This window comes from Monopterus albus, unplaced genomic scaffold (genome assembly GCF_001952655.1).
Source record: "Monopterus albus unplaced genomic scaffold, M_albus_1.0 scaffold5.1, whole genome shotgun sequence".
NCBI classification, from domain to species: Eukaryota; Metazoa; Chordata; class Actinopteri; order Synbranchiformes; family Synbranchidae; genus Monopterus; species Monopterus albus.
In genome coordinates, this window is record NW_018127885.1 from 849802 (window position 1) to 920164 (window position 70363).

General features: G+C 40.4%; 7 protein-coding genes across 11 annotated transcripts in view; 2 read left to right on the forward strand and 5 right to left on the reverse strand.

Annotated features, from left to right (window-relative positions):
• The window catches only part of cpt1b (carnitine palmitoyltransferase 1B (muscle)), a 9017-nt gene extending 8507 nt beyond the window's left edge, over positions 1-510 (reverse strand). The window contains exon 1 of the mRNA XM_020612422.1: positions 342-510. The gene's annotated coding sequence lies outside the window, so the exon portion shown is untranslated. The remainder of the gene's footprint in view (positions 1-341) is intronic.
• A 561-nt stretch (positions 511-1071) lies between these two features.
• Positions 1072-4105, reverse strand: LOC109967511 (kelch domain-containing protein 7A). The gene is made up of 7 exons (XM_020613145.1): positions 3951-4105; positions 3668-3852; positions 3027-3378; positions 2786-2931; positions 2384-2538; positions 2041-2198; positions 1072-1880 (listed from the first exon to the last, which is right to left on the reverse strand). Exons 1-7 carry the CDS (start codon positions 4077-4079, stop codon positions 1698-1700), a joined length of 1308 nt encoding a protein of 435 aa, XP_020468801.1. The 5' UTR covers positions 4080-4105; the 3' UTR covers positions 1072-1697.
• Positions 4106-7588: 3483 nt separating this feature from the next.
• On the reverse strand, positions 7589-17913 carry chkb (choline kinase beta). 2 transcript variants are annotated; one of them, XM_020614228.1, is made up of 11 exons: positions 17123-17913; positions 16220-16328; positions 15890-16003; positions 14760-14893; positions 14569-14673; positions 10741-10799; positions 9623-9710; positions 9440-9548; positions 8440-8540; positions 8252-8333; positions 7589-8113 (listed from the first exon to the last, which is right to left on the reverse strand). In XM_020614228.1, the coding sequence occupies exons 1-11, from the start codon at positions 17653-17655 to the stop codon at positions 8057-8059; spliced, it is 1491 nt and encodes a 496-aa protein (XP_020469884.1). In that variant the 5' UTR covers positions 17656-17913; the 3' UTR covers positions 7589-8056. The 2 variants fall into 2 exon arrangements, with proteins under 2 accessions (XP_020469884.1, XP_020469891.1); XM_020614235.1 differs by lacking the exons at positions 7589-8113; positions 8252-8333; positions 8440-8540 and adding an exon at positions 8849-9182.
• A 3570-nt stretch (positions 17914-21483) lies between these two features.
• On the forward strand, positions 21484-24174 carry LOC109967259 (zona pellucida sperm-binding protein 3-like). Its single transcript, XM_020612703.1, has 8 exons — positions 21484-22001; positions 22124-22242; positions 22462-22565; positions 22646-22820; positions 22945-23062; positions 23161-23243; positions 23337-23563; positions 23780-24174. Exons 1-8 carry the CDS (start codon positions 21555-21557, stop codon positions 23845-23847), a joined length of 1341 nt encoding a protein of 446 aa, XP_020468359.1. The 5' UTR covers positions 21484-21554; the 3' UTR covers positions 23848-24174.
• A 1319-nt stretch (positions 24175-25493) lies between these two features.
• Positions 25494-52071, forward strand: mapk8ip2 (mitogen-activated protein kinase 8 interacting protein 2). Of its 3 annotated transcripts, none has more exons than XM_020613052.1 (14): positions 25494-26159; positions 37682-37787; positions 42224-42463; positions 42546-42624; positions 43103-43306; positions 43740-45987; positions 46273-46481; positions 47282-47357; positions 47964-48136; positions 48231-48340; positions 48465-48587; positions 49018-49088; positions 49181-49279; positions 49873-52071. In XM_020613052.1, exons 1-14 carry the CDS (start codon positions 26095-26097, stop codon positions 49943-49945), a joined length of 3876 nt encoding a protein of 1291 aa, XP_020468708.1. In that variant the 5' UTR covers positions 25494-26094; the 3' UTR covers positions 49946-52071. The 3 variants fall into 3 exon arrangements, with proteins under 3 accessions (XP_020468708.1, XP_020468715.1, XP_020468725.1); XM_020613059.1 differs by having other exon boundaries at positions 43103-43204; XM_020613069.1 differs by lacking the exon at positions 43103-43306 and having other exon boundaries at positions 25495-26159.
• LOC109967483 (gastricsin-like) lies at positions 32677-35861 on the reverse strand. Its single transcript, XM_020613083.1, has 9 exons — positions 35806-35861; positions 35526-35667; positions 35288-35405; positions 34834-34952; positions 34110-34309; positions 33839-33955; positions 33332-33479; positions 32984-33082; positions 32677-32841 (listed from the first exon to the last, which is right to left on the reverse strand). The coding sequence occupies exons 1-9, from the start codon at positions 35859-35861 to the stop codon at positions 32677-32679; spliced, it is 1164 nt and encodes a 387-aa protein (XP_020468739.1).
• A 435-nt stretch (positions 52072-52506) lies between the features above and the next one.
• arsa (arylsulfatase A) lies at positions 52507-56639 on the reverse strand. Of its 2 annotated transcripts, none has more exons than XM_020611085.1 (8): positions 56330-56639; positions 56115-56223; positions 55517-55735; positions 55104-55273; positions 54764-54888; positions 54379-54506; positions 54192-54294; positions 52507-54086 (listed from the first exon to the last, which is right to left on the reverse strand). In XM_020611085.1, the coding sequence occupies exons 1-8, from the start codon at positions 56599-56601 to the stop codon at positions 53791-53793; spliced, it is 1422 nt and encodes a 473-aa protein (XP_020466741.1). In that variant the 5' UTR covers positions 56602-56639; the 3' UTR covers positions 52507-53790. The 2 variants fall into 2 exon arrangements, with proteins under 2 accessions (XP_020466741.1, XP_020466733.1); XM_020611077.1 differs by having other exon boundaries at positions 55983-56223.
• Positions 56640-70363: the final 13724 nt, after the last annotated feature.

The following is a 70363-nucleotide window of genomic DNA, read 5'->3' on the forward strand; positions in this document are numbered from 1 at the left end:
CAACCCAACTAAACCCTTTAATATTACAAAACACAGTGAGAATCTATTAAGGTAAAGGCCAGCATTGTTAGTGAACAACTTTGCAGAAAACCTTTCAAGAGCTAGAATAGATTTCATCACCTGACAGTGACATTGAACCTTCTCATCATGATTTTCACTAGAGCTTCTACATGTCTGGCTTAACACAACAAATACGAAACATTAACTTGAGATCAATAGTCTAGCCTTTTCACTCTAATGACATTATTATACAGTATGTTTACTCTACAGATAAACAGAAAAACCTAATGCAACACAGATGCAAAAAAGAGCAACAGACAAGAAGGAGGCCCTTACTTTACCTTTCTCAAGCCAGAGTCTGTGTGATCCAGTCATGCTAAAGAAAACGATGAGGCACTGGAATTCCTCTGTGTTCAGGCTTGTGTGCTCTGTGTGACTCTAGTGCCCTTGAAGTGGCTTTCCTCAGGTAGTGAGATCACAGCTGTCGTCTCCTGTGTTTTCCAACCCTCCCTCTTTCCCCCTTCCCCTAACCACTACTCTCTCGCTCCCTCTCTCACTCGTGATATGCTTCTTTTTGTAACAAGACACCAAACATGGACTGATCTTCATGTGCCAGGAGTTCTCTGCTATGTAACTGAACCTGCTGCAGTGCTTGGGTTACTGAGAGCAATTCCTTTTCTGCTACTGAGAGTGCAAGCACTTCTCCAGTATCATAATAAAAATAGAATTATGGAATAAGAATAAGAGCATAATACTCTCTGGGGGTAAATTTATCAGCAGATTCAAGCGTCATGACTTCCATGTTTGAATGTTTAACAATGAGACCTAATGCTGTTTATCAAGAGAAGACAAAATCTGTTGCCTTATCTGTGTGACTTAATTGTATATTTAGGTTATACCATCATGCCCTTCAAATTCAGCAATAATGCAGGGAATAAAGGAAGAAATATTTTTAATGTAAACAAACAATAAATCAAAATAAATCAAGAGTAAAGGAGAACATCACACTCCATTTCAACCAGAAGCATGGTTAAAAACAATTTAAAATAAAGTCAACTTCTGAGCTTCTTTATACTTTTCAATTGTGTTTTTCCAGAGTTACTCTGTGCGTTAGGTGCAAGTGTAATTGTGGCTGAACCTTGGGAACAAACTTTAAAGTAAACCACTGATATTTTAATAAACACTAGAAACTGATAATTTACCTTATGTTGGAGAAAGATTTAAAAAGTATTTTTACATTCTGCAAAAAAAGTCAATGTGTGTAAAGTAAAACAACGACAGAGTTGTAGTACTTGAGTCCAGGACTTTGACTCAAGTCCTGATTTTCAGGACTTGGATTTGACTTAGACTTGAGAAATGATGTCTTGGACTCAAGTACTGACTGTATTCTCACTCGGAAGTTGTAGACGAGGACTGACTTTTTTTTGCTATAGGCCATAATAATCTGGTATAAAATATTGATATTAAAACCTGCTCTTCACATCTAAGTAATTTGTGTGTGTGTGTGTGTGTTTATGGGTGCATTTATTTGGCTGTTTGTCACAAACAGTAAGTGGACTCCATTTAAAATGGTGGGAATTGTATCAGTTGTGTTTAATGTAGACCATAATGACCTGGACTTGGGTCATGGGGAGTTGACTCAGTCTTGAGGTTTGGTAAATCAACTACAACACTGAACAACAAAGCTGGCTATAACTTTAGAAGTGAAGGTAAAAGATAGCTTCATAGTGGGTTGAGACTGGTAGAGGAGGAAGAACGCTGAGAGAGAGAGTTTGGAGATCCATCCTCACAACACTGTTGTGCTCTATACTTGGCATCAGGACCTGATTGCCTGCAACTGTTCCTTGCCCTGCAAATCCCACTTTCTCAGCCCTGTGCACCTGGCGAAAAAGAGGATAAAGCAGAATTTGATTTTAGTTAAAAATATTAGGCTCCGTTTTTTTTTTGTGCTTCAGACACAAGTAAGCCAGCACATAACACTAAAGGTGAGAATGTGGTGATGTACCTTTCTATGAACACAGTCTCTTGTTAGATTCTCACCTGTCCCCATTTGTGTGACTGCACACAGAATGATGTGACCACATTCTCCGAGTTGTTTCCACCAATCACAAGCAGCCTGTCAGTAGCACCCAGGAAGTAAAGAGTGGCGAGGTCTGCATCTCTTCTGGCAAGAGTAGGAAGCAGCTCAGACCAGCAATCTCAAAGAGAGGGAAAACAGGAGCACAGTTTTTCATACATCCAGATGAGTGTGTAAACTATAACTCTAAAGTGACTGGACTGAGATGAAGGCAACAGAAAGGACAATGACACACACACAAGTGCATGTTCTCTGGCCTGAGAAGAAAACCATATTCTTCAGACAGACTGTGCTCTTCTGCCTTACCTTGCCTCGTGTTGTACTGCAGCAGCAGTTTCTCTCCAGTTCTCTGGATGCTTCCCAACACATAAATACTGTGTCCAAGGCTTGTAGCGAGGGGCACGTCATGGGACAAAGACATGGTAAACTGGAAGTCGCTGAGCGGCAGGGGGGAGACAAACCTAAGGATTAAATTATATTCAAATTACTGTATATTCAGTCTTTAATACACTCACAATTGAACAGGCTGCATTACCAACCAGGAAAAGCTGCAGGGCACCAAATGCCAGGTTCACTTAGTTTTTTGTAATTTGATTAATTTAGGGAGTTTTTTTCTGAAATAGGTGAGTATACACTAATAATGCACAATATCAAGTGACACAGGAGCCTTCAGGTGTGACCTGCTTAAAGTCTTAAGAGCTTACTAACCTCCATGTGTCCTCCCATGGATCATAGCATTCTACTGCTGTATAAAGAGCTGTGCTAGAGTCTGGGGCCACCAGGTACTCCAAGTACCAGCCTCCCACAGCATAAATACAGCTTTCACAGGCAACTGCACTGAAGTGCCTTCTGTGCTGTGGGTGAAACAGGGGAATACAAGGCAAGAGACATTTTATTTTGGGAAAGACAGACAGGTGAACTTGATTAACAAGCTAGAAGACTGTCTCACCTTAAGCAGAGGAGCTGTGGTGACCCATGCTTGAGTGAAGGGATTATACCTAAAGGAAGCCATCTTGAACTCCCAGCCTCTCTTCACACGTTGTCGGTAGCCTCCTATAACGTATAAGTAGTTATACAGGACCACTGTAGTAAAACACCACTTATCAGCCCTGAAAGGAAGCTCAGAAGCTGGATGCCAATCTCCGCTGTCCTCTGACCCTTTCAGGGTGAAGATATATCGGGCATGTTCTGTTTCTGGGTCATTCCACGAAGTTAGGCTCTCCTTCCTAAGGCTACACAGACGTCGCTCTCCTTGTGTTCTTAGGTGGACAAGTCCCTCCTTCTCCTCATCGTTCAGACACCTTAGGTATTAATCAGTTTACAAGAAAGAAATGTAGCAAACTGACCTCCTGAAAAAAGTGAAATGAAGTCATCTGAAGTGTGGTAATATGTTGGTCTGTTAGAATTTGTTTCTTTCAGTTAGCTCTAAAGCAAAAGATGATTCCATCAGTTAAAATCATGACCTTGTGACTGAGCATCAGATTATATAGCATCATGTTTTGTTGGCCACCATGACAGTTATTTTCCCCTAGGAGAGTAAAGAATCTATGGATGGAGCAAAATGTTTTAACTGATGTATACTGTATATACCTGATGAGGCGAGACAGCTCCATCATGTTTCTACTCAGGTAGGTGAACACTGTCATCTTCAGCTCTGCACAACAGATCTCTTGAGCCAGACTCAGGAAGAACAAACAGTTCTCTGGCCTGAGGTAATCTGCCAGGACTGACAAGCACTTTGAGAGGAAGGCCTCAGCCAGCAGATAGCTGCTGACCTCCAGAATCAGAAGGGGAGGAAGCAAAGTTGGTTTTGAGCTGAATCCCAGACATGAGGGGACAAGGATAAATAAATGGGATTTGAATGTTTGCATACCTGGATGTGAGTGCCCAACTCCTCCTGGGGAACGTTAAACTTATTATGGAAGCAGAACTCCAGAATATTGTAGAAGATGGAGGAGGACACATGGTCCAGGTGGATGAGGCTCTCGGAGGTCTCTCTCATTCTGGACTGGGACAAGGCTCGGAAGTACTCGCTGCACTCTGAAAGTCTTTTGAGGTCCACCTTAAAAATGAATAATTAAACAATTTTTTACAGCCTTTTTGAAGTTTTTGATAAACCTGTTGGGAGAACTGTTTTATTTTTTACTTACGTGGAAAGCATGTGTGTTGGTTTGGACCACAACCATGGTTTCACCTCCATCTCCAAGGCGGTAAGTGCGGAGAACCTCATTGGTTTTCCACTGATCCAAGTCTGCTTGACATGATCCTTCTGAGATACCTGGGGATGCTATCCAAGTTTTGATTCTTGGAAAAGCTCCCCAAAATCTCATAAAACCATGTTTCAACCATAAGCTTATCCACTCAAAGAGTATCAAAAAATACTGCCTGAAAGGATTCATTTCGCTGACAGATGGGATCTAGGTTGAACCCATTCAAAACTTTTGAATACTGCCTAGGCAAGATGTTATATTGTTTAAACTCTAAAAATGCTATGCACATCTCACTCAATCACTGCTCCAGTCACACATTCAGAACACCACTGTAAACTCTCCACATAAAGTAAGACAAATCCCCTGAAGAATTCCAAACAGCTGCTCCACAACAGAAAAACAGAGGATAACTAACAGTTTAGCCCATGCACAACCAACTCATCTCCTTTTCCCTGCTGCAGCTCTTACAGTCTCAAGCCCATTAATGTGGCAAACAGCAAAGCATGGATTTAAGATCGCCAGCTTCAGTTTCAGAACTCTTTTTTGTTCTCTGTTTGCTTCAGATCCAGTCGATTTAGACAGATCCCTCAATGTCTGAGCTGTGTACTGGTCTATTCTTGGCACATGGAGGTGGGAGGGGCACTCAACCCTGTGGAGTGAAACACTGCCTTCTTCGCTCTGCTGTTAACGTCACCACTGGACGCTCAAGTTACTTAACAGTTAGATGTACCAGCATGAAAGCAACTTTGCTTTAAAAATGTATAAAATAAAGTTGGTGAAATATCTTTCAAAATATAGATATTGGTGAAAAGAAAAAAGGTGCATTGGCTCAAGTTCTAAGCACATTTGCTTTTAAATGATATTTTTTAATAGTGCAAAAATGACCAACATAATACAGAGTTTAAGAGAATGAAATACCAGGACACAAACAGCTGTAGTTAATGCGGCACAGTTAAGCTTCTGGCTCCTAATGAGTAAAGTGATGCAGCTATGTGTAAAACAAGTATTAATTAATGGTAGTTAAATCAAGGAGAGTCTAAATAATAATAAAAAAATTTTTAAAGTCTCTCAAAAATGTCAGTATCGCACTTTACATTAAAATGGGCAACATAGAGCCGTGACAGTAATCCAGCAAAAATTTCAATTATGTTGGATTTCATTTAAAGCTACAGTATGCAACCTAAGGTAGAACTAGCATTAAACTCCAAATCAATGCTTCAGTCAGGTTGATGAGGTTACATACATGTACCAGATGGACATTTTAGTTAACCTCATACAATATGTATGAAAGAGAGGAGTTTAAATATTCCATGTTACCATTACTGGTGGACAATCAAACAGTAAAAGCTTTCAATAATCAATCAAAATGACATCAACATAGAGCAGGGACAGGGACACACAAGTGCCAAGAGGTAATACAAACCAAAATAAATGACTAGAGTTAAAGAAATGTACAGTTAATAACCGATATCAAAAGTAAAGACAAGATTCAACATTACAACCGTGTAACTGTTCTAATAGTTTAACAGTATTGTTGACTGTAGTGATACTGTATCAAACAACCCTCTATAATAGTTTGCTAAATGTAGCTAAGCTTTTAATGTAGCTAAGGTCTACATCGGACCTTTACAGAATAATTGGTGGGCAGTTATTTTCATTTGCTCTTCAGTAAAACTACCTGTGACACATGAGATCATTAAAGTATGGAGTAGTTAATATTCACGGTTTGATTCTGTCCTCACCAAAGAAATGTTCCAGTCAGTTTTTAAGAAATCTACACACTCTATTGTAGAATGAACATCAGGAGACAGAAGTGAGGTAGAATGACTAAAAACATTACTTCTGACATGCACATAACAAAAAAAAATCAGCTATGTCAAAAAGTGGTCCAAAGAAGTGAAATGCATCTAAAACTGGGTGATACCAAATAAAATAAAAATGAAAGGCCAAGCCACTTAAATGATAAAGCAAGATTCTGTGTTACAGAAACTGATTTATTCTGAAGGATAGAGACAGAATATCAACAAAAAATCCCCCACAAAAGCACAATACAAATGTTATAAATTGAGTTCAGTGAGTAAAATAAGTTTTTAATCCCCAAGCAAACCATGACTTAGTACTTGGTGGAGAAACCCTTGCTGGCAAGCATAGAGGCAAGACTTTTCTTGTAGCTGGTTACCAGGTTTGCACCATCTCAGGAGGGATTTTGGTCCACTCTTCTTTACAGATCTTCTCTAAATCCTTAAGGTTTCTTGGCAACTCAAAGTTTCAGCTTCCTCCATAGATTTTCTGGAGACTTTGGTGACTGTGGTCCTAACTGCCTTGAGATCATTCACAAGCTCCTCCCGTGTAGTTCTGGGCTGATCCCTCACTTTTCTCATGAACATCCTTACCCCATGAGATGAAATCTTGCATGGAGCTCCAGACCAATAGCGACTGATGGTTAATTTGTATTTCTTCCATTTGCGAATAATCACTCCAACAGTTGTCTGCTTCTCACCAAGCTTCTTGCTGATGGTCTTGTAGCCCATTCCCTTGTGTAGGTCTACAATTTTGTCCCTGACTTCCTTTGACAGCTCTTTGGTCTTGCTCATGGTGGTGAGGTTTGAATGGAAGATAGAGATTCTGTGGAAAGGTGTCTTTTATACACATAACGAGTTGTTGTTAGGAGCACCTTCTTAAATTCACAGGACTAATCTGTGCACCACATGAGCACATATCCAGTCTGTGGAGCCAGAATTATTGTTGGTTGGTAGGGGATCAAATACTTGTTTTACTCACTGAAATGCAACTCAATTTATGACATTTGTAACGTGCATTTTTGGAATTTTTTGTTGATATTCTCCATCCATCCATCTTCGTCCACTTTATCCGAGACCGTGTCGCGGGGGCAGTAGTCCGAGCAGAGCCTCCCAGACTTCCCTCTCCCCACACACCTTCTCTAGCTCCTCAGGAGGAACCCCAAGGTGTTCCCAGGCCAGCCGGGAGACGTAGTCTCTCCAACGTGTCCTGGGTCTGCCCCGAGGCCTCCTCCTGGAGGGACGTGCCTGGAATACCTCCCCAGGGAGGAGTCCAGGGGGCATCCTAAACAGGTGCCTGAGCCACCTCAACTGGTTCCGCTCAACGTGGAGGAGTAGCGGTTCTACTCCGAGCTCCTCACGGGTGACTGAGCTCCACACCCTATCTCTAAGGGTGTGCCCAACCACTCTCCGGAGGAAACTCATTTCTGCCGCTTGATCATTCTTTCGGTCATGATCCAAAGTTCATGACCATAGGTGAGGGTAGGAACGTAGATCGACCGGTAAATTGAGAGCTTCGCCTTACAACTCAGCTCCTTCTTCACCACAACGGACCGGTACAGAGACCGCATTACTGCGGATGCCTCACCGAATTTTATTGATATTCTGTCTCTAGCCTTTAGAATAAACCCATGATAAAAATTATAGTCCCTTCATTTCTTTGTAAGTGGGCAAACCTAAAAAATCAGCAGGAGATCAAATAATTCTTTTCCTCGCTGTATACCTGCTTTAACTAAATTGCACACTATGAGGAAAGGCGCTTCATTAAAACTGCGCATATACCTAGACTGTGGTTGGTAGACTGTAATGTCTACCTTCCACTCCACATCAACTGCCATAAGCTGAACTGCATAGGACTGGAGTTTCAACAACAAAAAGCTGGAAAACAGAACCGAACAGAATGTGAACGTGAAGAATGATATGGATAGAAAAAAAAAGGAGACACTACATTCTCATTAACATGGTGGATTTCAGGACCAGAGCTTCTTTTGCTTGAAGTAGGCATCAAAACGACACTGGGCATAGTCCTGCAAAACAACATGGCTTACTGTGAGGCGGGGTAAATTCGTTAAATTCATGACTGACTAACGCTACTGTGTTTACTAGAAAAAAAAAAAGTAGTATGCAGCTGCCATCAGACTGGAAAAGAGCATAATTCTCCATACCATGTATCCAAACTCGATCTTGGATATCTTGGCTTGAATAATGGACCACAGCCCCCAAAGAAAGTGTGACGCTAATGCATATCTACATATGAAAACAAAAATAATAATTATCCAGAGTTGTGGTGATTTTGCTATAATGTTTAAATACACATTCACAACTGCTGTCAGTTATTAGAACACTGCGTTACCTGTTTGCTTCAATGATCATATCCTCTTCAGTCTGTGTCTGGTCTGTGGTAATGTTAGAGTGTCTTCTCTGCTCTGCCAAATAATGTCTGATAAAATGTAGCTGCAATAAAAAGCAACATTATTTGTGACATGTTTCAGGAATGTTATTGCGTTTAGTGATGATTTGTGTCTAATTACACACAATGCACGATTTCCAGTAGGACTAATAACATGCACTTGATTAGAGCAATTGACTAAAGAAAAATGTAGATTTTAATAATGGGCCCAACAAGCAGACAAAGGATCTCATTTACCAGCCGGTCTTAAGAACATGAGACCGAATGAGACCCAAAAAGCCTTTAGTGTGTTGTTTTACAGCATCACATGGCAGGGTCCTCCAAGGGAAAAACTTAAGTTTGATACAATTTTCTGCATGAGCTATTGTGTTCAGTCTTGCAATTTTCAACTCACACTTGCAATACCACCACTAGATGGCACTGTGTGACACTCATCTGTCCCTGAACACTGTCTTTTGGGACTAAGCTGTAGGAAAGTTATCTCTCTGCCTCACAGGGCCAAGGGAGTAGAAAGATTACATGTATTTTATTAGTAATCGATAAAGAAATGCTGAAAACCATTGTTGTTGCCTGAATGAATGAATGTTATAGTGCTTCTGAGTTTAAACCTGAAATCTGCTGGCTACATCTTTGAGGTCAACTGGAAAATATGTCCAAAGTCTATGCAGGTTGGTGTGTATATAATACTGCAAAACACAAGTGAACATCAGAACAATCATATAAAAGGTGTTCATAAAAATGTTACCAAGCTCTCTGACAACACAGTGTCTAATTTTCACATTGTGGGAATTTCAAGTACATGTGAAGTTTTGAGCATACCAGTAATTAAACACCATTCCACTTAATTTGGATTCTAATACGCCTCTGTTACCATCAAAAAGACTGAAAATAATAGGACAAAGAAAAGATAGTCTTTATTGGGCTGTAAAGTCTTTAGCCTGACCTGTTGTTCTCTGGTGGGGTAGTTCTCCAGTGTAGCTTTGTAGAAAGGCCACTGCTTGTAGGTGTAATCATACATCCACTCACAGAAATGGTTACCCAAGTCAAAACCCCTGCACAAAAAAATGTTACATTATGTTTTATATGAATACACAAAGGCACAAGCCAAAACAGGAACCCCTTTTACCTGTAGTTGTAACTGCTGTATTCAAAATCGATCAGCATCAGTCTTTGTCTTGAGGTTTGGTCCCTGTCATCCAGCATAAGGATGTTACCTGCAGTGGAAAAACCACCATCATTTGTACTATAAGTTGCACTCTCTAGTTGCTGTGTAAACAAAGAATGTACTATGTATCAACTTCTTCATCTCCCACTATTCTTCTGGAGCCACATTCCTTTGTACAACAAGCAAACAAACAAAAAAACACTAATACAGAACACATGCTTAGTAAATGAGAAGTTTTATCTCATAAATAGCCAAAAGTGTGTGGACACATCTAATGTACTTTTGTTCTGGGGTCTGGCCTATTAGTTGTAGTTGTGGTCAGTTTTAACACTAATGCACAGTGCTGTATATCATTTCCACCATCACCAGTGCCATAACCATACAGTGTAGCCGCCCCTTAACTACTGCTTTCAGGTAAATCTGCTCAAGATAATTGATTTGCGCCTGATTCATGTATGAGACAATCAATGAGCATTCAGTGCAAGAATGAAAGACAGAAATAATAAATCATCACAGGAAAACAATTAGGGCAATTTATTTCAGAAACAGTGTGGATCTGACTTTGTGGCAACAGTTTGACTAGGGGGCTTCTCCACTGACAGGGTCATAAAAACATGTTTCTTCCCAATTTGGTGTGGAGGAACTTGGCTTATGTAACTAATTTGGGATGAGTTGGAATGCAGACTGTGAGTCAGACCTTACCACCCAGTACCAACCAGTGCTAATACTCTCAATCGCTGCAGCCAGCTTATACAGTATTAAAATGCATGTTTTTGGAATGAGATTGATATAATCACGCACACACAGTTACTTTTTCCATGTAGTCTAAGCTCAACTTAGGTGACTTTTGCTTCCATTTAAACCTAAATCTCTCACTACCACCTCATCTTCTTCAGAGGCTCATTGTCACTCCTAGGATGATCCATATGAATATGAACTGTCCCTATGAATAATTACACTGTGGCCTTCCTTTGACTTATGTAACATACTGCTCTCCCAGGAAATGTGTCAGTAGAGCCAGAGAGCAGATCAATCAGATCAAATCAGGTGTGTGAGGACTGGGCAGAAGAAGACTCTACCTTCCTGGACATCATTATGGCAAAACACCACCGGTGATGGAGTCGCCGCCAGCAGTGCACTGTTGTGGTGATGGTGATGATGTTAAAGGGAGAGGAGAGAAGAGCTTGTCAGTGTGGCATCCAGTAGTAGCATTAGTTAGTGTTACTCAAACCTTCTTACACTTCAGTTATAACAATTAATATGCTAAGAAGACCAAAACTAACTGAGGCATGAGACAAACATCGTGTTATCTACAGCTTCCACTGCTCTACTGACAGCATGGCTGCACAACATTACATTCACACCAATTCCACTCTTATCAGTGGACAACATACAGAATATGTGATAAATGTTTAATTGTATTTAAAAAAAATCTACATTTTAGTGTGATTATTTATGCTGGTTATCAGGCATATAAATACAAAGCATCTACGTGTGTACCCAGTCAGATTACCCAGTTGGCTTTTAGTAGGTGTGAATATGAAAGACTGCTCATTCATTAAGTGGCAAAAGCAGTGTTCAACTGTCTACACACTTTGGGGTATATAACTTAAGTCTTGATTTGAGGAAAAAAATAGAAATCAATCCCCAGATGTCAAGTCTGAATGACTGCACTTCCTAGAGTGAATCACAGATCATAGGACTATGAAGTCTTCTATAATAACACATGCTATCAACTCTGATACGTTCCATGACTTTAGTTGACAGCAGCAGGTACTTCTGTGCAGTGGCAACTACATCTTATGCCTGCTTCAGTGTGATACTGGCACATATCTACAAGATAAACACAGACAATAAACACTGGGCTGATTCTGACTGGTTGCTAAGGTCAGACTGCCAGCAGGACAATCATGGGGGCACTGGGACAAAGGTCAGTCATAAGGCTGGAAACAAAAAAATACAGCTAGTCCAGTCCCTTTGAATACATTGTGTGTGTAACTAATCTCAGACTACAACTCTTACAGATTTATTGATGTAGTATACAAACTTTTCATATTAATCTACACAACTTTGTTTTATAGCTACTGTGACCCGTATATTTTATTTATTGATCTGGTGAGAACACAATGTACTTATTTGTAAATATTTGCACTTGTTGTCACCAGCTAGGATTTTGAGGTTGCAAGCACAAAAATGTCCTTAATCTAAGTTAATAACAAATACTATTCAGTAACAAAATTACACTGTTTATGTCCCAATAGATACATTTTAAGTTGACATTTGGTTTAAATTCAGCAAAAGTAACTTACAGTGGATATAAAAAGTCTACACACCCCTGTTAAAATGCCAGGTTTCTGTCATGTAAAAAAATGAGACCAAGATAAATAATTCCAGAACTTTAGCCACCTTTAATGTGACCTATAACTTGTACAACTCAATTGAAAACAAACTGAAATCTTTTTTTCAGTGGGAAGTAAAAATAAAAAACTAAAATAATGTGGTTGCATTAGTGTGCACACCCTTAAACTAATATTTTGTTGAAGCACCTTTTGATTTTATTACAGCACTCAGTCTTTTTGGGTATGAGTTTATCAGCAATGCACATCTTGACTCTGCAATATTTGCCCACTCTTCTTTGCAAAAACGCTCCAAATCTGTCAGATTGCGAGGGCATCTCCTATGCACAGCCCTCTTCAGATCACCACACAGATGTTCAATCGGATTCAAGTCCGGGCTCTGGCTGGGCCATTCTAAGACTTTTATCTTGTTCTGGTTAAGCCATTCCTTTGTTGATTTGGATGTATGCTTGGGGTCATTGTCGTGCTGAAAGATGAAGTTCCTCTTCATCTTCAGCTTTCTAGCAGAAGCCTGAAGGTTTTGTGCCAATATTGACTGGTATGTGGAACTGTTCATAATTCCCTCCACCTTGACTAAGGCCCCAGTTCCAGCTGAAGAAAAACAACCCCAAAGCATGATGCTGCCACCACCATGCTTCACTGTGGGTATGGTGTTCTTTTGGTGATGTGCAGTGTTGTTTTTGCGCCAAACATACCTTTTGGAATTATGGCCAAAAAGTTCAACCTTGGTTTCATCAGACCATAGCACCTTTTCCCACATGCCTTTGGGAGACTTCAAATGTGTGTTTGCAAAATGTAACCGGGCATGGATATTTTTCTTTGTAAGAAAAGGCTTCCGTCTTGCCACTCTACCCCATAGCCCAGACAAATGAAGAATACGGGAGATTGTTGTCACATGTACTACACAACCAGTACTTGCCAGGAATTCCTGCAGCTCCTTTAATGTTGCTGTAGGCCTCTTGGCAGCCTCCCTGACCAGTTTTCTCCTTGTCTTTTCATCAATTTTGGAGGGACGTCCAGCTCTTGGTAATGTCACTGTTGCACCATATTTTCTCCACTTGATGATGACTGACTTCACTGTGTTCCATGGTATATCTAATGCCTTGGAAATTCTTTTGTACCCTTCTCCTGACTGATACCTTTTAACAATGAGATCCCTCTGATGCTTTGGAAGTTCTCTGCGGACCATGGCTTTTGCTGTAGGATGCGACTAGGAAAATGTCAGGAATAGCCTACTGGAACAGCTGAACTTTATATGGGGTTAATCAGAGGCACTTTAATTGATGGCAGGTGTACTGACTCCTATTTAACATGAGTTTGAATGTGACTGCTTAATTCTGACAACAGTCACAGCCCCACAGTAAGAGGGTGTGCACACTAATGCAACCACATTATTTTAGTTTTTTATTTTTACTTCCCACTGAAAAACAGATTTCAGTTTGTTTTCAATTGAGTTGTACAAGTTATAGGTCACATTAAAGGTGGCTAAAGTTCTGGAATTATTTATCTTGGTCTCGTTTTTTTACATCACAGGGGTGTGTAGACTTTTTATATCCACTGTATTTTCCCTGATATTCCATGAAAGTTACTCTGGAGCCTCAGAGGCAGAAAACAGTGTATGCACACACCCATTTAACCACTGAATTTCCCTTCTTCACATCATCTCTGACATGATTGTTATTATTCAGCCATTTTTGAGGTCCATTACGAGAAGCTGAACAGGTTGCAATTAGAGATGGGCCGATCCACATTTTTTCAGTTCTGAACCAATTTCGATACAGATTCTGATGCAAGAGCTCTTTCATTACAATAAAGTAATTAACACTAAAACAAAATATTAAATATGTGTAATGATGGATAAGTGCAACCACTAGATAGTCAGAGGCCAAGCACACACACACACACGCTTCTCCAAATTATTGCACATTTACAAATTGCCACTTTTGGGGTAGAAATAAACATGTACCTTTGGTTTTGCAAGAGTTCACATTACTACTTAAAATGTAAGCATTTTAATGTCGGCGCTCCCTTTTTCTTGCTAAGCTGTGTTAACCAATAACCTCAACTAATAACTGCAAAGTGATTTATTCCTGCCTTAACTGCTATTCAGCACTAGCTGTACAGGGCAGGCAGCACAACGTTTGAAAAATAGTTGCAGGAGGACAAAGATCATCTTTCACAATGTCAAACATGCTGGATTTGTTTTTGAATCGAATCTTCTCTCCCTCTCTACAGGTCATCACGTGATGTAACGCATTCCTGTTGGTTAACACAGCTTAGCAAGGATGAGGGAGCAGTTGGTTTGATACAAGGCATCTCCTTGTCGCAGACATGGCAAAATCATTGTCACGTGAGACTGAGATCGCACAGGGATCAAAATCACACTCACGGAATGATTAATTGTAGTGCCTTATGGTAGAGGTTTCATTGTAGATTTTTTCCTTAACCCTACCTACCACACATTTTAAGGCTTAATGTATTAAATACCCTACAAATTCACTCAATGTAAAAGACAGAATTTGGCTATCTGAAGCCTGTGACCCAACTCACCGGAGGCTCTCCAGCTCAGCAGGTAGGTCCAACTTCATCAGCCTCTTGTACTTCTTCAAGTGTGCTTCTCGTACAAAACTAAGCTTCATCACTTGATTCATGTATCTAAAGAAAAAAAAAATACAGTACACTTAACTACAAAAACAGGCCATTCTAGTAGCAGAAAGAGAGTGATATCAAGGTGTGCTTACTTGTCAATGGTCCCAAACAGCCACTTAGGCTCTTTGTTAAAGGGCATAAGCATGTTATGGTAATGTGCCAACTTGGTGGCAATCTCAGCTGAGATGGCCGGATCTGAAAGTTGATCTGTGTGCATTCGGCTATTCTAGGGAAACAGAGACACAAAGAAATCACTACTTCTGCAAATGCTTCCTCCAGTCACATTACTTGACTCAAGTCAGACTTAAGTTGCATATTTGAGGACTTGAGCCTTGCTTGACTAACACTGGTAAAAGACTCGACTTGACTTTGACTTGGTATTCATGACTTGAAACTTGACTTAGACAAATGACTCAAAGTTACTTCACCTTTTAAATTAAATATTTGCATTTTTCTAGATATTGAGAAGTTAAGTTTTGTTTTTGAAACACAATTGGATGATTTCTAGGGCAATGCACGCAAACCTGGCAACCTACCAGAAAACGTAAGACCAGCTGAGGGCAACATAGGTCACAGGATGCAGTTATGGAGGGGCCTAGTCCAAAAATAATAACATTTGGATTCAAAGATTATGTCGTCGATGATGGTAGTAAGAAGTATGCAAAGTCTGCAGCATAAAAATCAGTGACACGACCACCACAATGTCCAACTTTATTAGTGTCACTACAAAGCTCACAAAAAAAGGTAAGTACGTGAATGTGCACGTTAGCTAATTTATTGGCTGGTCAAACATTAGCTAGAAAGCTACCTTTAAGTTTAAACAGTTAGACCTGGCATGTGACTTGCACATGGGTGAATTACTCCCTCCTCTGGCTTCCTCAACATTAGGAACTAAGTCAAGTAACAGTAGGACTTTTAAATCTCCACAGGTTCAATGGGGCTATGTAGGCAACTGAGGAGCATTTTTCCATGTGAATGCATTTTTCAAGAACAATGTTTTGTGATCAAAGGACAAAAAAGCTTTCAGAATACTCTAAATATAATATTCTACACAATAACGTACACAATAAACAACAGCTATTTTCATCTAATAAAAGTTATGGACACGTCTCATTGTTCCACACAAAAGACATTTATGCACTTTGGCTGAAGCTAAAGAGCCACACAGTTTGTGGGCATGGTTATGTGTGTGTTTGTGCACGCAACAATGTGTGCCTCATACTGGAAGGTACTGCTCTAAGCGTCCCTCGGGGAAAATGCCATAAAGCTTTGGTCCTAGAGTTCGTTCTGCCAGGATGGCGAACATCACGCTCTCCAACACCAGAGAGTCCACTCCCTGTCACAGAGATACACAGAAAAACAGTCACAGTATGATGGTACTTTCATACTTCCATGTGAAGAACAATCAAACTGCCACATCAGATTGACAATAATGCTATACTGTATGAATGCATCACACTATCATTTTCTCTCTATGATAATTAAATATGTGCAGCCACACACACATTGTCAAACATATAATTTCCCAAGGACCCCTACTAGACACACAGACCTGTAAGATGGCACCATAGACTCTGAGGAGCACCTGGCGAGGTTCTTCTCCGACACACTGCACATGCTCAGGCAAACTACACAGGTACAGTAGATTACTCAGCCCACCACTGCAAAACAAAAACAGTGTTATCACATTACAGAAGCCATAGTCATTAAGATTAGTCATGAGACGCCAATAGATTTTGCTTTATGTTTACTGGGAAAGTCAACATAAAAAGTACAAAACAGGTTTAGTATCATGACACACACTGACAAAACAGCCTATTCTATTTTCTGTAAACTGTGTTCTGCTTAGACAATTAAGTTCATACCTCCTTACATAAATATTTGGTAAAGCAGAATGATATAATACTAAATATGAAAGGAGCAATACTAGCTATACCATAATATATAAAACAAAGGCCCTCAAGGAAAATCTGTGATTTGTGCTATACACCACCAGTTACAAGGTTGAACATACGTTCCCACTGAGTTAAATGGAAAAGTGGGTCCACACTTTTGTCTGGCAGTGCGTAAATAAAATCTGACTTGAATTTGACTTGATATTGGTTCTCAACCTGAGGATCAACACACCTCAAGGATTCCCAAGAAGGCACGGAGGGGGTCACCTGATACTTTGTTATACACAACATGTATGATTTCCATGAAGCACCAGAGAACAACAGTACGTTTTACATTTGTTTGGTCAGCTTGAAACGGTGTCAAAAAGTAGATGCCTCAAGCCAGAAGTGAAAGTTAGCAACGTTATGATGCTGAAGGAACCGCAGCCCAGTTCTACCTCCAGACGTCTTAATGGTACCTTGGTGGCTCCGGCCAAGTTTAACCCCCGCTTACCCCGTTTTCACAATCACATGGATACTATAGCCTTTTACCGCCATTACAGCTGTAGCTGACAGTTTACCTTACAATGCTGATTTGAAAATCATCCTCTTGTATAGTCTTCCACGAGCCTGCAAGAAAGTCTCGGCACCAAACAAAAGCCCTGCACCTGGTGTCCCGGTCCACATCCTCGGTTCTCCCATCCTGAAAAGACTCTGCCTCCGAGTCGTCATCACAGTTGGCCCCAGAGAAAGGACTCGGGGTGTTTGTGTTTCTGCTAAGGACAAGCGTGCTTCCTACTTGTTTCCTCGCCGCCGTGATATCGGTGTGTTTTGTTGAGACAGTCGGAATAATGCTGAGAAGCTCCGGACGTGTTTTTTCTGCAGTGCTCATGCTCCCTTCGCCGTAACTACAGTCACCCACGGCTACATTTCGACTTGACTGCATCGTAAGTTTCCGAGCGAAGAGTAAGGGAATACGGTTGTGAAATATCGGGCTGACGCAACGGGAGCGACTCGCTGACAAACGCAACTCGCCGCTAAACTTGATTATCCGGAAAAGCCAAACACAGCAGAATGGTCTAGATCCCATGTGGGATGACTTAATAGGGACCATTAAAGTGTCATATATTCAGATGTGCGTTTCGTCGCCTTTCCATAGTCAAGGTCCAATCACAATTCGATTCTTGTTCACTTGCTAATTCCATTGGTCGTTACGGGGTCATACGTTTCCGGCTTCCGTGCGGTGAAGGTTTCTGGGAAATGAAGTTTTTGTTTGCGATTTAGGCCCTGGCGTAAACATGAAGACAAGGCTGGATTCTTTGAGACGTATTTTTAAAAAACTATAATTCATTTCACCCCCTCTCTGTGGATCCCAAACCCCCAGGTTGGGAAATAGGCTACACTCCTAATTTCCTTTATACTGCAGTAAAATGTTCCCTTAAACGTTAAATATTAGGCTACTTTGAAAACATACTTAACTGTAACAAAAAAAAACCAAAAAAAAAACGGATTGGGCATTTTAAAACATTTTATTCACTCAGTAAATAACAGTTTAAAAATGTAGATTTTTTTACTCTGTATTCGTATGTATTATTAGCATACTCTATGTTTTATATTTGGCTTGATTGAGAGCAATAGAGTATAGCCTGCATTTTAACATGGAATATTCGTGAACGCTAGTGCGTCCCTGTAAAAACTTTAAAAAGTTGAAAAGAAAATACGCTAAATTCCATGAAACCTTCCTCATAAAAGCTAATGGTATTCAAAACAATCACAAATTACTCAAATATGTTCTTATTTTAATACACTAGGGCTAAGTCAGTTTATCTAGTGGTTTAATTTTATTCAGAAATTAAAATTGACAACTTTATTCTGGCACCCTCATAATATTATGATCTTCTGGATGTATTTAAATGACTTATAGTATTTGTTTTAGCCTTTATGGTGATCACAGTTTATATCTGAATGACATGAGATCAGCAACATATCCAGCAACCTGAAGCTTTATTTGAAACCCAGTCACTTTTCAGTAAGCATCTAAAACAGACATTTCATTGCAAGAAATTTGTGTCTGGATAATGTTACTCAAAACTCTGGCTTTGGTCAATGAGACACTGCTAACAAAGTGGTTGCAGCTAGGAAGCCTCAAAAACCATAATGTCCCTCTCTGTGTACAGTGCATGGCAATGGTCACTTAAGGTTAAGTGAGACAAGATTATGTCAAGTGTGGAAAAGACTTCATACAAACACCACATTATCAAACTGAATATTGTACAACATAGCCTGTCTAAAGCACCTAGTTTCAGCATTATTTCCAAGAGACTGCTAGCACAAAGCTGTGTCACAGTGGATATACAGTTTGCAGGAAATAGGTGTATTGCTTGTAAATATGTAGGTATGGTGATATTAAAATAATATAAATACAAAACAACAAATTTAAAAAACATTATTTTCTATACAGTAATATACTATACCTACTCCTCCTTGAGAGGAGTCAAAGGACAAATTCCATTTCCTTTATTTAATTGCTCCATTATCCTTGCTCAACCTGGAAGTTGTTCCGTTCTGCAATGTTAAAGGACATCCCAAACCTCATACTCCTCCTCTGAGCAGTAAGGCTTGAGGAGCAAGGAGGATGCCTGGAGGAGACATGAGTAAGGGTACACAAAATCATCCTTCACTAAAGTCTTTTATGGAGGACACGCCTCTTTATTGGAAATCAGTTGATGGTTGGATGCTTTAGATAATGGGTTGAAGGAAAGGAGATCCAATGTCTGTAAAAGAGTATTTCTGTTGACTTGCCCCCCCCCCAATTGTGATGTTAGGGCTCATAAGTTATGCAGCACTTTCCAAGAGTCATGACAAGGATGGGATCAGTTCTCTCCAGTATCCCTCTATTGGAGGAACCAAACACTGGACCAAGCATCCTGAGAAAAGAAATAAAGTCAATATCAGAAAATCATCTGAGTGATGTTTAGCTTGCAAAGTATCACACTGAACTGATCCACTGTTGAGAATTCAGTGTCAGTTCTTGATAAAACTGACATCTTTTATATTGTGACCACTCAGTGTTAAGAAAAAAAAAACACACACACACATACTGATAGTCTTTGCTGCACACAACATTCAATCAAATGCTTCACCTACTGAATGGTCTGTGGTACAGCAATGAGGAGATTAGAGAAAATACCAAAAAAGTAAACTCTGAAACATTTTAGATAGATATGGCATCAGTGGATACTAAGTGTCTGCCATCATGCTTGCTACAGAGAACCCAAGACTTGTTATTGATCCTGAATGAATGAAATTTCAGTTTGTATAAACAATTTCAAAACAAAATCCTTCACTAGGTCTGTATGACCCAACACTGTACAGGTCACATTTGTGCAGCAGGGCTAGACAAACCAAATACCTCCCCTTATCTTTAAGTGTATTTGTCATTGCTAAACATCTACAACATGATCAAGCCTAACCCACCTCTTGTATAATAAAATAAAATTCAACTGACAAGCATCACATATACTGTGACTATAAAAAGATTTAGTGCAACAGCAAAAGAAAAAAAATAATCACAGAGATTAATCAGATGAAATTAATGGCTCTCCCACTGAAATGAAGAGATAATCTATGACCTATGTATATCAAGATGGACACAATGGAAAATATTCCTTGGAATGAGGCCTGTGGCTGGTTGCTTGCCCCTCTGCTGTATACTATGCCAATTATGATTAAGCCTACATCCTTGCCCATTATTTAAAAACATTAATTCCCCTCCACCCCACCCCATACTGTGAGCAAAATAATCACCACACCCTATTACTTTGTTTCCTTGTTCAACCCTTTTAAATTCTTCAATCTTTTTTAAAAGCCAAATTTCTAGATGTACGCCCTGTAGTTTTCCTGAGCTGTACTGCATATGATCCCACTTCATTCTGATTCCTTTTCCTTGTTTTTTGAATTTATTTCCAACTCACTGTGACTGGATATTGAATTCTTCTTCCTTACTCTCATTGATCAAAGTTCAGTCCATTCTCTTTCATCTTCATCCGATTCACTTGCCATAAAAGTCAACATTTTCAAAATTTACCACTTCTGGACTCAAAGACGCTCCTGCTCCAACGTGCTGCCTGCCTCATGCAACTGTTTAGGTAACAAGTGTCACTGCTTGGAGTTCGTAGATGGTTCCTGCTTAGGCCTGTGGAAGCTGACCAATCAGAGCAGAGTGGGATTTCAGGTGGAGGGAAGGGGGGCCTTAAATACACAGACCATCTCAAGCAGAGTCTGAAAGGAGGTGCTGCAGTAAATGGACAGTATAAAAAAAAAAAGTTTTATAACGTTATAGAATGCAAACATTTCTAGCAGACCCCTGGAGTAAAAATACAAACACGAAACTTAGCATAATAAGTATCCTTTGAGGTTGACTGGACTTAGGCTACAAGTGTTGAAATTGACTGAACACTTGGTATTTGTATTCTTTTTGTATTTGGTGGTTAATCTCAGGTGATACTGGTAGGAGCTGTATTGATTTGCAAGCCTTTACAAAATGTACTTTGGCAAAAAACAAAGTTTGACATGTCATGTTGAGAACAGGTAGACCTAACCCAGGGTCAACATAACCGTTTGTGACCACTACTTTCTGAGTACGTGGATGTCAGCGATTTATATGTTTTTCCCTCACTTGTTTAAAGAACAAAAAAACAAAACTTTAGTTTATAAGTTTGTTTAAAATAATTCTTTTATGCACAACTTGTATTTTTTTGGCACAGCCACATTTTGCACATTAAAAGAGTGAATAATTTAAAGCAAAATGGAAATGCTTCTCCAGAGCTGTACATCATAACTTTTGGTCAACAGCAGTAATCATTTCATTGGCTAAGGTTTACACTCATCAGGTTTGATGGGGAATGGCCAATAGAAGGGGTGGGAATGTATCACTCTGTTATAAAAGTAGGTGCACGTATCCACCCTCTGTTCAGCACTTGAACTGTGCAGATCACTTGTTGTTGGGAAGGCATGGTGATGAAATGTACTGCTGCGTGCCTTGTGGCACTGGCCTTGCTTGGCAGCTTCTGTGATGCTCAGTGGGATGGTCGTATTTACAATTCCTTCTCACCTAGACTGCTGAAGTCACCACCAGCTCCGGAGCAGGTGCCTCTATCTGACACCCAACAGAAAAAGCAGCCATTTGCGAAAGATCTAGACTGGAAGTACCCTGAAGATCCCAAGCCTGAGGTCCAACCCGATGTGCCTTTTGTATTGAGACATCCTGTTGCTGTTGCAACTGTTGCTGTTCAGTGCAGAGAGAATGATGTTTATGTGGAAGTCCAGAAGGACTTTTTTGGAAATGGCCAGTTAATCCATGCTTCTGACCTTAGCCTGGGAAACTGTGCCGTTGTCGCAGAAAGTCCTCAAGTGTTGATTCTTGACTCTCAACTGCAAGACTGTGGCAGCTCATTAATGGTAAGCACAATTAAATAAACAGATCACGGAAAAATAAAAAAAATCCATTATAATTAAAACTATTAGAGAAGTTTTTCATGTATAATTTTATTTGTTTGTACTAACAGTTAATTATTTGCTAGATGACAGAGAATTCCCTCATCTACACTTTCACTGTGAACTATAATCCCCAACCTCTGGGTAATGCTCCTGTGGTGAGGACCAGCAAAGCTGCTGTTCATGTGGAATGCCACTACCCAAGGTATGTAGACTATCAGTTAGAGCTGTAGCAATAAACTACCAAAACACAATCAATCACAAACCAAAATAAAAAACTAATTGAGATATATAATCTGTAACCTTTGACCTAATCAAATCCATTAAGTAAATATATTACCAAACATGATTGATAAATGGACATTTTTTCCTAAAAAAATACTATAGTTTTCTGCATTCAAAGGAAACATTTTTAATCATTTAGGAAGCACAATGTGAGCAGCCTTCCTCTTGACCCCCTCTGGGTCCCATTCGCTGCAGTTAAAGTAGCAGAGGAGTTCTTATACTTCAGCATGAAACTTATGACCGGTGAGTTAAAGAAATTTTTAATTGCATGTTTGAACTTTTATGGATTGTGTGATTTAAAATGTCCCTATTTTTCTGCACAGACGACTGGCAGTATGTGAGGCCAAGCTACCAGTATTACCTGGGAGACATCATTAATATTGAGGCATCCGTCAAGCAGTACTTCCATGCGTATCTCCGTGTTTTTGTGGACTACTGTGTCGCTACTCTTTCACATGACGATAACTCCAACCCAAGATATGTCTTCATTGAAAATGGGTGAGGTAGTTTGACAAATTAATTTAAGTTGCTCCACACAGTAAGGATCAATAATCACAAACACCAGAACATTTTTGTTGTCCACGTACTTTGTAATATTATTCTGTATTTTTCTTGTGTGCAGGTGTTTGCTTGATGCTGCGATCACAGGCTCTACCTCAAAATTCATGCCTCGCACTGAAGACGACAAGCTTCACTTCCAGTTAGAGGCCTTCAGGTTCCAAGGCGCTACTAGTGGACTGGTGAGCATCTCCTGGATGGTGTTATTTATATAGTATGTTTGGCTATAAATGAAATACAGAAAATGACAATTATAACCCAAACTCTATTATTCCAACAGCTCTACATTACCTGCCATGTGAGAGCAACACTTGCTACCGATCATCCCAATGAGCACAACAGAGCTTGTTCCTACATCAATGGGTGAATCTGCAAGTGTGCACATGAGTTAATGAAAATATGTGGTTGGAGAACTGATGTGGTACTTACGTCTTACATCTCACTTTCTTCCTACAGTGTGTGGAAGGAGGCTGGTGGTGCTGATGCAGTTTGTGGCTCTTGTGCATCTGGTATTGGTGGTGGACAACCCGGCGGACAAATCCCAGGACAAACCCCTGGACAAACCCCTGGACAAATCCCTGGACAAACCCCTGGACAAATCCCTGGAAAAATCCCTGGAAAAATCCCTGGACAAAATGTTCTGCCTCCTCCTAAAAGGCCGGTCCGTCATGTGCCCAAAGAAAGTACGTTATGTAAAAATTAAGTCTGAAGTCTTTGATAACATAAAGAAAAACAGAAGTGTCAACCTATCACAACACTGACAGATGATTTATTTATTTTCAGATTTATATTATGTTACCACTATCATAATGACAATTTACCTTGTTGTATGCTTACTTGTGTTGTCGGGCAGCCACAGTGGCACAAAATGTAAGACGTTTTCTGTTTTGTTTCCTCAGGGCCTGAATGGGAAGGTAAAGTCACCCTGGGTCCCTTCTCTGTTGACGAGAGGGAGGAGGAGGAGTAACTCAATTTCCTGCCATGACTATAACCATCAAAATGGACATTATCATCTGTTCATAACTGTTTGTATGTTATTCTCTTGCTTCTTGTTGGAACAGTTGGAAGGAGGAATTGATCAAGATACTGAGTTAAAATCACTCAATAGTAGTTGAATTTAAACAAGTAAAGAAACACCACTTAGTTCATTAAATGTAATCAAATTTTGATGCATCAAAAACATAATAGAAGTGTGCAAAAACAGAAGTCCCTGTGACAAAAAATGTAACTTGTTTTAGCCTACTATGTAAAGATATTATATAAGGACCACTTCATAAACTGTAAATCTTTCATTTTGGTGGAAATAAAATTGCAACTGTGTGAAAAGCTGGTGTCCTTCACTGAGCATACAGAAAATAACAACAGGAATAGAACATACTACTGTATGATTGCCTATTAGTTAAATTCACAAATTTACCAACCAAATAGATAAATAAATAAAGCATTTAGTATCTATTTAAGACCCTACAGTTATATTGTATAACATATCCTACTCTAGCAGTTTCCTCTTAGTTATGATACTATACATTTTCATTTCAGGTAGTCTATAAGACTAAATAAAATGTCAGGTTAGTTGAAATTGGCTTTACCTTCCCTTTCACCACTGTTTGTCAGCTGAATAACTTGGCAAATCCTGTTATTTCATAAACGAAGGCCTAACATTAGGATGTATACCTGTTTTGTAAACGCTCATCCCCCAGGTAGTAAGCATTTACCGCCATCGTGTGTCACAAATTGTCAACTGCTGCTTCGCAAGGTGCAGAACTTCAGCACCACCGGCAGTGAACAGCTCCATACTGCGCCTGCGCAGTACAGCATGACATAAGCTCTGAGGTGTGATTCGCGACGTGATTCCTCACTGACAAGGTGGGATCCAGAGGTAAATACTGTAGAAAGCAAGGGAGACTGTAACCTTCCTGTAACCAATGGCAGTTTAAAGACAACATGCCGATACTTTTATTTCTCTAAAAGACCACATGTCCTGTGGAGGAGAAAAATGGAATCAACTATAGGTGCTGTATATAACCCATTATGATGATTTTACTAACAAAAAACTTTTTTGACAATCACGCCATGTTCAATGATCTGCTAAATTACATAATTAATATTGAAATATGGATTACAAATGTTTTTTTTTTTGTTTTTTTTTATACCACTTTCACACCCAGTTTGTAAGGTCCAGCCTACATTTATTATTATGTTCCTGATAAGCTACGGTGTAGATATTGCATACTCATCCATATTGTTGTACATGCAGTGTACAGGCACACTGAAACTGTAACACAACTGTCATTTTATATGTACTGTAGCAAACATCTAACCTTGAAGGAGATTTTTTTCATTTGTTTTCTTTGGATTGTGTGTGCCACGAGAATCCACCAGATCATTGTGCCTTTTCATTCTGTCAGATTTTGGGCCATTGACCTGGTCCTTGTTCATTTCCTGTTGCACCGTGCTCATCTGCTGTCAGCACTTCGCTTTTTGTATAAAAAGGACTGACATAAAAAAAAGGGCCAAACAATATCAAAATCCATTGTCCTGCTGATCTTTACGGGATTACCCTCAAGGACCAGTGGATCCAGGACTCTACTTTGGAAGGAATACTTCCTTTGGCAGTAAATTTTACTGTCAGTGTTATGTCACTGTAAACACTCCACGGACATTTACGCCTATGATTTGCTGCTTGTCGAGTCTAATATGCCTGCATCTACTCAGGACAGCCTGCTCATACGGTAACGGTACTAACTGACGTTACATCGTCTCTCTTCCACACCCCCTCTTCCACTGCCTCTGCCAGTCTCTGCACTGCTGGTCCGTATCCCTTGTGTGCCACAGGCAGCATCACAGCAGCGGACATTTGGCGAACGAGAGCACGGGCTGCGGTCGCATACTGCGCGCTTACGATTGGCGCGGACGTAGCGGTGGAACACAGGATTGTAATTTGATTTCCTCCGTGCTGTGCGCTGTTTCTGAATATCGTTCCTGCCTCGACACCCCTTCCTACCCTGCTTGTGTGGATGGTTGACTGCAGATTTGATGGTGTTGAGCAGGCTCGTCTGATTGAAGGCTTGCGGCCAGGGGGCCATCTGTGGGGCCGCAGAGAGAGAGAAAAACCTCTGTCCACGGCTAAGTCCGTTCTGTGCCCTGTGATTGTGAATGGACTGCGCTCCCTCCGTGATTTTCTGCAGTCGCTTTGAGTCATTTGTGGAAGAAGATGGCGGACAGGGCTGAGATGTTTTCCCTATCCACTTTCCATTCCCTCTCTCCTCCTGGCTGCAGGTAAGACTTACATGTAGAGGGATGATGGGGCGATGCGCGCAGTTGATGAGAGGGAAAAAGACACTAAATACAAGAAACATATCAGTTTTGTTTTGATGGCTGCAGTAAAGCGCACATTCCCAGCCCTGGGTCGTATTGGCTAATAGATATTTTGAATAACCTGCCAGGCCTGGTGCTGCCTCTCTGTACGCCTAGAAGAGCTTCAGTTGGTTGCTTGCATTTCGGAGCTGATGCACTTTATGAACACAACCGTTTTTACAGACATTTGTTTAATTCCTTCCTGAAAACCGTGAAGAAGGGTAAGTGGAAAAACACATAGGAAACGATTGATCTTTAGCTGTCGCGACAGTCGCCGCCTTGCGCATTCTCTGTGTGAGGCCCACGCCCTGTTGAGTCCAGCCCTGGCAAGGGCATGTTGCTGAACAATGATTTACAGAAGTACCACTGATATTGATGATGTTTCAAACACCTCTAACCTCTGCCTCACTAAATATGACAAATCTGCTTGCGTTTTTGTTTTTTGTTGTTTTTTTTGTGTGCCTAAACCCAATTGTGAGGGATTCCACAGCCAGTCACCAGAGGCAGGTAACTTTGGCAGAATCACTGATACAGCACCAGTATTTCCTCCATGGGTTTTACCTTTACATGTTAGAAGAAATGACAGGAGAATTGGTTTGTAGATGTAAATTAGGTCTGATAAGACTTGTGCTTGTTGGGCAAAATTGTTATGTTCAGATCTAATTTTGCCTGGCAGAATAAGCAGTAGCACTATGACAGATTTCATTGTATCTCTACTATCATCCAGTGTTCATTCCTGCTGCTGTAAGGTCTTCCTTTAAGTTACCAAATACAGAACAAGGAGTCCCATATGTAAAAATAATTTGTATATTCTTGCTATTATATACAGTATGTTTTAGTATATTTATGATGTAACATAACTCACTGACTTAAAAGCAGAACAAGGAAAAGTGAAGAAAATGGGGGTAAAGTTAAGAGTTCAATGGTGGACGCTCTCAGCAAGAATGCATATAATGCAACAACCATTTACATCATTTCTTGGTCCATGTGCTTCACATGACTGATGTCCTACAGAATCCACTCACATTAGCACATGGGGTCCCAGTGGAGTTTGTATCCACAACATGCACTCAAGTGAGATTTAATTACATAGCTTAATTTCATGGATGGATCATATCAGATCAATTGACCTGACTTTTTGCATGACTAACAGTGACCTTAGTTCAGAACACAGAGTTTAGCTTTGGCCATTGTGTCAATATTGAATTTACAGCACTTGTAAACAGCCTGAGCAGTCTTTCCTTTATTCACATTTTTGGCTGGCTTAATTGTAAATGGTGCTGTTAACTCATAATGCCCTTAAAGTTCTTTTTTTTTTTACTTACTCCTCTATCAAAAACAAAGTCAGTGTTACAGACCACTAAAGATGAAGAATAGTAGCTTGGATCAAATCAAATCAAATCAAATTTTATTTGTATAGCGCCAAATCACAACAAAAGTCATCTCAGGACACTTTACAAACTAAGGTCTAGACCTTACTGTTATTAATATTATTACATAGGGAAAACCAACAAATCCCCCTTGAGCAAGCACTTGGCGACGATGGGGAGGAAAAACTCATTTAAAAGAAGTGGGCACTGATCAGCCTCAAACTATAACTGTTTTCCATTAGTTTTGTATGTTTTCAAAAGTACACACCCCGTTTGTGCTTATTTTGGGTCAACTATCCATGTTGGTTGTTTACATACCAACAACATTACCATCAAATTGGTAAAACATTGTTGTCTGGAGCATATATGGGCTTAAAAGTGTATTTGTAGATTGTTTTTTTCTGTAAATTGCATAATTTTGTTCATTTTATTATGTGTGTAACTGATTCATGGATGAAAGCACTGGTGGTGTGATGGTGCCTTAAAGTAATCTGACTTACATAACCCTAACACTGTTTCCAGTGGATAGGAGAGGCCTGTCTTTCACCAGATATCTATGACAGACTATAAATTCTCCTGCATTGAAGAAGCACTCTCTCTACGCGAAATATACTAGTGTGAGTGTATTTCTTCCAACATAAACTAAGTGGCATGGTTCCATATCAAAATGACAAAGTTCATCAATAAAAACAGCGGTTTTTGGTGCTCTAGTTGACTTAGTTTTCCATTAAGGCTTCATCTTATAGAAATCAGAAAACTGCATCCAGATATGCTATCATTTTTCAGCACAAATAAATTCCTACAAATTAGCTGACAAATCTAAATGTGGGACCTGTAGATTATCAAAAACCCATGTTATGGAATTCATTGATTAAATATTTTCTGAAACAAATTGCTTGTACTGTCTTCGGTAGATTTGCTGAGGTAGCAGTTTTAATGCAGCCTGGTGGGAGGTTGTTAGGCTGTGTGCAGGAAAATTGTGGACCTGCTTTCAAATTGGTAAGGTGGTAAAGTTTTCTGAGTTTAACAAATCTTTTTATGACTATGACCTTCTTGTATTATTTAGAATTTACAAAACATAACAGCACACATGTACCAAACATTGGTTGTGATTCTTTTAAAATTAGTCCTTATAACCATCCATCCATCCATTATCTATATCGATTGTCCTGTAGAGGATCATGGAAGGGCTGGAGCCAATCCCAGCTGACATTGGGCGAGAGGCGGGGTACGCCCTGGACAAGTGCAGTCCTTATGTTTTATTCACAAATATAAAGCTATTACCTCCACCAAGGAAGTTCTGTTTTTACTGGCCTTTGTCAAAAAGTAATGACTGGATTTTGATGAAACGATTTTGGAAGAGGTAGGATATGGCTGACAGAATAATGTATTAGATTTTGGTGCTGTTTGACACCAAAGTTTGAAGTAATATTCTGGATCTGGTGATCCACAGTGTTCATATTTATAGGGTTCATGGAAAGCTTGCTAATGTGAGACCATAAATAATGCTACAGAGTTGCAACTAACACCAAATAGCTGGAACTCAGCAGATTCAGTAGATGGCCATGAGTCTAATGTAGCTTCAACAGCTGCTGCACTAGATCCTGAAGAGCCATTAGTGAAATATAATTGTTCTTGAATAATTTTCAAACTAACAATAATACCAATGTGATTTCAAATGCTAAGGGCAGGTTTCATAATCAAGGAAATATCATGAGGGTCAAACTATCATGGGAATATTGCTTTTATTTGAAACAGCATTATGGGGAGACTGATCTGCTTTGGCGGTGGTTTGCACTCTGAATTCTGTGTAGTCTACAAATGTTTTTCACTTCAAACTGATGTGGATCTCATATGTTTAGCAGTGGATGCTCCACTTTTGCCTCTCTTCTCTTTGAAGGATGTCTGAGAAGGCAGAAAGAGGGAGGTGGGTGGTGGTGGTTATCATTGGGTAAGAGGCTTAAATCACATTTCAGCTTAAGCGCCCCATTTCTGCCTCTCCCCTGCTGTCTGTCTTTCTCTCTTTGTGTTTTTGTGTTTCCTCCCTCTCTCTCTGTGTACAGCCACCACTTGTCATGTTTTTGCTTGCCGATATTCACAGTAGCTATTGCCATAACTTGTTTTCTCATTTAACAATGATTAAATTAATTGTATTTATGCAGTTCATGAGACTTGTTTCCCTCACTATGATGCCAGTGAACACTTCCCATGTATCAGCAGCATTCACTTTACATCTGATGACTCAATAAGCCAAATCATAAAGTCATCTTCCCTGAATAAACCAGTGCATCATCGCCGCCTTTGGTTCAAGAATGGTGTGATCTTCAGGCCTGGATCCGACACAGACTGCAGAGAGCGCTTCATTGGGTTAAACGCGTGACTTATGTGTGTATGAGTGTGTCTCCACATCACTGGAGCCTGACGGTGGGCGAGAAGCCTGGGAAACTGATCTTATTAATGACTCAGTGGCAAATACAACAAATGTCCTTGTCTTTTAAAGATGATATCACTGTGAAGCAGGTGCTCATGGTTAAAAGGGAGGTTAATTACAACAGAGACCTCGCTCGCCAGCTTTTTTTGTAGCCATTCTTAATTAATATGGTTATTTGAGTCTTTTTTTTCACCTCACATTCTTTTTTTTGGATCATTTTATGTTTTGATTATGATCATCTGCTATTTATACATACAATTTTATAGGCAATGATTGTATATTCACTTGGTGTGATTGGGGTTTTTAAAGCAACTATTAATAGCTATATCATAGACTGGGTTAGTAGCACAACTAGCACTTTTTTTTAATCACTTACTTTGTTGTTTATTTTCTCAACTTTTTCTCAAATAGTGAACAATATCCAGCACTCGTTTCCAGAGTTCAAGGTGCCACCTTCAAATATCTTGTTTTGTCTGACAATTTTAAAACCCAAAGAGACTTATTATAATGTAAAATGGGGGGAAACAACAAATTCTCTCATTTCAAACTGGAAATAAAATTGTTAAATGCAGCTTAGCTCATAGAGTCATGTAAGCTTATATTTTAAGACACAAAAGAACATTCTGAATGCATGAATGCACAGTTACTGTATAGAATTAGACAAGCAAAGATGACAATGTGCTGGGTTGACACTGTCTAGTCTGTACATGACACTAACAGAGATGATAGAGAATAACTGTTAGAGCAAATGTGGGCCAGAGATGTTTAAGCTTCAGGTCAGGGAGAAAATAAAAGGCATGTGACTTGAAGACAGAGATGGATACCTCAGTAGTTGCAGGGAATCTGGGTGTGCCAATGCAGCAACATCACCAGATCTGGTGATTTTTTGCTGACTTGTTTTCTTGTGGTAGGATTCTCAGTTTGCTCAGCATTTCACATTTCAGAATAGATGGAGAGTGATGTGATGCAGAACTTTTTTTCTGCATGATTCTGGACAGTGGACCAGTGAGCTTCAAATCCTTCAAATCACTAGCAGTGGTCAACTTAATGCAAGGGACATCACAATGTGGTGTTGAATAAGCAGGGAGCAGTGCACAGCATGGTGTGACAGACATTGCACTCTCACTTGGATGCTGTCTAAACACGAAGGAGGAACATGGACAAGTGTAATGTCAACACTGCAGTGGTAGCTGCATGTCACTATCTGATATACATTTTGAAATCAAACTAGTACAGAATGTTTCAGGCAGAGAGGCAGAACATCTAAAACAAAGGGATGACAATAGGCAAATGATGTTTGTTGATCTTAAAGCTGAGATGAAGTGTATGAGCATGCATATGAGGTGTGCATGAATGTTAATGTGTGGCTGGGGTCAGTTGATGTTTTCACTCTTCTGGGCATTACTCTGCATCTGCAGCTTTTCATTGACATGCACTTCTTATGTTTTGCAGTTTATGGGAAATGGGCCCACATTCTGTTGTGACATACAATGCAGAGTTTCAGGAGAAGTTCAATGCTAAGCAGATGAGACAGAAACAAAATGGAGTCTGGAAACACAGCAGAATAGTAGATCATTAGAGGAGTGCAAAAAGGGATAAAAGAAAAGGAATTAAAACAGATGAATTATCTACATTAATGGTGATAATACTAAAGGTACCAAGTGGTATGTACTGTTACTGTACTTATAGTTTTTCTGTTATTCTTCTATTTCCCACAGCATTTAAAAGCAACATTTGATTAGTTCAAGAGCACCGTTTCTTTCCAGTGTCACTATTACAGTGGGTAATTCACACAGTTTACTGTGAACAGTTTTCATTGTCAATATTATACTGTCCAGGGTGTCCAGCCCCGCTGAAGGATAAGCAGCGTAGTAATGTATGGATGGATGGATAATAAATAAACAAATCTATCCCAGTTTAATTATGTTTTACTTACTGGTTTTGCATGCATGGTGTACCAGTACAGCGACTGAGCTATCACAAGTGTTCTGGTAACAGTGCCTTGCAACTATTGATGCAACATTAAGCAAAACACAACTGGTTTATTATTGCATTTGTTTGATGTTGAAACAGTTTTAATGCCTTTATATGTCCCAGGATTCTAGCATTTAAAAATGCCACTATATGTGTGAAGTAATTAGACACAAGCACACACACTCACACGCAGGTCTAAAGTAAATTAAAAAGGGAAGAAGACTACTCCTCCTCCTCCTCCACCCATGACATGTGCTGTTACAATAATGAGGGCAAATATAAAAAAATATATATTAAAACACATGCAGTGAACATTTTCATCTTTATTGTGCTTGGGAAGTATGAAATTCACTTTTTCTGTCTTGAATAAACAAATTAAGCTAGAGGATGTTTATTGAGATCTGTATGCACCAATCTGAAGACTTAAAAGACTTTTGTGGCAAATATGTTGATTGAAATTGATCTTTATAGCAATATTTTGTAGTAGACATACTGTGGCAAATATGTTGATTGAAATTGATCTCACATTGTCCAAATGAATCTACCACAGCAGATGTTTGAGATGTACCAAGGCCTCAGGGTTTTAGGTGTGTTTAAATGGATACAAACGTTATCATTATTATCTGATGCGGTTTAGGGTCAGGTGAGGTTATTCTGATGACACTTAGGCAGCTGTAGCAAACCCGACACGGTTGTTGGCCCGGTCATAGACAGAGTAATACTCTCTGAGGAACACATCTCCAAAGATCCAGAGAGGCTGGCCATTCTGAGAGGGCAGGTAGGTGGGGGTGATGCCCACTGAGCAATACAGGTATCCATTCTGGGTTTCCTAGAGGTGGAGGCAGGAAAAAAGGAAATGTGCATATCAGTGCATGCATACCTGCAAATTAAAAACCATGGTGTGTACATAAAGGGTATATACATACTCACATAGATACATATTTATACTAAGCATGCATGTAGTAATTTACCTGGTTGATGTAAGCAGAAGGAGGCAGAGGGAGGGCAACACCACTGACAACAAAGCTGAGAGTTGGCAAGTTGTTGATCTGGCTGCAGTCCACCATATACTGAACAAAGGGATACATTTTTAGAGTTTGTAGATGGTTACATTACACCTCTGCTTCTGTATTTTCAATTTTTTCATAGTGACTTTTAAATGGTGAAACTTTATGGAGAGACAGAGTTGGAGATTAATGAGGAACAATAATAATAGTGGCCTTCTCATGGATTGCTTCAGCTTTGTGTGTATGTATGTATATGTGTGTGTGTGAGAAAGAGAGAAAGTCTGTCTGCCTGTCTGAGTCCATTTGTCTTACATTTCCATACTGGTTCTCCTGGGCTCCAATGGCCTGCATGATGTTACCCAGAAGCTGGCTTGGGGCTGTCAGACTGGAGGTTCCAGTGTCTACAATGGACTGGCAACCCTGAGAGCACCAGCCGGTCTCCTGACCATTGATCTGGAATCTAAAGGGCAGGTGGCAAGAGTTATTGATTACACTAGGACACATAAAACTGAAGAGTAAATGGACTTGCACTTATATAGTACTTTTCTACTGTAGCACTCAAAGCACTTCACATTACTTGTTCATTCACTCACACATACACTCACACACTGATAATGGGCAGAGCTGCCATACAAGGTCACTGAAAGCGACCTGGGATTCATTGTCTTGCCCAAAGATACTTTGACATGTGGAACGGAGAAGCCGGGGATCAAACCGATGCCTCTACATTTAGGGGACAAGTTGCTTTATCTACTGATCCACAGCTGCCCCAAAGTAACCAACTGTATAGGTTTTTTGACATTTCAAAAAAGCACAAACCCTTGAACTCCAATCTGCCAGTAGGTCTCGGAGGTGACAGGGGTCCAGTAGATCTGACCCTGGTACATGTTGGTGTCCACTCCTCCAAAAGAGAGTTCACTACCCTGCTGGCCTCCCCTGTGACAAACATCACACCAAAACTAAGCCATGAGTTCCTCCTGTTAGAGGATTTGTTTAGTGCCAGCAGTGTCCATAGTAATAGCTGATGCAGTATTTTTTGTATGTGATACTAAATGTGCTTTACTTATTAAAAGTCTTGAGTTTGTCACACCTGGAAAGGTAGAAAGCAAATATGTCAGCATTCAGCAGGTTTTGAGCGATCATGTTGTCCACGACAGGGGTTTCTCCTCCAGCTGAGATAGCTGGGTAGGACAGGCCGAGGATGCCATCAAACTGAGCCACCACAAAGTTCTGACCAGGCTCATTTGTGCTCAGACCAACCTCCTGGTTAGTGATCACAATGCCACCAACCTATAGATCCAAATCCAATTAATATGATTACTAAGACAAATAATAGACTGTATTTATAAATGTTCAATCTATCACCTAGTGAAGACAGGCACTATAGCGGTGGACTGCAACATGAGTAAATGAATGGTGTAGACCTCTGTTGATTCTACTGCAGTACATGTACCAAATTGTTACAGTTATTCTTCTGAGAAAATATTAAGTCTTTGTTAATAAAAACACATGTACTTTCTGGTCTTTTCACTTATTCAATACTGAATACACTCAGAAAACTGATGCACTGATCTTTGTGTGTTCATACTTCCCAAACTTTTACCAAACCTTAGTCAGGGATTTCTTTCTTTTTTACTGTCAGACATCACTTGAGGTGATTCTGAAAATTCTTGCTTTCTGCTAGTACTGTTAGCACCTACAGTATGACTCAGTCCAGTCTCGGCCACTAAAACTGAATGGAAAAGATAATGTCAACTTCATTACTAGTGTTTTACTAACTGTTGTACTTGGTTTGGTTTGTGGGTTTGACTCACATTGACAGTGTCATATCCAAAGACTCCGTACAGGCTTCCAGCTCCATAGGGCAAGTAGAAGGACTGACCCTTAGAAACGTAGGTGGAGGACTGCTGGGGGTTGAACTTTGTGTGTGCGTCTGTAAATGGTATAGATCTGTCTTTATGCCTTGCAGAGCTTTCTGAGATAATGTTAATTCACTTGAATATAATAACCATTAGCTACATTTTAACAAACACAGTCACTAATGTTAACTAAAGATTGAAAACACTTAGTGACACGTCTGTAATTGCACTAAAAACCTTAATCCAATGTGTGCACAGTACGTAATGTTTTGGAAACACGATTTTAAACTGCAGGCTCTACATGTCCAGCCTATATCAACTTTAACACTCCTGGAGAAATTCTTCATATATGCTCTGAAGGGAATGACAGATGTAAAGTGTAGTGTAAAGGCTGTTGGTTTGTACTCACTGCAGGCCTGAGTGTTACAGTAGATGGAGTCCACCCACAGGTTAGCAGAGCCGGTGTCAAACAGCACCTGGAAGGACTGGGGGGGTGTTCCAATGCTGATTGGTCCATAGTAGGTGGTCTGGAGGTAAAGAAAGAGAGGAACAGGATTAAAGAAAGTTCAAACCTATCAGCCAGCAAAAGCTATCATTATAATGTTGTGTAGAATATGGAAAAGTGGTGTTAGCCCAGGAGTTCTTACATCAGCATAGTTGTTGATGTACATGTAGGCAGAGCCGACGAACTCAGTAGGCTGGTACTTGAGAGCTGGATCTTGGTAAGGTAGCTCAATCCCTTTCTCTCTCAGGGCCTGACGCATAGACTTGTGCTTCTTCAGAGGGACCCTAAGAAAGGAGGAAGCAAAAACATGAAGATTTTTGACTTCCCATTGCTTTCACTCTCAGTCTTCAGTCATTCACTCTGCTTCTTTATGCTAGCATAAAAAACAAGAATTAAGAACTACAAAGAGATAGTTTCCTTACTTGACAAGTCCCTCTGCAAGCACCACACAGACCAGAATGGCAACAAGACACTTCATGATCCCTCCTGTACATACAGTGCTCCTGAATGGATACAACTCAGCTTGGATCTGATCAGGCTTTATATACAGTGCCTGATCCCATATCAGCCAGACTGTTATCGAAAAATCAGGCATATCACTTCAGACAGGGTGACCCTTGGAGGCTTTTTCTCAAAAGCTGCATAGTATTTGTCCATCTACCCTCTACAAACAGCTGAAAACCTCCCTAATTAAACGTATTATAAAACATTGGTATGCTAAGATGTTTTGTGAATAATTTAGTGGTGGTGTCAAATAACTCATCTGGCCATTTAGATTTGACACTTTAAAGCCACCAGTCAAAGGTTTGGACACATTTTCCCATTGAAATCAGTGGTAAAGTGTGTCCAAACATTTGATTGGTAGTGTTAATATTAAATTTAAAGAAACCGTGATCATAAATGTATCATGAAAAATATTCCTTGTTCTATAATAAAAGCAAATAAATGTGTAGGAATCAGGTAGCATTTTCAATTTAAATCTCACAAGCATAAAAATGTGTTGTGTTTCTAAGAAACAGAGAAATTGATGCTGAGCTATGTCTTTCAGTTTGGATTATTTTTGCATTTTGTAACTACAGCATTCAATTGTTTTCCTTGAAATCAGTTGTAGTTTTAGCACAGATATTTAGCTGATTAGATACACATACCAACAGCAAGGTCAGGCTTAATTGTTTGTTTGCAACTATTTTCCACAAATGGAAAATAAATGTGTTTTATCTTGACTTCAGTATCAGCAGCAGCATAACCACACAATTTTATCACAACCTTTTGTGCTGCTCAACTTATCATAATGTTTAATGTTGTTTTCGTTTGATAGCGTTTCCTCCTCTGATACAATTGAAAATGATTTTTTCAGTCCTTGGGTTTTAAAATGTCCTATTACATGCACTACCATTAAAGGTTTGGACACACTTTCCCATTCAGTTCAATGGCAAAACATGTCCAACTGCAATAATAAAAGTCTTACTGCAACAGTTGACATACACTTTATGTAATTTTAATTGAAAACCACTTTTGTTCTTAAATATCTCCTTGACCTTTTCCCAGTGTTTTCTGTCAGTAGCACATTGCTGTACATTGCAACAGACCAGTAGCATGGGGGCACTCTGATCACTTCGACCTTTTCATGACCCCTCTTTGTTTTAGTTTACATGCATCAGCACATCCTCATGTTATGCATGGGGCCACTGACTCTGTGTAGACAGAACCCCTATATGACTGTGTGATATAAGCTTGTGTCCATGCATAATATGTGGAATGTCCTTTTCTTAGTAGGAAAACTGCAATGCAGCATTTCCTCCAATACATTACAAGCCAACGGCTGTAGAACTGAGAGCCTGCTGAAACTAATGAGGCAAGGATGAGATAGAGCCTAATCAAGAAAACTTTCATGCCATGGCCATTACATAGACATATCCACTTCCCTGCTGTATCATGCTGTTGCTTTAAATGGGAGTTCTCTGGCGTAAGAGGCAACTACCAATATGTCACTTTCATCTCTGTTAATAACATTCAGAGCTCTTACATATATACAACAAGATTCAGTGAAGATAATGTGAGATATTGGCATTTTAATTGAGTATTTTATGTGCTGCTGTTGGTATTCAGCATTGCTGAAGTGTGCCACTAAGATGGAGGATGTGGGTGACAGGCCATGACTCAGGGCAGGTTTCTCCTCTAATGGGGCTCAGCGTGGGCATGAATCAATAAGGAATTCTCTTCTATAGCATTCAGTGACGAAACAGCTATATTGCTTCACGACATTTAGCGAATACACTGTGTCTCATGTATTTCCAGGCCAGCCCATGACATCAGCCTGGAGGAGTTTGATGATGAAGATCTCTCTGAAATCACAGATGACTGTGGGATTGGACTCAACTATGACTCTGACCCATATGAGAAGGTAAGGCTCTTTGTTTTTGTGTTGCTCCGTTTATTGATATCTTACCTATTTGTTTCTACAGTATGTGTCTCTAGATGCAAAGAGATTTTGAATTGCATCATGTCTGCATTCTTGTAAAAATGATGTCCATGTAAACAAAGGAAGTCTTTTCACAGTTTACAAATTGCTGGTTTAATATATTCTTGTATTTGCAAAGTATTCTGTGTAATGCTTGTAGTGACCTTTAGCTTGTTTGTCTGTTGTTGCCCCTCTACAGTTTCTATGGGTGACTAGTTGATTAATAACAGCATGATGGTGATACAAATAGAAAACTGGGAGCATAATGACATGATAAATATTAATATGATAATGACCTGATGTGAACAACTGTGTAATGTTGAGAACTGCTTATTTGAAAGTGGCTGTCTGAAGTAAGCATCTCTAGAGCTTCTTATTTTTAGCTACAGGTTACTTGGCTTTCCAGCACTGCAGTCATTACAGTAATTACCACAACCTTCGGGTATCCATTATAACGTCAGGGACTAAATAAGAAACATGAGCAAACTGCATACATTCACTAAGGCCCTCGGCATATAATACAAGTTCTAAGCAGTACTTTGACTTAGCATCCTACTCAAGTGTCATATGTATATACACAAACCACTGAGTCATTAGCTCTATCATCCAGCGTGTCTGAACAGCTTAGACTTTAATTACACAATTTCTAAGAACTGCTGTCTCTTTCTCTCTCCATCCCATGGGTTGTAAATGTTTCATTCTGGTGGCATGGAGCCACAGCTGCAGCAGAGGGTGGGTGATCCAGTGCAGTTTGCTGCTATGCAGAGACAACCCTCTTCCCTCCCTCCCATGTGTCTACCCTTCTTTCCCCACTATGCAGACTGTTCCTCAGAGACTGAGATCACCTTACCTCCACTCTTATTCTCTGCTGCCTCTCCACTCAGTTTTCCCTTAAAGCTATTCTTCCCTGACTTTCTCTCTCTCTTTTTTCTTCCTTACTGTGGTGACTGGGAATGAGGATTTAGCTCAGAGTTCTGAGGGTTTATTTCTCACCATAAATCCAAGCTAGATATTTTGCTTCCTCCACCTTAATCCATCAACAAAACACATTCGGGGTAGCAAGCAAAGCCCTTCTGTAACATGTGAGAAGACCTCCAAAGAAAGAGAGACTTCAGAGAGTGTTATTTTCTCCTGTGCCTGAGAGGCCATACAGTAGTAAGGTATGTAGCAGTGCCCTCTAAACCAAGTCATTGCTCTACAATGTAATGATTTATAGTTTAGGGAATTTTTTCCCCGTAAGGATGTTGAGTCCCCACATCGCTCTAAAATGTAATGATTTACAGTTTGGGGACTTTTCTCCCCGTAAGGATGTTGAGTCCCCACATTGTGGACGTGTGAGCAGATTTATCCCCCCAAAACACAAGTTGTGGAGATGTAACAGACAGAGGCCCTGACTACTCACTGCTCACAAGACAGCGCAGGGCAGAAGCAGTGACAGCCCTTGTTACATTGTCCAGAGGAAGTCATCTTGCTGACATGGGATGGATAGGACACACACCCAGTTGCCCTCTGAGTGTGTGCGTGTGCATTTAAACAATAGCAAGAAAGGTGAAACAAAGAATATCATGCACTGGTTATTTCACATGGTGTTTGATTTTGCTTGCATCAGTGGGGTGGGTGACACTTTGTCAGCTCATCAGCAGCATTAGAGGCTTTTGGATTTCATGTCAGTATGATTCAATCATATTGGGCAGCATGATTTTGATGTTTAGGAAGAACAGCCCATTCAAACAGTGAGATTATCCTCCATCCCCAGTCCCCATCTCTGTTTGATTCCAGTTTGTTATGGGGTTCAGGTCCTAATCTGCATTAGCCTTTAGACCAGTATTTAGCCTTTGTGGCAGGAGCACACATACACATATGTATGAACAAAACAAAGAGACATACTTCATGCCTTGAAATAGCTTATTCTGTCGTCTGAAGCTGAAGGCAGGCAGTTAAAGATTACTCGTATCAAGTTGTTATCAGTGATTTTCTGTCTATGTGGCCAAATGCCACAATGCTATAGCAGTTCTAGCTCAGGCTGTCCTTTCCTTTGCCCTGTGTTTTCAACTGGGTGTTTGTTTTCTTTAATTAACTTTTTACCCAGGTGTAAAAGCAGAGTGACCACAAGTGAGGGACTCCATCTAGTTGTTGACTTGATCCTCTTATTCTCAGACATCCTCCAGTTTTCTGCCTCATCTTGTCTGATACTTCTTTTCCTGTCTCTTTAATATCCATCTCAGTCTCTCCAGAGCCCTGAATGAACACCATGAGCACATGCATAATTCAGTATGTGACAGAGCAATGGCATCTGTGTCTCAGCTGTGACATTACTCTGGGTTTAAAATATGGAAATTTACCAAGTTATTGATAGATGGGGGACATCACTCACTGGGTGGTCTGCATTAATGGGAGGCTAATTGACATCTGTCGTACATTCTAGTATTAAATTTGCCCAGATTAAAAGCCACGGTGTATTTGTTACATAGGCACACGTGCGTCCACACACATACATAATGTATACTGTCATTGTATGAACAGTGATGTAAAGATATTTTACATCACTGTTACATCACTATGTATGTAATCACAGTGGTGATTACATACATAGTTATATCTTTTCTTGTGTCCATCTATCAAGATGTGAGCTGCACTAATAGCCTTACAGGTACTCCATGTATGGAGCCCACTAATGCACTATGTAGCTTTAATTTATACACTGTAAAGATCCACAGCTAAAGAAAACACCTGGCTGAAAGACTGGCTGCAGCGTGATCTCATCCAAGGCACAGAGCATCAGCTAACGCCACATCTCAACTATGCATTGCATTCATGGTCATTCAACATGTTACTTTTGATCCGCAGCCTGTTAGACCACTTACTGTACTTTTCAAGCTCCACTGCTCTTCTTTGAGATGCACAACTAATGTTTGCGTGAGAATTATGTCCTCAGTTCCTCTCTTCTGTTTGTGCTTTAATCTGTCAGCTGGTCAGCTCAGCAAGAAAGATGGCCCTATAATTGAACCCAATGCCTCTTTTCACCCCACTGCTGAGGGCAAAGATGTACAGTGGCACTGCCATCAGTCTTCTAATGTGCAGCAGCAACACAGCCAGTTGGTAGAGAATAAGTCATGCTGAACACGCCTGTGGTCTGCAAGCTAGAAATCAAAAAGCTTTGGGTTTGTTGTTGTTTTTTTCAACAAAGCCTTATTGACTTGCTGTTGAAGAGCAAAAATGTCTGCACAAATGTAATAAAAGCAGTATAAACAGTACATAAGTATACAAACTACAGTTTGTATGGGTCTGAGTGTGTGTGCCTTAAGACTAACTTAAATTACATTGGATGCATTTGTGCTCTCTGATATTTAGGTGTGAACCTGTTAAATTCATTCACAGCACCTCCCCTGCCAGCAGGAAAGCATACTTGTATAACAGCAGGTGACAGTGGAGAGACAGTCACAGGGCTGGATGGGATGTCCTTGGGAGCTGTGGACCATGACAATTGATTCTTTCCAGCACACAGCTCTTATTTATGTCTCTCTTTCTTTCAGTCTACCTGCCTGGCTGTCAGGTGGCCTCGCAAAAGGCTGTTTCCTGACAGTGCAGATTTTTCTTCAAGGCAGATGTGCCACTTTCATATCCCTCCAGTGTTTCTCTGAACCGTTTACCAAAACCGTTTTTCAAAACATTTCATCCCATGTTCACAGCTACTCCAAGTATGCATATTAATGTCTCTGGGTAATAGATTGACTGCTGCTTTCTGTTGTGGTGGCACAAAATGGATGCAGCCGGCATTAGCAGAAATGTGTGCAATGGATGGGTGAGATGGTGAGCTTTGATTCCTCCATTAAAAGACAAGCAGAGAAACTGCTGCACTGTTCAAACTAGATGCAGTAGAACTATCTTTGTGTTTACACTGTCAAATTCAAAGTAAGTAGGAAAATATGACATATATGATATATGTACATACAAATAAATGTATTAAGACCTGAGGAGGCACAAAGAGCCCATCAATAAAATGTACTGTGGCAGAGTTGTCAACTACAGTGCTTTAGTGTGTGTATGCAGTTTGTGTGTGTTTTACAGATGTGTAGTCAAAGAAGATTGTGTTGCATGTCCTTCATCTGTGCTCCCCTAGATCCATTCACCTTTTTCTTGGCAAAGCTTTTAAATGACAGTAAAATACAGTGGATGGAAGGCAGCAGATGTTTCCTTTGTGTTGGCTCACTACATAAAAGTTCCCCCACTGCTCTCAGAACAGAAGATGCTTCAATTAGTGTGGCTATTATCTAAAATATGCTGAGTGCATGATAAGATAAAATAAAGATAGAGCACTCTTTATTTTATGCTGTATCCACATTACTAACTCTTTGCCTCCCTTTCTTTTCCTGGGTTAGGATTCTCTCATTCTGGAGAAGAATGACATGCACCACCCAGTGTGCTCCTTCCAGGACGACTTCCAAGAGTTTGAGATGATTGACGATGAAGATGAGGATGATGAGGAGGAAGAAGAAGAAGATGAAGAGGTTGACCCAGATGCTCCCCCATCCCCCTCTGCCTCCCCTCCTCCTTCCCCCACACATGGTACACTGAAGAGCAGACCCACCACACTGAACCTCACCGCTGCTGTGTCGCAAGTAAGCAGAATGAAACCACACGGATTAGTCTTGTACTTATGTATTGACTTGTTATTTATGATTCTTTCTCTCTCCTTACTAGGATTCTCTGAACAACAACAGCAGTCTGTCACCAAAGAAAGGAAGCTGGCAGGACTCTCTACGCAACCCTGCTTCACAGGGTAAGTACATTATAATTTATCTGCAATAGATTAGGTGTGGACTGTGAATATGTTGTCATTTGTATTTGTATTCATTTGTTTGTCCACTACACATGATACCCCACAAAAGATGGTGCTAATTTACTTTGGTAAAATAAATATATTTGTAGTTTTGAAGCATTTTCACTACAGCAACAGTATAAATTCATTTATATTTCTGGACAATACTGCATCAGTGAAGCCCAGATCATGATCTAACTCCTTTACTGTTCAATACCAACATCGAACATTAATATAAATATAATATAATATCCCTAGATACTTAATACTGTATATAGCAATGAAGTACAGATGCTATGTAACATAAAATGACACTAGTCAAGTTAAGCACCAAAATGACAAATGGGCCATTTTACCTTCAAGCAGTGCTCACCTATTATCATTTACAAACCTCAGGAATTACACACAGTTAGAAACTGCATGTCTACTATACCCCCAGGCCGTCTATCTCCAACCCACCCATGTCTAGAAGACGATAGCCATGTGACAGGCCAGTGCCCGGCATCTCCAGTTTCACAGGCACCAGGGTCTCAGAGCAAAGGTACTCCACCAAAACAGGCAGGGGAGGGCGGGAACCCCCAGTCCCCTCACAGGCCCCTCCTCTGCGACATGGAGGGCAACAGGCGGGAGAGGCCCGAATACGGTAACAAGAAGGCCAGCCCAGCAAGCTTAGAGCCCATTTCATGTACACCAGTGTTGTGTAGTGTCATGATATGACATGAATTTGACTTGACAATGATGTACAAGTTCAGCAAAACACTGTCATGGTTTTCCTACAAACCAATTTGCACTAATAGAGTTTGCTGAACTTTTTCATTCTCATTCCTTTGTGAACAGATTATCAGCTAAAAACAAATGTTTCCACCTAGTATCTGCATTCATTCATTGTAATGTACTTTTCTTAATGTACAGTCTTTTCTCTTTAATTGTCCTAGTTGCTCTGGCTTCCTCCTCTGACCTGTCTCCTTACTCTTTTTTGTATTCTCTACATGATCTACCACATAGTATTCTACACTATTGTCTATTTTCATTCTGTCATGCACTTTATTGTTTCTCCACCCCTTTTATCTTCACAGGCTCATTTGATCAACATAAGTCTGTCTCATGCTCTGGTAATGTCACAGAGCCAAAAAGCGACCCTTTAATCCAGACAACCAGAGCGCCATCCGTAGATGAGCACTCCCAGTGTTCAGACACAGAGGTGGACCATGACCTCAACAGCGACCACAACCACAAACACTCAAACCGGTGTGCCACTGACACCTACACAATCACCAGCGAGTCATATATGGAGCCGGAGAATGACCTAGACCCAGATGGAACAAGTCACTGCTTCTCCTCCACTGCTCCCCTGGGAGCCAACGATGGCGCTGACACGCCCTTGTCTGATGAGGAGCTGGAGAAGGACTTTGAAGTTGAGCTCATGTGTAAGGGGACCTATGACATGGTGTGTAAAGATAATCAGTCATCATACGTTGAATTTCCCTCCATTGAACCCTTTGAGCCTGCCTCCTTCTCCAGCTATGTGTCCTCCAGCCCTTTAGATACTCTTGACCCATCTAATAGTTCACAAGCTCCAGCAGCTTCTGCCTTGGATGCAGCAGCTAATGACTCCACCTCTCCATCCTCAGACCCAGGGATAGCCGATATGAACCAGCAAGGTTACGTGACTTCAGACCAGGACAAAGACCTCAGCTCTCCAAACTCTGACTCTGATGTTGAAGGGGAGCTGGAGGCTGCGTTTGCATGTGACGATCCTGTAGTCTCCAACATGATCTCCTCTATCTCAGAAACAGAGCTGGACCTTACCAGTGATGACAGTAGCAGTGGACGCTCATCCCACCTCACCAACTCCATTGAGGAGGCCAGCTCTCCTACATCAGATCAGGAACTCGACCCAGATACAGAATTAGAGCAAGACAGTGGAATCGTTGGATTGAAAGCATCTCTTCTGCTGGGCCAGCCTGACCCCATCAAAGAAGGGTCTCCTCTTCCCTCTCCTTCCTCACTACCCTCACCCACTATTGCTACACCATCACCTGTTGACTCACCCATCCTACCCACTGAGTCCTATGATGATGGTCAGGCTCTGATGGGCCTGCAGAATGTGGATGATGAGCTGTCCGATGAGCACCAGGCTGACCCAGATGAGACTCTGCCACCAGCCCAATGCTGTGAGGACACCCTGTCCAGACAGATGGTGCTCCAGATTGAACCAGACCACAGCCTAGAGAGCTTCAAACGCTCCTTCTACCTGCCAGTAGGACCCAGGTTAATGCCAGCCACAGATGAATATGATGAAACTAGTGAGGGAGATTCAGAATCAGAGAGTGAAGACGACCTGAGCGAGAACTCAGACTCACCCTGGTTGCTCAGCAACTTGGTCAACAGGATGATCTCAGAGGGCTCCTACCCAATCAGCTGTCCTGAAGAGTGCTTCAAGAGGAGGGCATCTGTGTCGGACACCATCACACCATCCTCAGACATAGGAGAGGGAGATGGCTTCAATGATGAGGACCAAGAGAGGAAAGCAGGGATGGATGGATTAGAAGAAGAAGAGAAGGAAGGTGAGGGGTACAGTAAGGAAAGGATGGTGCCAGGAGAAAGAAAAAGTGTGGAGTCTTCAAAAGAAGGAGCAGTGATGAGCCCCTGTCTCTATATGAGCAACCCCACTGGTGACACTGTAACTCCTTTGATTTTAGAGCGCTGTGCAAGCAATGAGAGAGGAACCCCTGATTTCAGCTCCTTGTATACCACTAAAGACTCTGAAAAGAACCTCACAGACAAACTATCAAAGAATGCCAGGAGGCTGGAGGAAGATGAAGAGCCCAATAACGACTTGATGATGTTAAAGGGGAGGAAGGATCTGGACTCACCAAGCCTCAGTGAGAGTGTGGTCAGCGACAAGGATGAAGGTCGAGAGACTGAGCCCAGGCCAACGAGCCGCTCCTCAGCCTCTCTTGAGCATATCACAGAGGTCAAGCACAGCCTGACGCTGGACATCCCCACCACCCAGACCAACCGCTGCTTCAGCCTGACCTACTCCACAGACAATGATGAAGAGGAGGATGATGGGGACTCCTATCCATTCCTGAGCGGCTTGAGGAAGCAGTCTTATACGGGTAGTGACTTAGAGCTTGACAGTTCACAACCCATTGATTCTAGTGTGCAAGACTGTCCTTTATCTGACCATGACCTTCCACTGTGTGAGAAAGAACTGGCTCTAAGTCAACCAAATGAAGACAATGGACTGGCCTATGACTCCATGAAGTACACGTTAGTGGTGGATGAGAATGCTACTCTAGAATTAGTCAGCCTCAGAAGGTATGCTGTTGACATAATAGCTGTATAAGCTAAGTATATATTCTAACGTGTTTAAACTGAGCGCAGATAATGGAATATTATTTGCATTACTGTAGATAGTAACGCTGCATTTTTATGTAACTGTAATGCCATGGTATTAGAGATAATGTCATGTGATATGATTTATGAATTAAGTGAACACTATCTTTATTGTGTGCCTTCATTAGTAAATCAAGTACTCTTACAATACTAGTGACCACGTAGACTTACACTGAAATTTGAACCTGACAAATCTTGTCCCCACAGGTGCACCTCCGTCCTGAGTGATGACAGTGAGCTCTCCACGCTATGTGATGAGGAGCCTTTGGGAATGGGCGAGGTGGGCTATGCTCAAGATGATGAGGAGGTGAGGCCAGAACTTCTCAGTTCTTCTGAGGACTCCTCCCCGGAGGCTGACCTCCCATTCTCTAAGAAGTTCCTCAATGTGTTTGTCAACAGCACCTCCCGTTCCTCCAGTAAGTCACACCCAAGGCTATTATATTCCACATTTTAAGAAATAGGTTTACTCTTATAGCTTGGTGAGAGGTAGATGAGAAAACTGCTATTTCTCCACAGCTACAGCCAGGATATGTTGTATCTCTTTTGTTCAGTCTATCAAGAAATCACTCAACCGGCCAAGAAATAGTTCAGTAAAAACCATGACTTCTCATTTTTTCCAGTTTCTAGACTTTATGCTAAGCTATACTAACCATTTCCTAGTTGCAGCCTTATATGCATCTGCTGCACACACAAGAGCAATATCAAAAGAAAGTGAATGAGCATAGTTCCCAAAATGTGGAACTCCTCTAACTTAAGCCAATGAAACAAATATCCTAAAAGTTAAAAATATGCCCTGCAGCAACATGATTTATAAAGTTATCTATTGTGGTGCTTAAATATGAATATACTACATAAGGATTTAACTGTCATCATGATACATTGACATGTGATCTAAATTTGGCAATGAGCCCATACAAAACCAGTGGGAGGGCTTAGCTTCCCAGTACCTCCGTCCTTACTCAGTGCTCTCACTCAAAATTTATATCACTAAATAAGGGTGTTGCATAATGAAAGGCTCGTTACAAAGGCCCTCATTGCCATTTTCTTTTTTCCAAATCCAATTAGCTTCCATTTAGACTTCCTCTCAGAGAGTTTATGTGAGAAACTACCCCTCAAAAAAAGTAGCATATTTGATTTTGGACATTGAGCTTTAAGTTTCATTGTAAAAATGTGGTTTTCAGAGCTGGTGTAACTGGTGTCTGTTTACCATATATAGGCACAGAATCCTTTGGACTTTTCTCCTGTACCATTAATGGAGAGGAGAGGGACCAGACACACAGGGCAGTCTACAGGTAAGAAAGTCTATAGTATATCCATTTTTAAAAATGGGACAAGTAAATTCTAGCAAAAAGGCAGGCTTATAAGGAAATGCTGTAAAAGTGTAGATAAACAAAACAATATTTCTTAGTTTTCAGTGTGCTGTGAGGCTCATGCAGCAATAGTGAATCACTAATTTCGTTTGAGAGGCAGGCAGGTGTTCAAGCTACAGCTGAGCTTGAGAGCCACAAGGTGGCAAGTAATGATCAGATCAGCCACCACCTGTGTCTGTGCACGAGAGAGGAAACTACATGCTCCTTCCACGGGTACACACACATCTATACATTTATAATTATGTATTTGCTTTATCACAGTCATCCTTGAGTGTTCCCACATTTAGAGCTCTTTGTCTCACTCCACCCACTCCATCATCTTTCTCTGTCAGCTGTTTCATCAATGCTCCCTCTCTCCTCCCTCCTGGGAGTCACCTGAAACCCAAACAGATGCTTCCTGATCAAATGAACCCCAGTCTATGGGATGCTCAGCTGCTGGTATACCATGTAAGGACACAATGTTGAACAGTGGTGGTTATCTATCAACCTCCTCCTCCACCTCCCCCTTGCCCTCGCTGCCTTCTGCAGGTTCATTCCCAGACATGCGGATGAGCTGGAGCTGGATGTTGATGATCCTTTATTTGTGGAGGAAGAAGAGGATGACTACTGGTACAGAGGCTATAACATGCGGACAGGGGAGAGGGGCATCTTCCCTGCCTTTTATGCCCATGAGGTCATAGGCCAGTCTAAGGAGCTGTTGGGTGAGTGGAGCGATATGGCCACAGTCACTTACTGTGACTCACTGTAAATGTCAGAGGAATCACATGTTCTGTATGGCCACAATACACCCTGTAGGAATGAAGCGAAACCCAGCATGGATTGAGACTTTCAGCGTTCCGTTTTTGGGGTCTGTTGAGGTACCTTATCACCAAGGCAACGGCATTCTCTGTGCCGCCATGCAGAAGGTAAACAAAGTGGTAAACATCAAAATGCATGCATCACACAAAACACACACTGAAAGATACAGTATGTGCATGCAGTGTGTCTAATGAAACATGATTAAACATGAACGTGTTTTCTGCCTGTTAGATTGCAGTATCAAGGAAACGAACGGTACACGTGCGTCCTCCTTCTCTGTGTGAACTGGAAATTAGCCTGCAAGGAGTGAAACTGATCATGAGCCTGGAGGATGAATATGATACCCTTGATGAGGTATGGCAAAATCAATGAAGGCACAGATTTATCGCTATTACTCAGTCATTGCTTTATATGCCATAATGTTGGATTAATGCTCTACTGATGATTTATTACAACTTGTTGACATTTTGTTGAATAAACCACGAAAGAGGTATCATATTGAATGCTGATATTGAAAAATGGTGGAGTCCTTTGTCAAACACTGTGAAATATATATATTTAACATAACACATCAACCAAAAACTAATTCAAAGGTTTAGGCATGTTAATACAAACTCCATTGCAACTAAGAATCTGGGGCTTGACTTTAAAGATAAGAAGAGCTTAAATGTTCACATTATAGCCTCCTGAGACAAATGTGATCTGTGAGTTAAATAAAATCAACTCAATACCAACTCCTAAAATCTGTCTTCCTATCTGTTTTTGCATCTTCCCTCACATTTAGTATGACAAATGTAGTCACTTCTTCCAGATGAAGAACATCTCCTTCTGTGGATGCCATCCAAAGAATAACTGGTAAACAAACACACCCATCTTCCACCTTCCTGTTACCAGTGCACAGTGTAACACCTAACTGATTGCATCATATTGTTTTCTTCTCTCTGCAGCTACTTTGGCTTCATCACTAAGCACCCGATGCTGAACAGATTTGCTTGCCATGTGTTTGTATCCCAGGAGTCCATGCGACCTGTAGCAGAGTGTGTTGGGTAAGTCCAAATTCTATTATTATCTATTATTATTCAGTTGTACATTATGTTTAAAGTCCTCTTTGATGGTTTGCTGTTCTACTCTGATCTCAGACACCTAGATTAAAGCCCATCTTCACTGCCAGTTGCTTCATCTGTAGCTGAGTGAGCAATAGCCCAGCTTTATTTTGCTCACCAACCTTTTGGGTGTGTGCAAGTGTGTGTTCAGTTAAATAATGACTGGAGGCTTAATCACGCCTGTTTGAGCCATACTGGGTTTTAATAATTAAAGATCCATATAGTTCACTGTGTCTGGATGGAATGAGGGCAGGCAGCAGAGTATGGGATGGGCAGAACAGTTTTCTCTATCAGCTTCTTGTCCTGCTTTGCCTGTGGAACAGACTCAACAACAAGGGCAGAGCTTATTAAAACAACTACCCTCTTCTGATTTTGTATTTTCACCAGCATTTACCAAGCAGTGCTTTTGCACTACCTGGACATTTTTAAGGAAACAGCATGACTGTGTAAAATCTGTCACTACAAAAAAGTGCATTATTCTGCACAGCTGTCTCCTAAAAGCTGGCACACTCATCTCATCTCTGTCTTTTTGGCAGGCGAGCCTTCCAGGAGTACTACCAGGAACATCTGGAGTATGCCTGCCCCACCGAGGACATCTATCTGGAGTGACAGGTGTTACCATGACAACCACTTTCCTCATCCACAGCTAGAGTTATATTCACCAAGTTTGCCACCAGAGGGCACTCCCACTGGGGTCTTCTCCATTGTAAACTACTCTTCTGTGCCCTTCTGAAACTGGGATCTTCATTTCTACAGTATGCTAGGAATCTGACTGATTTCAGTCATTTCTCTCTGTCTTCGTTTATTTCCATCATCTCAATGCATTGATTGCCTGTTTCTTTTATCTTTTTCTATGATATAAAACTAAGATGCTGAGCACCTGTTTATTTAAAGGTTCCTCTTTTGAAATGAAATATACCTACTACTGCTGTTTCACTTTTCAATGCATGGCTAGTAGGGTTACTGCACACAGACACCAATAAATACACATATCCAAGTGAATGGCAAGCAGCTCAACAATCAGTAAGGGAGTGGTGTAGAATCAAGAGTTGGCATTTATTTAACTGTAAATATGTATTTGTTCATTACTGACAAAATGCTAATTTGGTTTCTACTGATAGCGACATTGGAGCACAGTAGAGAGACTACAGTGAACTGTCCTTGGTCTGAGCTTACCCGTGTCATGTACAAGATGTAGTGTGTGCTGTAAATACATGTATAGAAAGTAGACATGCAGCCACTTCATCCAGGCAATTTAAGACACACTTGCATTTGAGAGGGATGGTGGGGATTTGCTTCTTATTTTTGTTGTGCCAGGAAGAACTGCAGGTTTAAGAGATTTTTTATAAAGGTTGTAATGACTTGGAATGAACGTTGAATGTCATTAGCCCTGCAGATGTTATTCAGCTTGGAATAGGTGAAGTACTGTAACTGTCAGCACATTTGGATGATACAACAGGACCATTTTACTTTGTCCAGTCCTCAAAACTGCTTTATGACCTTCACAACAGAGAGCTTTCACTGGAAATCATCCAGATATTGAAACTGCAAATTGATCACTGTATGCTTGCTATGATTGATGTGACTTCTGGGTCAAAGAAAGTCACTCTGAAAAGCCATATACTCATATTCTTTGACTGTTTAACTCTGGTTTTCAGCGACATCCTCGTCTGTTTTCATTTGACTTGGTAATTTCAACAAGGGAAAATGAATGTCTAGACTAACCAGTACCCACATGCCAGTAATGCTGTATGACAGTGCACCCACACTGCAGTGAGTGTCCTGCTTATTTGTGGTCCTGGTAACACAATCGGAGCAAACCTTTAACAAACCGTTAAAAGAGAGTTTTTATAGCTATGCAGTGGTTAGATTTTTATCTTTTTTTTTAAGTATGATGGCCAGAAGGGGTGGTCACTGCTCTGGGGTTGTTGTGGCATAGCTTACAGTTTAGCACCTTGCATAAGAGAGGGGCTCTATTTAAAAATGATGCAGTCACTGCAGTCAACCATTATCTGAAATTTCAGGCTTGAAGTTTCCCACTCCCTACTTTCCCCAGCGTTCTTTCATACACTGTCGAGCATCTTGTTCTTCTGCTTTCAGCCACAGTCCACCAGGAGAAACAAGATCTGTAGGATTTCAGTGTTAACAAGTTCACTGAACATTGACGCAGCGGGGGTGGGGCTGGGTGTCTACACATGTATTGCTGTTAGCTAGATCATGTACAGTATATACAATAGCGAATCTAAGATAGTGCTGTCCTTTATGTTGAGTATGTTACTGAAATGAATATGTACATTAATTAAAATGACATTTAAAAAAAAGATCAGAACCAACAAAAATCCCTGAAAGAAAAGAAAAACACAGTGACCTGCAATCATTTTATTTCAGTGTTATGTTTCTACAGAGGTGTTAATCTCAGTATTTGTCACACGGGTGGCATTTGGGGTTTCTGCCAGCTCCATAACTCTCAACAGACAGGCTTCAGCAGCACTTTTAAGTGCACATTTGTAAGATGTGACGTCATTATTGTGTGACACGCCTACCAGACAACCGACTAATATGCTGTTAGAGCTGAATAGTGACTGACTCGGCTGCAACTATAATTGTGTCTTGCTGATTATAGTGAAGGCGTTTGAGCTCCAACAGTGTGACCCATCTCTGATTTTGATATTTTTGATTGATTTGATTTATTCTTTCAAGCATGTAAAGACAGTTGATATGTCAACACACATAATTTTACACATATCCAACAAATGCTAATCCAATATCAATTTGCTTATACCTAGTACATGCTTGAATGGAGTAGGAAGAAGTCAGACTTATCCAGTCCTACCCCATGACATCATCTTACATCATTGGTTTGCAAGCAGTATCTCTACATAAATAATTCTCTTCTACACCACACAAGTAATATACTAAAAAAATTTGCATGTATCTTGATTGACACATACCTTTATATTTATGTTTAAACTCGTCAATTCTATTACTATTTTTTATGTCCACACTTAAATTATTCCATAGTTTTACCCCACTTATGGAAATACAAAATCTTTTTTTGGTTGTACGTATAGCATGAATTTTTAAATTTAACTGACCCCTTAAATTGTATCCCCCTTCCCTTTCATTAAATAGTTTTTGAATTCCACCAGGTAATAAATTGTTCCTGGCTTTATACATAAACACAGCAGTCTTATATCCCACTAAATCGAAAAATTTTATCTATTTTCTTCTTTTTTGTTTATTGTTACAGCCTAATTAAAATCCTTCTGTTCACACAGCTACACAATAAAAAGACTGAGGATAGTCCCATATACCTGCTGAGACACATTACCAGTTGAACCAAATATTTGACTATTACATTAACAAGATTCTTCACGATTCTTCACCGTATACCTAGAGCAAAACAGTATGTGACAGAACAAACATATCCTATCTTGTACCTTCACAAACAAGGACTTGTAAAATTCAAGAGAAAAACAAACAAACAAAAAGACAAAAAAATCACTCTGCCTTGTCATGAGTTTGGTCTTATGAATAAAATATATGCTTGGTGTCCAAAACCTTTATTACTGTCTTTATTGTTCAGATCTACTCTTGATTATTTTGTTTTTACAGTGCCCTGTTGGTGGCATTGCACCAGTAATGCAGTGTTTTTAACCCTGCATGACGCTCATAAGGACCAACCTGCAGTTCTCTGTTTGGCCACCAGATGTCGCAAAGCCTACTATACCGTCCACCCATAGAGTATCACATGATGTATATGCTGGGTTTCATGCCTCTAGTCAAAGATCTACTGCATTAAACTTGGTTAACACAGGACCATAACTTACCGGCATACAGCAGTGAACACCATGTACAGTATGATGCAAAGAAGTAAACAACTTCTTTATAAACACCCATTTTAAATCTGATGTATCACACAGCTGCTGTCACAACCCTGTATCTATGTTGTCTTTGACAGACAGTGTGGTGGACATAAAATTGTGTGTAGATTTTATCAGCAAAAACATTATTCATTCATTCATATCATTAAAACACAATAGCCCATACTATAGGACAGAACAGAGGTTTATCAGCTGTGCCCACTATGCTTTTCATTTAAACTACCCCTCCCAAATTACTATTTTACAGTCTACTCCTTTAGTCACATCTCCTAAAATGTTTCTATGTACATCTTTTTTTAGGAATCATGTTTGTTATAAAGTGCATTAGTGTAGTTCCTAATCAGTATTAACATTTAAACAAATCATCTTCTCCCTGTGGAAACAGACTGTTTACAGTATTTATAAGTAACTAAAGTATAGCTGTCCACAAACAAAGAGCAATGCATAATCAGACAATTACAAAATCCTGCACATCTTGCGTTTTCATTGAGCAATTTTAGCATAAAACCAGTGCAGTACCTCTTTGCTTTCCACCATTATCTTCATTGGCCCTTGTGAGAATTTATCCAATCAACAATGGCAGCACCTCGGTTTGGGGCTGCACTGAGGATTACAGCAAGGCTCCAGCTTTGGGTCTGTTCCTTTTGATATCTGGCTCTCTCCAAACACCATGGAGGCTTCAAACTGCTTCTTGACTATCTTAATTTTCTCCAGCACGGCCTGCAGATCAGGTCGCCCTTCCAATGAGAGAGGGTAATTCTCTGAGGGGTCAGCCTCCAGGTCAAAAATCAAAGGGGGGTCATGGACCTCGAGGACTGTTAATGGTGAGCAGTCATAGTCTGGGGTAGTAGCACTGTGGGTAGAACCTGATACATAAATATGAACAACCAGGAGTCAAAAACACCACTGTTCTATGCAATTATGGATGATCATGTTGTTTCAATAAATTGTGTATATGAAGTATAGTGTACCCTGAGTGTAGAAGTGGGCCTTGTACTTCCCCAATCTGAGAGCAAACAATCCATACTTCTCACTGGGATCAGTAGGGTAGAACATAATTGTCTCCCTTTTACTCTGCAAAGAAAGGATTAAACATGACATTAAATGTATTTTTATGGCGCTGAAATCACTAATAACTATGAATTATGATGCCACTACCTTTCCATGTTTGAGAAGAATTTCTGTCATGTCGACCCCATCCAGCATCACCTGAGGCAGTTTGGCTCCTGCCAAACTTGTGAAGGTGGGGAGGATATCTAAAGTGCTGGCCATCTCATGAGTCACACCTAAAGAGATGCGTACAGAAAAAAGAGAAAGCAGCAGCAATCACTAAAAAGTCATGTGTAAATCAACTCCCATTCATTTAAATATTATATTTGTATACTGAAATAAAAGGAATTGATGCCTGGAATGCATCAAATATGTGTAACACATAAGGTATGCTTTAGAAAATGGCTTAGTATATGTGAATGAGTTCTGGATTAGTGCAAGAGTAAAACATCTTTTGGCTTTGCAAGTATCTTCCAGTCAAAGCTGTCCTGACCTGGCCTAATTGTTCCTGGCCAGTAGGCAATGGCCGGTTCTCTCATGCCCCCATCATATGTGGTACCTTTCCCACATTTGAGAGAGCCAGCATTACCTCCACGGGACATCCGCATCGTTTCAGGTCTACATACAGAGACGGATATCACGCATCATTTGATACAAGACAGTATTTGCAATATCACAAGGAGGACATACATCGTATGAAAAGAGGACAAACATTTCAGTGTATTAAAGCTATTGTGGAGGCAGATTAAAATGTCTGCATATAGTAAGAAGTGACTACAGATACAGGTCATAGATTAATTTTCATACAAAAGTAAATCAGAAAGAAAACCAACCCGTTATCAGATGTAAAGAAGACCAGTGTGTTGTTGATCACACCTGTCTTCTCCAGGGTTGTCAGTAGGTGTCCTACAGTGTTGTCAAACTCCAACAGAGCATCCCCAAATGGCCCTCTTAAAGACAGGCCAGCTGCCCCTGGTCCTGCATACTGGGGGTAGTGGGTGTGCTGGAGGATAAAGTAGTGTGCAAATATTTAAGAATATACTGTCTAACTGCACTAAATTATCACAATCTATCAAAGAGGTGAAAAACATGCTTGGACATGTATCTTGCATTTTGAAAACACATTTTTAGCCTTTCGAGAAATTAACTGATCAGGAAAGAGCTCTGATTCTGACTGTGATTGTGAGGCGTTACTTTGCTCACTACAGTGATACTCTATCAAAGACTGTTAGTGTTGCTTACGCACATGGGAGGGATAATAGAGGAAGAAAGGTTGTTTTTTCTCTGCTGATGTGGTAATGAAATTGGTTGCAAAGTCACTGTAAGCCTTTTCTAGTTCCAGGAAGTTGACTGGTTGCTGCTTGATGACCTCATTATACATTAGTGGGACAGTTACAGTGTCAACATCACATGTGCCAAAACATTTAACATCTGGAGGGAAACAAGTCAAGTTCCCACAGGGGCCCTGGGAAGAAACATGGGAGACAGAAGAGATAGTAAAATAGATATTACAGCAAAGAAATCATGTATCGTTTTTATGTATTTTCTATTTTTATTGTTTCGTTTTAAACTGTTCTTTTATTGCTTTATTTGTTTTGAACCTGGACCTTGAGTCTGTAATAAAGTGTCATTCATTCATTCATTCAAATCACATAAAGCTACTTTAAAGAAATATCATCACAGATTACATTTAAAATATTTTAACTTGTAACCTGATCATGGGAGTAAGGGACCCCCAGGTACTGGTCAAACCCCTGCCTGGTTGGAAGAAACGTCCCATTGGCACCAAGTCCCAGGTGCCACTTCCCTACAACAGCAGTGGCATAGCCCAGAGGTTTCAGTACCTCAGCAATGGTGGTCTCATTCAGAGGAAGACCACCTATAGAGCCTGGGTAAAACACTCCTGGGTAGACACCTGAGCGGGTCTGATAGCGCCCTGTCAGCAATGACGCCCTGAAAAGTCATCATTACAAAACAAGGCTGTCATTTATGAGAAGTAGGAGCACGTATCAGTTTTTAATTATAGTTCTATACAATTCTTCTCAGAAACGGACAGTACCTGGACGGGCTGCAAACGGGGCTGGTGCAGTAGAAATTTGTGAACCGGAGTCCTCTCGCAGCCAGACCGTCCAGGCTCGCAGTGAGTGAGCTGGGGTGTCCATAACAGCCCAAATCCCCGAAACCCAGATCATCGGCGAATAACAGGACGAAGTTCGGTGGTGAAGCTGAACAGGTACAAAAAAGACAAATATTCAAAATCAACAACGAGATATAACCCATTCTGCGTCGCACTACGTTTACATCAAAATAAGAAATTGTCAAAAAGGACATAAAATACAGAAGCGTCACATGATCAGAAGCTGTCGCGTAAAATTGACGTCACGAACGGCTCGAAAATGTAGTCCTACACATTATGTTTGGACTACACTGCATAATACAGGTAATTAATTTACTTTTATAATGCAGGGTTTCGTTTTCCTGTTTGTACACCTAAATCTAAAACAACAACGTTCCCAACTTCACTCTGTTTTCACTGGAATTATTAGATATTTTGCATAATGGAAAAGTTGCTACTCTTATGTGAGGCACAGTGGTTATGTCAGCTCTTTTTTGTATGCATTCTTATAACAGTTAGGTCAATTTTATATATTTTTTATATACTTTGCAACAATGTACTCTGAGTTGGCAGTTTATTAGGTACTCCTACCTAAAACTAATGTGCCCTAACACAACAATGCAAAAAAAATAAAAATTATAGCAATAAATCCTCACTTCATGACGGTGATAATGTTCAGGCTTTGTCTAAACTGTTTCAGAGAGCTGTTGATTCAAGTGTATAATCATTTTGGAAGATTTCTGTGGTGTTATTGTATTGCATTATACTAATCAGTGTTTCTATTTTTTTCTCATCTCAGTTATTTCAGTGTGGTCACGCTAAGCCCCAACTCTCATTATAATGCTGTACTGTTCAGCTGCAGCACAAATTGCCTTCATCAAAGGTGTCGTTCCAATACAAAGGTGTGTATTTACTTAGGGTGTTGTGTCTCTGTCCACCTGACAGCTGTAAATCTCTCCTTAGAGCTCTGTTTTGGTGTCTACCAAATTCTTAGGGAAATATCTTGCTCTTTAGTTGCTGAATGCTTCATTATATTCACCAGTTGCAGCAGAGTCTGTTTGGTGTGAAGCAGGTAGTGGTTTTTAGGGCTTTTCCGCTGCCCACTGTGGCATGAAAATGAAGCTAAGGTGACAGGGATCACTCAGTATAGCCAAGGGGAGCTGTATTTTCTTTACGTGTTTCTCACTGTCACACTGTACTCAACTGCACTTTGAAAGCTTCTGAAACATAAGTTTGTATCAATATGACATGAAAAAGTGCGTGTCCTGTAACTAGCCCCAGCCTACTGTGGCTATACAGCTGTTTCTGCACCCTTCACGTCAGATGATTGTCTGCATCTTGACTGAAGCTATTCGTCTGAGGGCCTGTGGCTGAGTTTCCGTCCTCTGTGGCAACCTTGGTTTTTGCTACTGATTTGACCTGACACACGTTCAATTACACAAACAAGAGGAGAGATAAATGTCTGGTGCAGTGCTGTCAGAATCACCGGCTTGAGGAGAAATGGATGTGACAGATCATTTTAGTGTAAGACTCCAGTCCAGTACTGGACCCATTAGTTTATTTATTCAAAGAGCAATGCTTCAGTGAGGTTAACAAGAAAATAAAAAGGATAGTGCTAGCTGCATTTAAAAATATGTGTGTCTCTCATAGAGATATAATAAGAACATAGAGTACAGTACATGGAAATCCTAACATAAATGTGGTTTTAATCACCAGAACACTTCACTTATTGCAGGTGATTTTATGCCAGGTGAAACCTAAGACACTTTCACTGAGGAGTGGCCTGCTATTGGCTGTTTTCTTTGGCCTTGATTAATTATGCAATATATCCACTCTGCCTTTTAACTGCTCTGTCTGTGTGTGTGCCTTTATATTACTTACATCATGAGGACCAAAACCTGTTAACACATTCACACTGTGGGGACTCGGCCATCCTTGAGGGGACCAGAAGCTAGTCCCCCACAAGGAAATCACTGAAAAAGGGTGGCAACATGATTTAGGGTTAGGATGAGGTTAGGATTAGGTCAAGTGTTAGGGTCAGGTAGTGGTTATGGTTAAAGTTAGGATAAGTCTAGAGGAAATGAATGTAAGTCAATGTAAAGTCCCCACAAGGAATGGAAACACAACATGTGTGTGTGTATGTGTATGAATAACTATTGGTTAGTTTGCGTGTTGCCCAGCACCATTGTTCAGCCTCAGGGAAGCATTGCTGTGGCATTGACTGATAGTTTTGATTAGCTATTCACTTTCACATCTCTCTACAGGACAACATGACCTACATTCAGCAGCTACCGTGTGTGTGTCTATGTGAGACAGAGATAAAGAGAGAGGGAGCGAGAGAGAGAAGCAGATGCTCCAGAACTATTGATTGGTTAAAGTGTATCAGCTGTGTTCTCTTTCTCTGCTGGTTGGCTTCTCTAACTTGGATTTCTTTCATGCTGTGGGAATATCACTCTCACCCAGCTATCAATAGATACCTATAATCACCATTAGTTCTGCACACACATCATATGTTGCACACACTTTTGTGTCCATAGCTGTGTATTCAAGTTATTTTGTGTTAGCATTTGCTGATGGCATGACCCCGAAAGAATGAGAAGAAGCAGGTTCATTGTGTAAAGTAACGCCTTTTAATACTTCACCCACTGAACTAAATAGAAGAAACGGCACCAACAAACACACTATGTACAAAGTTATATCTGCACACATAGAAGATGTGCAAATATGAAGCTGTTGCATGCAGGAAAGGCAAAGAAAAGAACACAATCATTGAGAGCTTGTGAAAAGCTACCTCACTGTAGGTGCTCCCTTCATCTAATCGCCCAGAACCCTCAGCTCTGGAAACATCTCGGCATGGAATGGCATGGTGCTGCAAGCCTGGAGTAGTGCCACTGACATTTCTCCTTTTCCATTGCAAGTGTTGATTTCGCATGTAAGGCCACAACGCTGCTCATTTCAGTTACTGTAAATGATGAATCAGTCATTAGTCAAGTAGATTGTGTCTGAATACCTAGAAGCAGGCATCAATATGAGCAAATATCTGATGATTATGACCATTTAGTGTTTGCCATCACTTATGGCTTAAGGATGTTTGCCAGACACCAGACAAGCATCTGTCACGGAGAAAACTGAGGAGAACTGCAAAAGATAAATGACCGTTTGTTAGACAGCTCTGCTTGTGCTGTGATTCAGTAAACGACAAATGCTCTGACCTTTTACAGCAAGTAAATGAAAACAGTTGTCAGTGACAAATGCAGAGCACAACAAGTAGCTTGAAGCAGCTGGGGTTAAGAAAAGGTCTTCATCCCTGCCTGTCTGTCTGCGTGTGTTTGCGTGTGTATGTATACTGTATGCGTAAGTGGCATTTGTATGCGTGACTTTGTGTGTCTGTGTCCACTCCTTTGCTAAGCATCAGTTGCCGTGTTCTGTTGACTGCTGCTTAGGATGGTGTTACTGCTTCAGGATTGAAATTTGGGCATCATTACATAAGATGGATTGTCCTGCCAGAAAAACTCATCTGACTTAATGTACCACAACAGAATGTGTGTGTGTGAATCTTGGGCAGATTTTTGGTTGGAACATCTGTTTTCACACTCTATGCAAAGGGTGTGTATTTATATCCATATGGGTTTATGTGCGCATATAAAGACCTGATGGAAAGAATGAGTCCTACAATCCACTCTTAGCCCAGGAGAAACTGGCCTCAAACCTGCGAGGAGAGTCTCTCAGCCCATCGCTTCATCTCCCTCTCCTCAACTTCCCCTCCTCCTCTTACAGCAAGAATAAGGTTTCGTGCTCATAGTTTTCTGCACATATTCTTAGTTTGTTTGGCTTCACAAGAAGCACAGCAGGTAATAACTGGGATGTGAGCTAAGACTAAACAAGCACTGAAGGTGTGTTGTCCAAAAGTGCTCCTTTCTTGTCCTCTTCTTGGTGTTTGTCATTTCACACAATATTAACAGTCAGAACCTGTGAGTTAAACTGTGAAGGATAATGCTGCAGTATGTGAAAACCAATTATTGTAAATCAGTTCCAGAGAATGCAGGTCAACTATTTCAGCACTAGTGGGCGCCATTTGATCACAGTTCACCTACACTTCAATGCATGTATTGCCTTACAGTAAACAGTGCAGTGCAGTGCATGCATAGATAGATAGATAGATAGATAGATAGATAGATAGATAGATAGATATTGTGATTTAAAGCCTTCATAGACAAACTGTGCTTCACTGTGGCAAATAAAAGCTATTACAAACATTGTTAGCACACTATTAGAACAACATAAAATACAGTCACATTTAGATTTAATAGCAAGATTGCAGTCAAGATATTATGAAGTCAGTTGGAGGTATTACCTAAAGTGAGTTGTGGTTGCCCATTTTGCACCAGCCTACTGTATGAATCCTTTCTATGATGAAAAGTCATATTTTATTCTGCCTTGTGAGCTGAGGGAGCAGTGACAGAAAATATCCTGGCAAATAAACAGAGGTTCATTGGCACAGTAGAAGCTAGAACAGAAACACAGAATTATACAATGAAATCAAACAGGCCTCTTTGGAGCAGTATGAACTGAGGAACTCATGAATGTTTCAGGACCTGCAAGGGTAGGTTGCACTTCTGTCACCGCTCTCGGCTTACGCACCAAAGATCTCATTGTACTAAACATATGGCAAAGTTTGCTTCAAGTATGCAACACCTATGCACAAAATACTAAAAAGACATTACAGTCAAAATGAATTCACTGTCTTTTTGTTTTCACTCCTCAAACACACACACACACACACACACACACACACACACAAATGCACACTGACAGCCAGCTCTACAAAAACAGCAACTTCAGCACCTCAGTTGCTGCATCCCTGTGTGGTCCCTGCTTTCATATGATGAATTACTGGTGGTAAACACAACCTGCCCTGGCAACTCACAACTGCCTGATAATATTATAAAGAAAGTCAGTGTGACTGGCCCTCATGCCTGCTGCCATCCTCCAACTATACCCTCTGGCTGTCATCTGCTGCCACACTGCAAAGTGATTTATTCTTTTTCAGGCTGACTGCTACATCACCCCTACTCTCATCATGCAGACATACAGGAGAGATTCACAGACATGACTTGGGATGAACAGAGTGAGATGACATACTGTACACTCAAAGTTTTCGCTGTATTTATTGGGGTATGAGATAACTGATGCATGCAAAGAGCCACGACTGAAAATCTTTAGATTAGTGTTACATGACATAAACTCCAAAAATGTGTACAGATTTTGAGATATTTCATCCCAGCTCCTCCATCTATTCTTCCGCTCACCCTGAGCTGTGCCTTCACTCAGCTTGTCCTCAGGGACAGAGAGCTCTCTACTTTGATTATAAACAACTATGTCTTTTTTATGCTCTTCAGCTACAAGTGTATAATCACAACAACCAGTTCCTCACATCTACAGTTTCATGTTCATGCAAGTGCCAGTGTTAAATATATATAAAACACAAATCACTGTTTGTAATTAATAAATTCTATCTCACAGTACTCAGGTTGATCATTTCTTTTTTGTAATTGTCATGCTACAGAAATTAGCACCAGAGAATCAGAGAATTCATAGCAATGTGGAAAACCATATTCACATTCACAATTTATCATTGATCACACAGAACAAACAGATGTTACCATAGAAAATGTAAACAGGAGATGTAAACATGACTGTTAGGCCCTTCATTAGCAGCTTCAGCGCCTGACTCAGTTGCAATATGTGGCCAGAGCCCTCCTGATGACTTTGAAGTCACAAGCAGTAATGAATGCAAAATGCATGAGCTGACTTAATAATTATTTTCCCATTTGGGAGTTTATCTTGTTCAGCAGTTGTATGATGTAGCTTCCTCCGCAGCTTGTCTTGGGCAGATCTGATGAAGCTAAGAGTAGATAATGTGGCAACAAATGAAAAGGTTAGCGGCCTCAAGCATCAGTCATATTTCAGGTGCAGGATGCAGAGACACATTATTAGGCCTGTATTCTTAGCCTTTTTTGCAAAATTTTTCTTTTTTAAGGCTTATTTTGCAGCACTTTAGGTTGACTAAAGGCTCTTGAATGACCCTGGAAATATGGTGAAAAAAATGTAAAAGTGTTTATTACTAGGTGCAGTGGTTAGCGCTGTGGCCTCACAGCAAGAAGGTTCCGGCTTCGAGCTCCGACTGACCCGATGCCTTTTGCCCCGAGTTTGCATGTTCTCCCTGTTATAAATGTAATAACGAATGTAAAAATTAAAAATTGTGCCATTTTGATATTAGTATTTCTTAGATGCATAATGCTGTTTAGTGATGTGTTGTACTGCTCACTATCTTTGTTACACTGTTATTTCCAGTGCCGAATTGCTTTAATCACATGGAATTCATTCGGTGAGGAAGCAGTGAAAGGCTGGAAATGAATTAACAAGTATAGCAATACAAAGTGTTTAATTACAGTTTTGACTCTGAATTGGCGTGGCAAGCGAGTGGTCACATCAGGCTGAGGAAGGAGTCTTCACAGAGCTGAACCTTGCTCTCCATCAAATGGGTATTTAAGCTATCGCACTGCATATCAGTTCCCAATACAATCATGTTCTTGGGGTTAGTCTCAAAGTAGATCGAGATCCTTGAATCAATTACCACTTCAATACTCCCTAAACTCAGATCCCGTTTTTCTATGTCATGCTCGATAAAAGCTATTCCCTGTCTTTATATAATGTCTGTGTCTCTGCACCAAAGCTGCTTCTCATTTGTCTCCTAGATCCTTAAAGCACTGGCTATTTCACATTTTGTGAAGTGACTCAAAGCTCTGGTTGGAGTGAAACAACTAATGTGGGTGTAAGTGTTTTAGTTTGTTAGTTTTGAGCTTACCAGCCATCATATTCGCAAGCTGAGCTCACCTCCTTCCTCTCTGCCACAAAAACAAATTTATTATCTACTATATTACTTATCCTACTGTAAACTTTGCAAAATTGATTCTGATATCAGATTCTCAGCACAGCTGAGTATCTAAGCAAGAGCAATTGCAGTTTAAAGTGCTCAGTGACACCTTGATGTTTTTCCTGCAGTGCCCATAATCTAGCAAAATCAAAATTTCCATGAATGTTCACACAATTGTGCTCCTTTGTGTCGCATACAATGGCTAGAGCCATGTTTTGCTAGATGAAAATGTAGCATCTACTTTGCTGATGAAGTCTTACCTGGTCCCTGATGAAACCAATGGATGGAAGTCCTTGCTGTCAAAAACAAAACAAAACAAACACAAACAAACAAACAAAAAAACTGTCAAAATAAAACAACAAAAAACATTTGCACATATGGATAAAGTCAAGATAATATAAAAACAAAAGAAATATATCTTCAAAGAGGTTCATTTAGAGTATATCAACAAAAATGAAGCTTAACATGCATGTATTAATAATAACTTGACTGAGTGCTTGAATTAATATAATATTTTGACTGATGAGCAAATAACAAAACTGCAAAAATATAAAATCATTCATTGTTATGCTGGCCGCGTATTAACATCCCACTAACTGTTCTCCATTTTGCCTTCGTTTGTCTATATGGAGAGAACACTAATCAGCTGAAATCAGCTGTGGCTTTCCTTGGAGGTGACCCCCATCAAATTTAGTCAGCATTGTTCTGTTTCACCATGAATATGTAAATGTTCTTTTTTGGCTCAGTTTGCAATGAGATCAATTTCAGCTTGAAGAGGGAGTGACTTGCTGACTGTTAAACACTCTGAAATCTCATTGACATGAGTGACAGCTAACGCTCTTCTCAGGGGGGAGAGTGAGATGCAGCTGAGCAAGCAAATGTGTTTGTGTGTGTGTGTGTCTTAAAAGTATAACTGTACTGACAAAGAAGTCACACCACAGCTTGAGAGTGCTAATTACCAGAAGTAGCTCTTTATCCTGTTATTTCAGGTCTGGTAAATTGCAGAGTAACACATTTTTGCCAACTTTCAATGCAGAAAATACAGCAGGCAGATATTTAATGCAACAGTACAGCTCAACAATGACGGGAGTCCTTTCAGGCACACACATCACATAACATTCCTCAAATATTAATGCAGGTGTGGATTACCTCTCCAGGAGCGAGTGTTTATACGTAGGTAAAAAGTGATCGGTATCACTCTACCCCATTTCCTAATGCAACTTTCATTTCTATCTGACCCCCTCAGCCACATTAGCTCCCAAACACGGCCTTTGAACCTGCCTCCTGATGAAGCATGCACACACACACACACACAAATACACATTGATGGCTATCTACCGGCCAGTTGCCAGAAGGCTTGCCTCATTCTTTTTCTCACAGAGGAGGTATTCACTCTTCCCCCTGCCTCTGTCTGGTCTGTTCTGGCCTGGCATGACTCAGTTAAGACATCTCAGTTTGAACGGCCTGGTATTGTTTTACAGGACAGGATCCTGTTACTATGGACAATAAAGGGGGCCTGTGATACCCTTCTTACACACACACACACACACACACACACACATACACACACACGTGTACTTGTATTTTTGTGAGGACACTCATTGACTGCATTCCTAAACCTAAATCTAACCTGAACCCTAAAACCAAGTCTTAACTGACAAAAAGGTCTTTCACAAAGTGAGGATGGGCCAAAATGTCCTCACTTTCCAAAAATGTCCTCACTCTGTAGCAAAAAATACTTTTTCGTCCTCACTATATAGCAAGTACAAGAACACACACACATACACACACACACAGAGGAACAGACTGTGTTGGGTCGACAGTCTGAGATCAGCAGCTACATTTTTCCCCCAAGATTCTGCCTAGAGACCTGCAAAAAGAATTAAGTTCTTTCAAGACATTCAGAGGAGCAGATGCAGCATCTTTGGTCACGGTGGATGGAGTTTGTCGCATTTTCCTCACAGAATCACCCTGTATGTTTGTTCTGGAAGACTTCTCGAGTAAATTTGTTGGCGGGACTCCGCTGTGTTTTCTTCTCCTGCTGTTTGGGGTTCATCTTTTCAGGTAGGACAGAGCACAAGATCAATGCATGAATATTGAAATAGTCTTTTTTCATGATTCTAAATAACTCAAAAAGCTTATTACCATTATCGGTACATGCGCAGAATGTGTAACATTGTCTTGTTTTGTGTTTTTAGCAGTGTTCTTACATTATGCGACTCACTCAAAGATACATGATATTTAACCAAGTGTGTTTACAGGCAATTCATTGGCAATGGCTCTATTAAAAAACATTGTAGTATATTCCTACTGACTGTTCACTGAGTCAATGTTTTAGGTAATTTTTTGGCATTTCAACTTCATCAGCTATAGCTTCTACTGCACTCCAGCTACAGAGGTGGGGAATGTATCTCTTATGAGCTCTCTTTCAATTTATCTCTCATGAATTTCTTTCATTTCTTTTTCATTATTAGCCTCTTTTTTGTCAGATATTTGGGGATGGGTCAAAAAGTGTTGCGGGGCTGTAAAGCACTGCTTTATTGTAGTACATGATATTCTGCTAGACAAAAACAAAAAACAGAACAAAAAAAACAATGTAATAAGCTGACATTTAAATTTTATTCACATGTGCATCTTAAGCAATAATGATAAACTGTATTTTTCAGATGCTTTTCAGATGCTGAAGCATTATTAAAACCAGCACAAATCTTCATATTGAAAATGCCAAAGCAACAATGTTAGGAGTATAGAATACATGTACAAATTCACACAAGTCTGCAATATTTGTGCAACTTCAATAAAGAAAGCAGCAGAATAATAAAGCAGTACCAGGTAATAACACCCGATGAAAACATTCCCCAAGAAAGAAAAAATTTCATAGTGTCACTGTTAAATCAAGGACAATGTGTGAGGGACTGATTGAGAACCAAGGTTAATTTTGTTCAAGTCATAGTGAAGAGGAAGTACAATCAATAAAAAAGCTATAATGGAGAAAGTGTGCTGACTTTTTGTCCATAAATTTCCCAAGTTGCTCTGAGGACATGAACTTAGAGCTTTGCTAGCATGAGTTTAGAATCTTTAATAAGGGCCTTTGGCTGCTGCTGACCTCCCCTGCTATACATGATATTACCTTTAATAGCTTTGGGACAAATTAAAACAACACCTCATATTAAAAATACATATTAGTTTTAATAGATGTGATGAGAATTTCATGATCTTTCTATTCTTTAAAAACATGTTAAATGTCTCATGATTTCAGGTTGCTCATTAAGAAGCCTTGGTCGGTAAAAGTATTTGTTTACATGTGATGGAAAAGTCAGGGTCTTATCTGCGTCCTCTCCCGATGGCCTCAACATGCTCTGTGCCTCTTTCCTCCTCTCATCATTGCTGCCCCCAGGGCTCCTCCTTACCCTCCTCAACTCCTCCATCTGTTTCAATTAGCCGGAGTGCAGGATGGTGCACAGAGGTCAGTCACATAGCCACAGAGCTGCAGGTGCAGCTACAGTATACTGTGGCACACGGCTGACAAGAAAGAATGAAAAACAAGCAAGTGCCTGTTAGAGAATACTCTGTCACAGGTGAGAGGATGAGGCTGTCACTGCTGTTAGAAAGTTGTTTGTCGTATTTGTGGGCTGCTGGGACCATTTGGGCGCATGGAGAAAGGCAGTCAGTGGCAATCAGAGCATCAGCGATACAGACTGAAGCAAAGAAACACACATGGATTATCAACCCACCCTCACCTACTTATCTCTTCCACCCTTATCCAACTCCCACTCACATAGACTGGTCTTCCCTCTTTTGTCTGATGTGCATGTACTGTATGATTGTGTCTGTTCTCCTTTTCACCTTGGATTTGCAGTAAGTGCGCCTTTGTGAGCTGTATTCAGATGTTCAGTTTGCATAGTGCACCCTATAAAAGCCACTAATGAAAATTACTTTATCTTATATTACAGCATGTGTATCATCTTGTGCTGTAAGTTGTGTTAATATACAGTACAGTATAGACACAACTGAACAAGAAATGAAGCGTTATAGTAAAAGGTACACAGTGGCATGACTGATGAACTTTGATATTTTAATGAGTTCTTAGGGATTTGTCAGGGAGGTAAGATGACACCTTTGGTACCCCAGTCTCTTATTGGAGGAGAAAACTAATAATTAATTTACTTTGAACATTATGAGGCCAAAGCACATAATATTTTACAACTCTAAAATGTCTTTAATTTGATACATTAAATAAATGTATCTTAAGAGGCTAAAATGGTCATAAACATTGTTAGTCTTTGGTTATTCCTAAGGTGGATCCCTATTTGGACACTTGGGGAAAGCTCTGTCTAACAAAGATTATGTGGTTTGTTAGCAAACGGTTGTGCATTTACACATCTAGTTGATACAGAGCAGAACATAGGTGAACATAAGCAGAGGTGTGAGTAAAATGACAGACGCAGGTAAGCAATAGAATGCTCGCAAGATGGTTGACTCAACAACTGGCCAGGTCCAGAGAGCAAACATGCACAGGGAGGTCTGACAGGATATCCAAGGGGGACATAACAAACCAGATACAGTCATTCATACACAAATGAATCCAGAAGTTCAAATGGAGTAAGGAAGATCAGAGTCTGGTGGGAAAAACAACAAAATGAGAATGCTGAAATGAACACAGGAAAGTCACAACGAATGCTGTACTATGGACAATCTGGCAGAGAACAGAATCTACTGAGTAGGTGATAATACAGATGGGAGGCAGGTGAGTGTGAGCAGGGCTGGGCGGAGCATTTATTAAGAGCAGAAATGTGACCATAGACATTGGTCTAGAATAAAAGGGAAAACATGAGCTGGAGACAAAACAAACATTTCAGGCCCGACTCCATATTTCTGTTCTCAGCACAAAGCTCTATGGTTGTTGGCAATGTAGTCATGAAGGTGACATAAGCCTTCAGATCAGTACATCTGAGTGCCCTGCAAATGTTGAAGGTGTTATAGCCTTTGACCAACAAAGGGCTGACTTTGATCTACATGCTCCACTGAAATAAAACAGAAGACCTCTATGTTCATGACTGGTCTACTGAATGGCATTCAGGTCAGCCAATGGCATCACAGTCTTGAGCGCCATGTGGGGTGAACAGAGGCAGATGCTCTTTTGACTCCCTGATGGACACAGGGAGAGATGCTAATGACATTATCTCTCAAGCACTAAGGAGACATAAAGTGAGAAACACTAATGAAACTCTATGTCTCTCGTCACTAAAAAGCCTGCAGACAGCTTGATAAATCTCACAGCAAAGTAACAAGATATTATTCATAACGCTTGGAGGCAACCACACACAGAAAAGGTGTGGCAATTAAAAGTGTATGCGCAATTACCTGGGTCTATGACAACAGGTTGGAAAATGTTGTTGCTGGTTTGGCTCTGCTCAAAGGTAACACAATTCACCTACCCGCACCAACCAACACATAATATTTAGTTGGTTAAATTGGTGCAAAACTGTGTAAAAATGACATGTTGTGATGTTATGAAGTTTTGTGCCAGACTATTTCTTGGCTTGCAGAAGGCACTTCCTGGATTTGCTGCTGGTTGCCTGGAGACCTGTTTCCAGTCTTTATGCTAAGATATCCTGACAGTATCTTCATCACTACCATTCAAAGAGTGGTACTGATCATCTTCCTTAAAATGTACTATTTCTTTAAAATGAAGAGTGGACTGCCGTGCTTTTTGTAATGTGCTGGTTTGTATTTCAACAGGGTAGGATGTCATTCCAGTTTTTGCTATGTTCAAAACTAATATCTGTCATTGTTAATGGTGGAAGGCAGAGTAATTGGTTATATTACAGTCTGTTCCTCTGAGAACCTCTCCATGATTAAGGAAATTATCATGCCCCAGTGTGTGATATAAATGCACAGATATACATGTGCACGCTCACCCCCCGACACACACTCACACACACAGGCCATACACAATCATCAGAGGTCACATTGTGTAAAAAAGAAATTCCTCTTGACACTGCTGCCACTTTTAAAGCGGTTATCCGAGGTGTGGAAACATCCCTCTGACTTGTGTTTTACTTCTGTCTGCATTCTTGTGACTTTGTGCATATTACGCCACCTAAATATTCTCAGTTGCAAAGCAATTACCTATAGTGATCCAAAAACAAAGCTAATGCATTTGAAAACCAATTGGATGGCTGAGAAAATGACAAACCCACTTCTGTCTAGAGATGATAACAGCATCATAAAACACACAGATTTTGTATAACAACTTTTCAGGTGTTCCTATCTATTTTCTTAGCTCAAAAATAAGCATTTAAACTTCACATAGAAGAATTTCTCCTTCTGTCTGACATGGAATTTCTCTCTCTGGACATGAAGCTTAGGGTGAACTCCAAACCTCCACTTGTGCTTCATCCCTCACTGGCTGAGAGATGCCTGTAAGTGAATATGCTGCAAAGAATGATTAACTGTTTATATCTAACCTCCTCATCAAGGATAGTACAAACACCTTGGGGCAAGAGTCAGACTCTTCTGTTACATTCAGGCACCCTGTCTTACTTTCTTTTATGCATTATTCGTTGCTGTTACAAACATACAGTAGGGAGAAGGAACTGCAAAAATACCAAGATTGTAAGTTTCTGCTCAATCATCATATGAGGTTAAACACAGTCTGTGAGTGTTAACACTAACTCTGTGTTGAAGTACTGTGTAGAGTTGACTGTGCTATTGTGGTATTTCACCTGAAATCAAACTAAGTGCACTTTGATGGAAGCATATTGTGTCATTAGTGAGAGATGAGATGAAGTGCAGATGAGTCTCCTGTAAATGTGGGTTTGTCATAACTGTATTTATTTACATAACAACTGGGTCCGCACAGAGAAGACCTGTAAGACATCAACTTTAAATCTATTTCCATAGCCCTGAGTTGACATTTAGCCTGTACTTTCAACAGACAGTGTTTGATTGCATTCGTTTTCTTCAGGCCATAACTGTGATATAATTTTCTCTTGAATGTGACACCACACAGAGCTCACAGGGTTTGGAGTTTGATT

Coding starts and splice junctions, on each gene's coding strand:
- mapk8ip2 (XM_020613052.1), top strand. CDS start 26,095: ATGGCGGACAGGGCTGAGATGTTTTCCCTATCCACTTTCCATTCCCTC. Junction 48,137..48,230: donor CCAGTCTAAGGAGCTGTTGG/GTGAGTGGAGCG, acceptor TACACCCTGTAG/GAATGAAGCGAAACCCAGCA. Junction 49,089..49,180: donor TGCCATCCAAAGAATAACTG/GTAAACAAACAC, acceptor TTCTCTCTGCAG/CTACTTTGGCTTCATCACTA.
- chkb (XM_020614228.1), bottom strand. CDS start 17,655: ATGGTCCCTATTAAGTCATCCCACATGGGATCTAGACCATTCTGCTGT. Junction 8,541..9,439: donor ACCCCACCAGAGAACAACAG/GTCAGGCTAAAG, acceptor TTTTTATTGCAG/CTACATTTTATCAGACATTA. Junction 8,334..8,439: donor ATGATCATTGAAGCAAACAG/GTAACGCAGTGT, acceptor TTTCATATGTAG/ATATGCATTAGCGTCACACT.
- LOC109967259 (XM_020612703.1), top strand. CDS start 21,555: ATGGTGATGAAATGTACTGCTGCGTGCCTTGTGGCACTGGCCTTGCTT. Junction 23,063..23,160: donor AAGGCGCTACTAGTGGACTG/GTGAGCATCTCC, acceptor TTATTCCAACAG/CTCTACATTACCTGCCATGT. Junction 23,244..23,336: donor GCTTGTTCCTACATCAATGG/GTGAATCTGCAA, acceptor TTCTTCCTACAG/TGTGTGGAAGGAGGCTGGTG.
- LOC109967511 (XM_020613145.1), bottom strand. CDS start 4,079: ATGAGAGAGACCTCCGAGAGCCTCATCCACCTGGACCATGTGTCCTCC. Junction 2,932..3,026: donor CCACAGCTCCTCTGCTTAAG/GTGAGACAGTCT, acceptor TTTCACCCACAG/CACAGAAGGCACTTCAGTGC. Junction 1,881..2,040: donor AGTCACACAAATGGGGACAG/GTGAGAATCTAA, acceptor CTTTTTCGCCAG/GTGCACAGGGCTGAGAAAGT.
- arsa (XM_020611077.1), bottom strand. CDS start 56,601: ATGTCCTTTTTGACAATTTCTTATTTTGATGTAAACGTAGTGCGACGC. Junction 54,295..54,378: donor TTCTTCTCAAACATGGAAAG/GTAGTGGCATCA, acceptor CTTTCTTTGCAG/AGTAAAAGGGAGACAATTAT. Junction 54,087..54,191: donor GGCCCACTTCTACACTCAGG/GTACACTATACT, acceptor TTTATGTATCAG/GTTCTACCCACAGTGCTACT.
- LOC109967483 (XM_020613083.1), bottom strand. CDS start 35,861: ATGAAGTGTCTTGTTGCCATTCTGGTCTGTGTGGTGCTTGCAGAGGGA. Junction 34,953..35,287: donor CTGTAACACTCAGGCCTGCA/GTGAGTACAAAC, acceptor TACCATTTACAG/ACGCACACACAAAGTTCAAC. Junction 33,480..33,838: donor TGGCAGATTGGAGTTCAAGG/GTTTGTGCTTTT, acceptor CCTGCCCTTTAG/ATTCCAGATCAATGGTCAGG.